The sequence below is a fragment of the Anopheles marshallii genome, chromosome 3 (genome assembly GCF_943734725.1).
Source record: "Anopheles marshallii chromosome 3, idAnoMarsDA_429_01, whole genome shotgun sequence".
Lineage (NCBI taxonomy): Eukaryota > Metazoa > Arthropoda > Insecta > Diptera > Culicidae > Anopheles > Anopheles marshallii.
The window spans coordinates 16,580,362-16,650,958 of record NC_071327.1 but is presented as its reverse complement, the minus strand read 5'-3'; the positions used below and the strand labels follow the sequence as shown (position 1 = coordinate 16,650,958).

Below are 70,597 nucleotides of genomic sequence, written 5' to 3'. Positions count from 1 at the left end.
TGTGATGGTACGTTTTGATCCTAACCGCCTGCATGTAGGCAATCCTTTCGGGGCGTAGAGCACACATTTTAGGACGCTTTCAACTGAAACGATATTCCCACCCGAAAACCATCCCGTGGGTATTGTTAAAACTGACCTTTATCCAACATAAAGCTCTCCCGATCTCCCTCTGGCTGACCACTTTCGGTCGTTTGTCCGGGTTTTATGCGAAGTTAAAGTTTCATCCTGAAGTTCTGGAAACAGCGAGCCATAACTAACAAAGGCCCGAAAAATTTGCCTGAATCGTGGTGGTCCTTTTGCACCCCGTCCCCGAACGGTCTAGTGAAGCGTGTGCCTTGGGGACTGACACAAACTCTGTTGTACACGCAGGGAATGGGAATTTGTTTGCTTTGTACGGCTGCAAACATGGATGTGCTTAAATCTCTTCCCCAGAAACACTTACGCGACACTAACGCGATGCAACGGCCCTTTGCCGGTGGTCCCGGCAACTCATCCATCACCCGCGTGAGCAGTCAAGGATTGCTACCGCTAATTAAGCTACTGAGTAATGTTCTAACCGAACGTCCAACGGGAACTCGGTCGCACGAAACCCATTTCACATGAAATGGATTACCGAGCCGTTGCAGTTTCGCTCGGCCTGCTTGACGCCTGCTTTATGACCTTCCGGCATCTGAAGCTGCAGAGTAGCAGTGGGATTCATGGCGAATCCCTTTTCCGCACTCGAAGATGACGTTGATTATGGTGTGTTATTATCATAATTCCTAAATCATCCACCTCATGCCCGCAGCGAACAGGAACAGTGAACGGCGAGATCTTCGCCACTGTAGTTTCCGCTAATGAGACAGTCTGGGAACGTCCATTTTGTCGTTTTTCACACACACATACACACAGTAAAAATGCCCAGAACTGAGTGTAAAAGTGCCGAAAAGTGGCCCCGGGAGCGGCCGGACGCTGGGAAACTGGACCGCAATGGGTTTGTGCTTCTGTCGTAAATTACCCAATAAATTATGCCACGGCCACGGTTCGGTGTGATAGTTCCTGCAACAGCAGCCACCGGCACGATGGCGGAAGTGCTTTATGCATCCACTGACGCTTAAAGCTGTCTTGCGGGTAGCTAAATCACCACTCCCTTACCACTGTCAACATTCATCATGGTGTGCTTGGTTTCGCGCGGAATGGTTGGGTTACTACAAAGTGATTTTTCACCACCAGTTTCACATCACACCACTTCGCTGCCGCAGGGCAGATTCTCCCTTTTGACAACTGCAACAATGTTGACGTGTTTACAGTGCTGCATTTCGTCTCGATGCGCAGGCCACGCGCCAGTAACACCGCGAGCATCAATATTTGCTATTCATTAATTCAATATCGATGGTTGACGCCATCCACAATCCACCAGTGCTTCCTCTTTCACTATCAGATCGAACTCCACGCTGGTTCCAGTCAGCAAGTACCTTCCGATGGGAGCCGTGTACAAGCACTTCAAACAGTGTACGATTTCCTTCGAAGTCAAGGCAACCGCCGTACCATCGTATCATGAACGTCATCCCCCCGTTTGGTAAACCAGTCAACCGTATCACGCAATCTTTTTGCCATCATTTACCTTCCCGATCCCGATCCCCGCTTTGCGTATGCGTGGGGGGCGCGGAATCAATCCTTTCGAATTGGTTGCTCACTCCTTGCGCCCCCTGTCGACATCTTTCTAGTTGTAGCAAGTAAAACGACGGAGCTTCACGGGCAGGGGGGAAAAAAGCTCGTTTTCCCCGCCTTAGCTGGTGATTGTTTTTCCATTTCGCTTCATGGAAAACCTCCAGCGAAAGACTTCTTCCACTTTCACAGTCGACTGCATGTTCGTTGCCGGTAAACCGGTGCCCACCAAACTTCGTCTGATTTTCCCCCGCTGCAGGGAGTGTGGTATCGTGTTTCGATACCATTTAGTGCAAGCAACAACCGCAGTAGCACGCAAAACACACACCGAAAGAATAGAAAAGAAAAAATCTCACCAACCGCCATCTTGCGGGACGGGTTTGTTGAATGGCTGCCGGTGATATGAGCGCCGTGGTGAGGTTCCGAGATCTTCTTGCTTCGCTGTATTGACTACAGGGGAAAACCGACCAGATAAAGTAGGCTACTTTCGATCCGGCTCGGTATCCGGAAGGTCTATGATGTATGCCTCCGTGGCATACGAAGTGCTCGAAGCAAATGAACCAGCAGTTGGAATGGGTAACCGGGACCGAAAATGTTCTGGCGATGGCAGCTCGGCACAATCGAATCATTCGATATGCCCGCTGGTGTAACATTCGTATACATTTCATCGACAAGGTTCTGTACTTTGTGGTAGCGTTCCACGGGTATCTTCCTTCCAAGATCGACACTCTAAGCAACATTTTGTTGCTGGAAGTAATTTTTGGGCCGGATGATGAGTTTGTGATGATACGAGGCATCAATTCGTTCTTAGAAAAAGGCTGTACCATCATCAAGCCTTTGTTGGCAATAATAAACAACAGAATACAATTGGATTCTGTTGTATTTTTTGGCCGAGGAAGTCAAATCTGTTGGTATAAAAGGAGTAATGTGGAAAATTTGGAAGAAAAATGTCTTCACTAGACACTTGTTTCATGGAGGGTTTCAATCAATATAAGGCTGCCATTCAAACCCTGCGTAACTATTTGAAAATCTTTTGCTTATTTCAGTCGTTTTTAATCAGTTTTTTTGCGGATGAATCAGACGTATCATGTTTCAATGGCACAAGAAATTACGGTCTGTCACTGCCCACAAAAAAAACATTCCCAGGTGTTTGACACTTTCCAAAAATAGTCCAATGTCTCGAGGTCACTCAAATTCTTCCCCTGCGTAACATGACCCGCACCGATACTGATGTTTTGTCCCTTCTCGATCCCTTCATTCCAGATACATCCACTCGAAGGAAAAGCCATTCAAATGCACCGAATGTGGCAAGGGTTTCTGCCAGTCGCGAACACTTGCCGTACACAAGATCCTGCACATGGAGGAATCGCCCCACAAGTGTCCGGTGTGCAATCGGAGCTTCAATCAGCGCTCCAACCTGAAAACACACCTACTCACCCACACGGATCACAAGCCGTACGAGTGCAACTCGTGCGGGAAAGTCTTCCGCCGGAACTGTGACCTACGGCGCCATGCACTGACGCACACCGTCGGGGACGTCCCGTCGGAAGCGCTCGATGTCGGGGTGGACGATGACGGCCATCAGCTGAGCGGCGACGAAGACGAATCGGTACTGGAGGTGGACTCACCCGTACACTCACCGGCGGGACGGCATCGTTCGGTATCGCCACCGCTCGATATGCCCGTGTCAGCCGAGCTGGACGATGACGAGCGGGAGGAAGACGAACGGCAACCGGAACGGAACGCACGTCGAGCCGCGCACGACGACGATGAAGAGGACGATGAGGACGAGGAGGAAGACGATCTGATCAGTGTGGCGGGCCACGAACCCGACCCTACACCGGTTGTACAGTGTCACCATGAACGGCCGATGGGTTCGAAGAGCCCGTACACGATGCGTCCACAGTACGATCACGGTAGTCGCTCGTCGATGTCTTCCCAATCTTCGCACCATTCCAGCTCGATGCATCCCTCGGTACACGGTGAAGATTCGCGTGATAGTGGACTGCTCACATTGCCACACCCGTCCACGCACGCACCAGATGTCTTCGTTCCGATGCTGCACGTGAGACGTGATCTCCACCACAAGATGGGACTGATCGGACGTGCGTCAGCCACCATCACAAGTGGTGCCAGTGGAGGGCTTCTGGACAATGGCGGCAGTTTCCTCAGCCACATTCCACTGCGCAAACGAGCGATGGGTCCCGACGGAGAACCTCATCCTATAATGAGCCGCGGTCTGCATATGGCCCCCAATGGACGTGGACATCACAAGAGCCATCTGGTGGAGGATGTACACTCTGGACCACCGGATTCACCACACCATGAACCGATACCACTGATATCTCCCTCTGTGCCGTCTGCCTCACCGGTACTTCTTTCACCTCATCTTCCGCCGGGTCTGGCACTTCCACCGCCACCACCTCCTCCAGCACTACCCAGCACGATGGCAGTACCGATCAATTTGGCGAACCTGTCCAACCTACCCGTCGTGTTACCGCCAACAGCCACTTCAACCAGCTCAGTAGCTGGCAGCGGGGCTAGTAGCAGTTCAGCAGCCTCACCACACCTCCATCATCCTGTTGTGGTGCCATCTCAAGTGACATCCTCCAGTACATCGAAAGGTTCCGCCGCAACCACTGCTTCTACGTCTGCAACGAGCAGCGCACCTCAGGGGGTACCAGCACCACAGCAACCGCCACGCAAGACGGGATTCAGCATAGAGGACATCATGCGTCGCTAGTGCCCTGCAGTCGTAGAGTTGCCGGTGACAAACAGTACAAAATGGATCCAATATCTGCCTTCCGAAGACGCGTGGTACAAGTATGCATCTCTGTTAGAATAGATACACCGGCTTCGACACCAAGTGTCGGGGCCGGTTTTTGTTTTTCCTTCCCAGGCTTGCAATGTGCTTGCAAGAGCAGTAGAACGTTAAGGCAACTCTTCCCTAACTAAGTGCTGGTAGGTTACGTTACGCTAGGCTAAGCTAGAGAGGTTATCCCAACAGTGCCTTTACATGATGATCTGCAGTATATAGTGCGTAGGTAGGTGCAGCGACGCGGTGGTATGTTCGTGTTTTACTTCCAGTAAGATATAAGCATTTCGAATAAGTAGCATTAGGGTAGCTCTTCCACGATACAGTAATTCGATAGTTTGTGTACAGGAGAGGCTCGCGCTTAAGAACCCAGTTCCGAGGATTAGGTAAGAAAATCTGATTCGGTAGTGATCCGCTCACATCCGGGTGCCGGTAGTTCCGTTCCGGGGCTTTATTGCGTGCCCGATGTCGAGCCAAAATGGCAGTTGTTAGTGATATATTACATTGTAAGTATGCAGCCAGAAGTAGAAATCTGATCCGGTTCCAAGACCGTTCAGTCTCTGCTCTGCTCGGTATCGGCTCCTTATACCCTCCAGCTGAGGGTAGTGTAGATTTCAGTTACTGGCCTGTTTATGGTCGGTATACACCAGTTCGTTTTAGTATGCATTTAACGCTCGCTGTCACACACACACGGAATGTCTGAACGATGGAGCCATATTCAATGACCCTTTTGGGATCTTTGCTGTACAGAGGCCCATCTCGTCATTTCCTAAACGTATGTAGCGGTTATCATATGACAGGAGTTGTTTTGTAGCGATAGGAATAGCGATATACACGCCTAATGTAAGTTATTTTGTGATTCGCTCGAACATTCGAAAAACCTTTCACTCGTGTGCTCATCGAGAGCTTTTAGCTAGACTTAACCTGGTAAGGATGATCGTACGGCCACAAATCGTACAATCATTTTCAATAATTGTATTACGTTTTATCTTTCTCCTCAATGCCTAGAAGCGATCGAAATAAAGTAAAGCATGATTTATCAGAAGGTAATAACCGCTGTTTATTATTAACTCTCGTCGTACGACTAATGCACTTGAAAGAAAATTATCGTCTCCTGTCTTTTGAGTCTTTGGTTCCATCGGCGCTGAAGTGCGGTGCTGTGAGCCACGCTAATGGATTAGAACGGAACCGTTTCATTAGAGCTATTGTTGTGAGAATCTGTGCCATCACATACGATGGCGATCGGGTATGATGATCGCCGTGTAGGTAAAAGACGATCGGTCGTTTCTTCATTTGCGTGATGTCTAATTAGTTCTGGAAAGAATTGCAAAATTCAACCATATCATTAGCGCAGTTAGGCGAGAATGCCGTGAGACCAGACAGCGGCTCGGCCCGCTAGCCGTTGGGGATTTCTTGCACATCCTTTTTTCACACAACACATCGCGTGTAGCAGATATCGGACGGATAACAACCATCGAAAATTGAGCCTCGAGCATGGAGAGCCGGAATGGAATGGTGAAACTGCAAAAAAAAAAGTTTACGAGAGAACGAAACCAAAACAACAACAACAACATGGATAAAACAAAGTTGGAAAGAAACACAAAGTCGCTCTAATGTGAAAAGCCTCGGTGATGGAGAGAAACAAGTAACATAAGAAGATACACAAAAACAGAGTGGATAACAGTTTGATAGGAAGAAGCAAAAAAAAACACCGATAGAGGTGGGAAGAAGTTTTGATAAGTAGCAAAAAATGAAGCAAGACGAACGAAGAATGGAAAAAACAAACAAAAAATAAAGAACTGCTCGTTTTTTGGGGATGGAAGAAAGCGTGGGGTGTCCGTATACAATTCCACGAAACGTTCCAGTCGGAAAGAAAAGCCAAGGAAGTAACCCATAAGTCCTAACAGATAATCCGATTATGGCAATAAAGTTTAAATAGAGAGAAAGAGTGAACAGAACAGAATGGAAAAAAAGGAACCTTCGCTAAGGAAGTCTGACTGAAGGATTAAGAAAAAAAAAGAGTAAGGAAGGCGTACGAAAAGCAAACACGACGGGAAGATTCACAATGAACGCATAAGGTAGGAGCGAAGGGAAAAAAAAACATCAACCTCAGCTCCAAATCCAAACGATCCGCGTATTTCGAGCCAGCCAAACGGACACAAGAATGTACTGGAATGGTGACTGCGGCGACCACGGTACGATGTCCCCAACTTTTGTCGCCTAAACGTGACATCGAGGTCATTTTTCTTGTCATCTCGTGTTTCAGACGTCGTCCATGGGGTTCACTTCTTGCCTTGCTTTGTCTCAATGGGACGGAGAAAAAAATCGGTACGAAGGGAAAAGGAAAAAAAAACGCCCAACGGTTTGCGGTATTGTCGTGTGGTGGTCAAGATTAGGGGGTTCGTTACCGAAAGCAACTCATCGATTGTTTAAGGTGTCGATAGTTTTGGGAAGAACAAACTCATAACAAGTTTCGTTTCGTTTTTTTTTTTAGAACAATTTACCTCTTTCCTGGACTGGATTGAACTGAAAGGATTAAGACACTGCAAGAACAAAGGACTCATAATTTAAAAATCTTGTTCGTTTGGTGACGTTTGTGAATTTTGTGGCTGTTATTTATGAAAAGTTTTTATTATTAGTTAACTAAGGAGATACCCCTTACTTGGTTAAGATTGAAAGTTGTTAAAACGTGTTCATTTTGGAACTACACACTTATGTTCAACTGAATGGAGTTGCGTCTCGAACATGTTTCAAGACAAACATTTTATAATTCTTTAGCGTCCGAAACCGCTCACGGTAGGGCGTCGTCTGAAGATCGTTTATGGCAGGATTTTCTTGAGAATATATTCTGAACATTTATGTGCTGATGACATTAAAAAAAACTTACGCCTTGCTCTATAATTTTGTAAGGATTACCTGTTAAGGAGTATTTTAAAAAAGTTTTAAAAGACCTTTGTGTGACCCACGACCTCATAGATATCATATATCAAACTTCTAAGGGCACTAACTTGCACCGTGGTTCGATTAGAGTTTCATACTAATTTTTGTGTTTTGAGCAATTTCTTACCAGAATTCCGAGCTTTTCTAGCAGTAGCATAAAAAATATGACAAGGTTCATCCTCATCATCACCGTTTACTACAGAACACAATAGGCGCACTGCGATATTCTGTAAAAGCTGACTTTTAGAAGTTGTTACGTATTAAAAGCAACTGCTTTAACCTTTTTAAAATACTGAATATTATTAGCTATGCATTTCTATGATCGCGATGCAGATGATCACCTATTGAAAAAACTTGAAAATTTCGGATTTTCTTTTCTTCGTCAACATAGTATGCAGGAGAACTGGTTGATTTGAGGATTTAAGAGTTTGATACACGCGTACTTAGAAGTGGATTTTCAAGGGTACTCGGCAAACCTCTTTAATGGACACTGGAGAATCAGGATATGAGAGTTTGCATCCAGAAAGCGTATGGAATTCGACAGATGCCAGAGAAAATAAAACTTAACATGGATATTTGATATTAAATATTTTAAGGATAATTTCGTCTTCCTCAAACCTATGGAACGATGTATCATTAGTATTCGTAGCTACTCGGGCTGGAATTATTCTTGTGTCTTGTGAAGTTTGTCTACTAAAGTTTGTGGATGGAGCAAATACCTAAAATAAGTCCCTTAAGCTCATAAGTACCCCTTCGCCATAAGGTCCTAAGCCTAGTAAGCTAACCTTCATAATTTGAATGCTGTGTTATTGTAATACAGAAAAAAAATTATCTAAATTACAGATACAGAGTATAATGCGTACCATTATGCTATTACTTTACCCAAGTCAAACCCGAACTCTTCTCAAGAATACGCTTTGTATGGCACACAACATTATTCGCTCGATATACTTTTACGACATACCTCTTCAATCTTCCCACCAACACAAAATTGAAACATTCATTCACTCATTCGCCTGCTTGCACGCTTGCTCGCAAAGGAAGCCAGCCAAAGTAAGGCAAACAACTCGACACATTAGGTGTGATAAAGCAGGACACTTGCTTTACATGCCCCGAACACCACAAGTTCCCCCCAGAGGACATAATCAAAATTTACTACAATCACTAGCACACTCGCAAGACGCAAGCAGTGGAAAGCCACAGTCCGAACCCGAAAATGCCAGCACCGAGGGTCGTAATCGTTTTTCAACATTTTCATTAAATTTTATGCATCTGCTCGTTGGTTGTACGGTGTCGCAGCGCATTTGCGTTTTTTTTTACCGTGTGCGTATGTGCTAACGATTGTGTCGCCCGAGGACATTTTAATGCGTCCTTTCCCCACCGCCAAGCGTTGACATCTTGATTTTTGCTGCCTACGGGGTTCGCTTCCGTTTCGTGTACACCTCATCAAAGTGTGCTGCGTTCCCCTGTGGCGTCCGGGATGAACGGTGCCATCTCACACGCAGGATAGATGTACGCGGGCGGAGACGAACCCCGGTTTAATGTCACTGCAACGTGGTGCGTGTTGGCGTTTAATGGCTAATTAGTGCCAGCGCTTAATGCAACTGATCGTCGTCGTGCGTTCCCGTTTCCACGTGGCTTCTCGGCACAGTCGGTGTAAGCAAGGGGTTTGGATGGATGGGGCGATGCCCAACTCGGCAGCTTAACTGCCTACTGATTTATGGAAATGAATAGCCGGACGGTATTGCATCTGACGCATCGATGCGTAGCAATTGCTGGCACGTTGCGATGAACTTGTGGCCGGCTGTGCTTTCACAGCATTGCCAGCCCATTCCATCATTCCAACCACGCACCTGAAGGACCGCCCGGGTGTACCGCGCACTTTGAAAAACCAACGCAACCATTCTTAAGCGCAAATATTGCTGCATAATCAACGCAGCGCTACACCCCGAATGGCACTATGCCGGGGATGGCATGCATGCATTCGAGGTCACTTTCATTAGCTCGGGAATAGGTTTACGCTCCATCGAGACACAATTAGCACCTCCACGTATTGCAGCCTGGTGTTCGATCCGCCGTCCAGGACAATGGCTCGAGGTCGATGCTGCCTGTTAAAAGGACTGTAAATGGTGTTTTAGCACTCTCGGGACGCGCAACCAACCGACGTGCACCGCAATAACCATTGCGATCGATGCGCATCGATGGCAGAGTATCAGGGACACGGTTCTGTCCCGCTGTTTGGTGATCACGATAAGAAACTTCATCTCACCACTATTGCGACCACCAGCGCTTTAAAACTGCATCGGACCGGAAGCAAAGAATTTATCATTGGAGAAAATTGCATTTCACACTAACGGAAAGTACAAAAAACACAAAAACAACCCACCCCGACAGCTCTCGAAGGAGTCCGTATTGGTCGCAACAGCAGAAGGAAACAGCATCAGCCACAGTGGTATCGTAACGGAAAACTACACAGCACGGCTTCCCTCTCGCCAAGATGCATGCACTGGCCGTATGCCACCGTTGGCAGTGCTGGATGGAAGCTTTCACCCAAACAGGCCACGGGACACGGGACAACTCACATTTTGTGGATGCAGTTTGTAATTCGATCTATCAACGAGAAGCGAAACTTTTCGCTTCCGAGTGCCGAAGTGCCCTGGGTGGTGCGACATCCAATGCAAAATGTTGTTCAAAATGGAGAGCACAGCTTCGTCCTGCTTTTTGGTCCACGGCGAGGACACCGAAACGGTGCGTTTTGCTGAATTGGAAAGTGCATTTTCTTTGCAGTGATCGAGCGCTGGGAAGGTGGGACATAACGGTGAGCTGCAGGAGTCGGTTGTTGCATGCTAATATGTTGTCGGATACTTTAGCTTTTTGATGGCTAAATTTTCAGCTAGAAGAGAGGGTAGTGTTACAGTGGAAAATGATTGTCCCTATAAGCAGCTCATGTTTTATTTAACACTGTCCTGTGCAGTCATCGTGAAGGTTTTAAAGTACTTGACAAGAACATCGGCAAAAGTCGATTCTTTGTTTGGTGAAAATACAATGCAGTACCAAACAACCAAAAACATGCACAAAGAAACACACGATTTTTTTTACTGCTGATTGTAGTTTTTTTTAGTCGATACGGCCTGTCCGTTGTAACGAAAGAAAAATACATATATATTCACCTAAATTGGTTTTAAAAACCTATACGCATTTTAAATACAAAAGCGATATAAACTAACCCAACAAAATGACAAAAGTTTTAAAAATCATTAGCAGAATTGTTCTGGAAATTTCATTATGAAAACATGATTATTTGTTAATATAAATTATGCTAAATGGATTAAATCATCCAAGAACTCAAAATACAATATTTTAGATAACATCATACAACAATAATGTGCAGAAAAAAATAAAGTTAAAAATCATGATAAACGTTTAAGACATAAATGAACACATTTTCATAATTGGATTAAAGCTTAAAATAGATTAAATAAGCATAAAAACTAAGTAATAAGATAAATAAAAACCGGAGTTTGTATGTGAAAAATGATAAAATCCATTCAAATCCCTACAACTCAATCAAAATAAAACCCTTTTCAAAGTCAAGAGGACAAAAATATTACAGTTAAAGAATCCTTTTCCAAATAATCGATAGAGGAACAAAGTAATAAAAAAAGAGAGTTATCTCAAGGAAATAAATGAACGATTACATCTTCGCCTGGATCAAAGCCAAACTATCTTCTGTGTAGCGAATCTGTGCCAATTTTGAAGTGGATCAACCTTTTAAGAATTGATTTTCTTACCATGCAACTACCTTTTCCAGTACACACACACACTTTCCAATTACACGGGCTGACCCATCCAACCGTGCTACTATCGGTTCCGATCCGGCCACCACCACCAGCACCAACCATCGGCTCCCCAAACATTGTTTCGTTTCCTTTATTCCGGGTCCCAAGTCACCGTGCTGGAAAAAAAATGTCCAGCGATGAGCGAACTGTGACAAAGAAAATCGTTCAGTTTTGGTGTAACCTTTGGCTGAAGGAACTTTTTACAACGTGTATCTTTCGTAGCGGGGCACTTGGACGTCGAAGGAAAATGACGGCTGACGGTTGGAGGAACTCCTATTGCTATTTCCTGTCTAGATATTTTTTTTGTGGGCTTGCGTTTTTCTTTGCACGGATGCAGAGTCGCCATCTTGCACGTACCAGGTAGCTTTCAGCAAGATTGCGATTTAATGAATTTTTAAGATCCATCCTTGATCTCCGGCCCATCCGGTATGTCCAACATGGCATGGGTCGGAGATCCACACTATTTGAGCGCTACCACCATGCAAGCATCAGGTGCAGTACAGTAACGATACCAGCACCTGAGTAGTAAAAAAAAAACTATCTTCGCTTGAAATAGAAGCAAAGATTGCATTCCTACCGGTCTGCATTCCTACCGGTCTGCACAACCAGCTCGATGTCCTATTTAAATCCACATCCAGTTAAATCTCACCCTTCACCCGAGGGGGCCACACCGCCAGGGGAGCTTTAAGAAGCAAACTCATACCTTGCATAAAGGCAGACGATGCGGTCCGGTACATATCTCTCGTAAATCCATGGCTTACGATCGGATTAGCCTCCAGGTTCCGATACCCCCTGCAGGCGCTTCACGCCGACGAACCGACCGGCTCAACCAAATCAACCATCAACGTTGGCAAACGATCGATCGAGGTGGACGGTGCGAAGCTTTATCGTGCGATACGCTCCGGCCAAGCCAGGCAAGACTGTTCTAATCGGTAAATTTATGTCGTCCCACCAGCAGAAACCATTGAATTTAATCGTTATCGAATCAAATCTAATTATCAATAAATTAAGCTTACCTTTAGCCGGACGCCAAATGCTGGCAGTAAGCGTACCGAGGGGTACCACGAGTGATACCGGTGGAGGTGAAGTGAAGGTTAACGAAGTACACGGCTACCGAACACTGGTTAGACGAGGAAAGCAAAAAAACAAATCGAAGGAAAGCCACCATCCAGTACGAACCGCGGTACGATCCCAAAAGCGGCGTAGACGCGAGACGCAACTCTACCGGGATTAAGATTATTAACGATCGCAAGCTCCCGGTGTGACAGGCCGGGGCTCCGGAACCCTATCTGATCTGCAGGCTCCGTTACACGCAACTGCAACACCCCCATTCCAGAAGCCACCGGCACGGCTGGGAAGCGTAATTTAATCGGAAAATATGATAAAAAATATCGTCATAATTAAGATTCGACGATGGCTGTCTGGCCTTTTCGGGGTGTTATTGCCGGATGGCTAGGCGTAGGCATTTTACTACGCCACTACCGCTCGGCTCGACAGACACGGCGTGCTGGATGGTGAGGATTAACGACGACCAGCGTCTAACGGCCACACCGAACTGGATCAGACAACCGGGGTGTCTCCTGGGGACCATTCTTAACACGGAATGGTATAACAGCACAGATTATGGCCATACGGTTTGACGGAGTGCGGACGGCACATTCGGGTAGCGCTGATTTTCCACCCCAAAACATGGGGGAATTTTCCTTCCCGACATCCCGAGTGTTCGACTGATGGTGAAAACGAAAACGGAAACCCATTCGAGAGGGATAAGCTTTGAATGTGATTTAAATAATTATCGACAGCGGTAACCGGCAATTAAGGGTACAACGTACGCGGAATGAATAATCGGACGGAGATGATGGTGAGTTTAGGCACGGCTTCCGGCTTACAGCTGTTGTGGGGAACTCTCTGATGAAAAGCAAGAATAATCATCACTGAAGGAGTAATCTTCTATGTCCTATTGATATTCTACCTTCTTTAAATATGGAACTGAAATGTTTCTTCTACATTTTTAAAGTTTATATTTTGCTTCTTTCTTTTTTAAATAAAAATCTTTTAGCATTTTTTCCCCTGAGTTTCCATACCTTGCTCCAACAGATATTTCTTGTTTCAATAATTAAGATTTATGTTCCCCAATCATCCTCCCCATATTACCACTGCAAGCTGCTGGGCAGCGTACAAACAACCAAAGTTCACCTTTTTTCCATTAAAAATCACTTATTGCTCATCGCACATTCGACCTGCGTGTCTGGAAATGTCATCTGGTACGTTGCTACACACTCACCAAGCCCCGCAAAACTTTCGCGCGATCGAGCGAATGAGCGTCCAGTGCATAATTTACGACCTCTCTCGGCCGATTGTGCCGATCGGGGTGCGTGTCACGGGTTTGGACTACTTCAACGCACGTCTCCTATTGTCACTATTATCGTCTGATTCCACGAGACGAGCAACCGGAATTCCCGCCACTAAATGGAGCCGCGCGCGAATTAATCACACTCTACGCGACAACGTCAATTCGCTCGAGCAGACATACATCATCTTAATCCGCCCAGTTAGCCACTTGACCGGTACCGGTTACAACGCCGAAGCTCAGGGACAACCCTGGACAGCTTCTTTGCAAAGCCTGCAAATAAATGATCATCCAGCCGAAACCAGAAGGCTTATGAGAGCAACTTCACAATCGATCGCCGCACTGTGTTTGTGGATTGGTGGGAACATATTAGGGGGTATAACAGCAAGCAACACAACGAGTAAAAAAAATATATGGCAAGAGGCTTATTAAACCCGCTTAAGCCGTACGGTGGCCTGTGGTTTTCTCGAGAAATCATCCACCTATTTCGGTGAGTGCATGCGGGGTATGGGTGGCGGATGGGTGGCGTGACAGGACAAATTCGGTAGTTGATTAATTTGAATATTCACCAAACCACCGGACAACCGCTGCCGATGGGAATTGATATGAAAGGGGGCGTCCGCTTGCTGCCACTGCCGGTGACATTTGAAGACCGGGCGAAGTGGTGTGTGGCGTGACACCGAACGACAATAATCCCCCGAGCGTTGGATGCGAGAGATCGCGATTCCGCGAATTGGCCAACGGAGGATTTTGTGTTGGGTGGATGTTGACGCAATTTCTTCGCAGCACCTTCGGCCGGTACGGGTATGGCCAATCGTTTCGAGTGTTGTTGTTTGAAGAATAAATACCGTTGGTTGATTAACGCGATGGCAACGTTTAGTTGCTGAGCTCATCGGATGAAGGTTAGTTTGGGGAGAGCAACAGTTGCGACCGATCGTAGCGGCGTTTGTGTGTAGAGGTCGCAAATCAATAAACTGACTATCTAAAATCTATCAGATATTACAGAAATAACTACTAACCTCTACGAATAGATAAACATCGCACAAAGTGTCACAAAGTCCACACACAATTTTTGGTCTTTAAAATACCATCAGATGCTTCAGAACAGATGGTCTTCACTGCAGAGATGCTACGGATGATTATTCATCAAGGAACGACTTGCATTAAATAACTTATTTTAAGTCCCACTACATGGAGAGTTGAAGGCATGTAAACGCATTGTAACCGACTACTGCATTGAAATAACATCGAGCAACTTATCCTAAAGTCTACAATCTTTTTAGGACATCCTAAAGGACAGCGAAGTCATGTTAGCCATTCGCATTCGCCATTCGATGGGGCTGGACTGTAACAAGTTCAGATAACTTGTAAAGTAAGAAAGTAACTAACATACGTAGATCTTCAGACAACCTCACAAGTTCGGAAAAAGAGGTCCTGTCCTAAGATCTCAACACCTATTTACTTCAAATTTACCTCAAACTTAGGAATGTCAGATTGAAAATGGAATACAGACTTCAGTTGTCTTTAACAAAACTGAATGTAGTAAACTATGTCACAAGTTGGGAAGTAAAAACGTAACAATTCTCAGAAGTTTGTAACTTCTTAAATAGTACACCATCGCGATAATTAAGTCAATGACTTCATGAAAGTTAAATAAGCTCATTTGGCTCATCAGCTCACCGAGCTGTATACCTTCTGATGCAGAAACAGAAGCTACTGTTGCCTTTTTCACCTGGCCGGATGCAAAACCTAGTCCACCGTGTGTCATGTTGCAACTAAAAACTTCGCATCCACCGTTGCTGGTGTGTTTTCTCTCGTTCTGTGTGTGCTTTTATGAGGTTAGGAATTTATATTGCACCTACATGCCACGACCCCAACCACCCGTCCCTCTCCCCGGAAATCACCCCTTGGGTATATGTCACGCGAGACCATCACGGTGCTGCAACCAAGCGGTAGATCCATTAAGATAAGCTTTGGAGCCCGGTATTTTTTTACGGTCCAGTGCAAAAACCGTCCCCGAAGCGGGGACTTTGCGTGCAGGCTACTTGTTTCTGACAACCGCAAGAGCACACAACACGTGCTCCAAAATATGCTCCCCGTTTTTATCCGTCACCCGTTCCAGCATGGAGTGGTTTTATGTTCCATTTTATCACATCCATATTCCTTTTCAGACAGGGGCAATACGGGGTCCTCCGCTCCATCCATGGTTACTGTTTAAGCTTAACCATTGCTCACTGCAGAGCTCCCGCAGTCCGCACGATAAGCCGTAATGGGTGCAAGGGAGGATTTCGCAATTCGATCGCAACCGAATCACTAACCTCGCGTAGATCTGCTTCGATGCGACAGTTTGATTGTCCCACCCAACAGGCCGGCGGCTTCTGGTTGGTCGTCGTCGCTTCTGGTAACCGAAAACCAGTTGCAGCTAAGTAGTAACCAATTAATTATCGTTTTATTACGATACATATACCCGGCGTAATGTCGTTCTGTAAAGCGCCGCCCGCTGCCAGCTAGTAGTCGGGCCACATAAAGATAAGACGCCGAGCCTCACCAACGACAGCCACTTGTCGTTTTGTGGAGCAGTTTGCGAGCGAGATTGTCACCGGGATACCGACACACCGAGACATCAGGATGTCGGGCGCAGCTTAATTAACCATTAATGAGTGACTGTCACTGCTTCCACTCACAGTGCGGGAGCCTCATTTTGAGCCAGCTTAAAAATATCTCCCCAAGCAGCTAGGCTTATCTCGCACGATTGAGCGAACCGTCCGCCAACTGTCCGACTGATTTCTGATATCCTAGTTTTGATAGCCTTCTTCTTGGCGGTAGCACAAGGGAATTAATGCAGCTCCCACCCGGGGGCCGGCCCATCCCGGTCATCGGTAGTTGTCCTGTTGTCGTCGTCCCCCCCAACTGCAAAAGGAAACGCTAAAGCAACTTTCACATCCGGTGGCAGAAATAAAAGCACGACGTCGACAAACCCCTCCGTCCAATCGGTCCCACTCACGGCTGACCTGATTTATCGGGTAGTCGTGTCGTAAATCTGTGCGGTCGGTAGTATTATCATGCAGCGACAAGGCAAGTGTGCAAGTCAAATATAATACACTTGCCATAAAAATGCTCAACCTGCGTTGAAAGGACGGGCTTCAAATCGGTACCGTTCCACAATGTGCAGCGTGGAACAAAATTAACACCAAAGAAAAAACAACAACCACTTTCCATCAAATGCACGATCTCGGCAGTGCTTGGTGGCCAGATGTAAGGACGTTGTGGTGTACCATGGAAATGGGGGGGGGGGGGGGGGGGCAACACCACACCGCCATCTGTCAGCGTTTATGTTAGCGCGCGAAAACTTTCCATAATTGTGCCGTAAAGTGGCAAATTTACAGCAGCAGGAAGTTGTGCCAGGCGCGCGCGAAACGCTTGTACACCTACTGGCGGGAGGAGAATGGGAGACACATGCGAAGGCGAATGATGCTAACTTCTTCTCAATTTTCCTGCAGAAATATTCACTGCCATTCCACTCGTACCGGTGATGCGATGCGACGAATCGACATCGACAACGGTTAATTAAATTTAATTTGATCGACTTACGCTCACCTAATTGGGCAATAAAAACGGATGACAAATGAACCGCGATCATGCGGGGAACGTTTTGTTTTTGTTTCACTGGTTTATATTCGCACCCCAAACAGAAGGCTGCATGTAAAACAAACCTGACGGGAGGTGAAAGTATAAGGATACCTCCTCCAGAAGCCATCAGCATCAGCTCACTAGGCAGCATCACCCATTCTTTCCCCCACCCGAATGAGAGACAACTGTCATCGTAATGATGGTTCTGTTCGATCGTTATTGAGGTTGATCGACACCTATCTCCTGCCCTTAAGAATCTCCAGCATGCCTTCACGCAACAAAGTGTTCTTGCTCGTTAGCCTGCCTTTACTGCTCGACTTTTATTATGGAATTTTCAATCGATTCTGCATAATTTTACTGTTGACCGTGGTTACACTGTTCCACTGCTTCGGTCCGCTGGTACAATCTTTACCTCTGATCAAAGCTTCCCTTCCAACTCCACCATATCTACCCATCCACTTAATACAACTCCCAGGGATAGAGGATTTGTTTCGGTCGACCGGAGAAAGAGCAAAACTGCTGACGAACGCCATCTAAAAGCGTTTTAGGTTTGTCCGGATCGTAGACATTAGCGAGCGATTGGAACAGGTTCTCCGAGGTGCCTTCCACCGGCTCAGACTTGCGCACGCTCCAAACCATCCCACCAGCCACCGGGAACTGCTGCCCGGACAGTGACAGGACCTGGGGCTGGAGCGAAAACCTTCCCCCGGGAGACGAAGATGAAGTATCGAACGATTATTTATGGACTCTTAAGTTTGATTTATAGCATAACTGAGGTATGAAATGTATAACAAAGTGAAAGGAAAGCCCAACATGGACCCGAAACCGTTTTGTCTCTTTCGTTTTGGGGGGGGTTTCACTATTCTTTCCAAGTGGCATGGCCGCACGTTCGCTGCACGCATATCGCGAGATGCGGCGAGCTAGTTGTTGTTTTTTTTTTATTAGATTCATTTTCATCATCAACCCATGGTTCGGGATCGTAGCGAGAGATTGGGTGAGATTTGGCTTCCACACGAAAGAAAAAAACGGTCCATCTCCCTCTGTCTCTGTTACGGGGTAACGGGTTCAAAGCTCCTCCACCATTGCTCTCGCAAAGGGAATCCGAACCTTCCCTTACAGGGTAGCGCTTCTTTGTTATTTGTATTTCAGTTTCACCCAAGCGCTGTGTTTTATTTTATCAACCTTTAATGGGTTTGTTTACGTCTAGCAATTTATCGCAGGACACTGCAGCCCGAGAGCACGACAAAACGCTTTCCCTAATCGGGGGGAGGGGGGGTGGCCTCCCGGTCGGTTGACTCGACATAAAAATTAATCAAGCTCAGTGCAGGATAGAATGGGTTCTGGATCGTTTCGGGACCGATTAGGACGGAGAAAAAGGGCACACAGGGCCTTTCGTGGAGGTTTTTATTGTTGTTATCCGTACTTCGATTATGAGTCACTTGGCAAGGAGAGTTTGCAGATAACACTTGGGAGACTGTTTGTACATGCTGGAAAGATTAGTACGATTAAGCTGCTGATAAAGTAGTTAAACAGCGGCAAAAGTAAGCAGCAGTTCGGGATGTTGTTTGACTTGTTTCAGTAGTGCTCAGTAGCAAACATCAAATCAGCTTCCTTATTTGAGCAATTGCTCACGCATAGCGTCAAGTGAATAGTTAGTCTTGTGTCAAATATTGATGTATTATCAAGTTGTCCAAGACCTTAAACTTGAGAACTAAAGTATAAGCGCTGGTAAAGACCCTTTATTTTAAGAAATTGATCAATAAACCTGGGATTATTCGGCAATTGTTCGGAATTGTTTTGCTTTAAACTGCATTAAACCTACATTACATCAAATTATGAGCTATTTATAGAAGTGGAATAAACGATTTCATAAGAAAACCATCCTGACACCAACATCTTCATCGACCCACATCCAACACTGACAACAATCTCTTCCTGGTAGCACAAAGCAAAGCTTCGTAATTTTGCCCCCTCCGAGTGAGTAAGCTTGCAACCTAGTCACCTTGCTCATCGCAACCGGCATCCCGACATCCACGGAGCCTCTAATTAGACCAGTCCGTAATCTCTGCACCCCCGAAAAGGTAAATGTTTGCTCGGATTGGGTCGGTTTGCGGGAACCGAAACCGTTTAAACGCGCATATTTATAGGCAACACTAAACACTGCCCAAAAGCACATCCTTAACATTCCACAGCGGCACGCACGTACCGATATCGATTAACGAGCCATCGTCTTAATTAGCGCTTCCGACGCTGGCCGTAATAGTGTATGGGGCCGCGTTTCCACGTACCTTTCGCGACGTCAAGTGGTCGTGCGTTTTAACGATGTCATGTCCCACGTCCAACGGCCAACCAGGCGAACATTCTCGGAAGACGCGCATAAAAGATACGCGCCCAATTTCCCTCGGTAAAGGTGGTACCATCACGCAGCAGAGACAATTTGGACGACGATTGCAGCGGCGTGTAAGCTAACTTTACAAGTGCTTTCGATTGCGGTAAAATGCTTGTCCCGAGCAGGCGGAGAACGCTCGAAACGCGCGAAACGAAACAACAAACCCATTCGCCATTACTTATCATTAGTGTAGGATTAAATTATACAGCGAATATGTTATCTCATTATTTATTTACTTTTCACTCGCAGTTCTGCGTGGCCCGGCACCGGCCGACGCTCATCTTTGGCCATTCTTTGGCCAGGCGAGTCAATTAATCGGTCTCGTTTCGTTTCGATCGATCGGACAATCCCACGATTGGCCGAATGTGGCCGAGCGGTTCGGGCCATTTTTCGTGAGAAACTGTTGCCACACACTCCAGACGGACGCACAGAAGTGACATTACGTCAGGTCGTGTATTCTGATCTCGGGAGGAGCTACTTGCCAAAGATTACCTCCAAACAGACGTGTAGGATGTGAGTGACGTACAGCTTGATTGCAGTGTGTGCAAATTGCATCTGCCACTGGGTGAGTGCAGAGAAGCGTTTCCGAAGGCAGTGCACATTCAATGCGAGTCAGAAAGATTCGAGTTACTTCGCCTAATTGACAAGCTCAGAGACTAGAATTTGTTGTCAGTAACAATAGAAATTTTAGATCCTGAATTTATTCATCCACTTAAAACCGAAGCTCTCTGCAACATCCGCCTTTCCATACTCCATCAACTAACCTGACCAAAGTTCGGGAATCAGTGCACTCACAACGTCAAACGGAATCTTCTACATCATTTTTCGTGACTTGTTTCTGCACCCGCTGTGAAACGTACCGGGGTGTGTATGTCCGGTACGCTTAGCGAGATCTCCGGCTGGTAGGAAAGCTTTCAATCAAAGTCATTCCGATCGTATGACATCATCTATCAGCTGCAATCGTTTCGATTTCGGTGTTTTTTTTTCGTTTATTGTAATAGTTTGTATGCTTCTCTTTTTCACGTCATTCCAAAAACTTTCATCTGTTTTGCTTGATAAAAAATGAACGCTTCGTTTGCGATAGTTTGGGAGCGTACAAGGCGTTCTTTGCTTGGTCTCCCAAAAAAAAAAAAGACTCTCGATCTGTGGTGGTGATGTGACAGGTAGAATTGATGATCGAACACTGCGCGTACGTTTGGAGCTCAGGATGACTTGACTGTTGAAGTACAATTTTTTTTTATTAAGGTAAGCAGAAAGCAAAAGAGATAGAGCTACGAAATTATAACAAGAATAAGGACGATTCTTAACGGATTATCGAGGCAAGGTACAGGAGAATGTGTCCAACCAAGCTCAGAAATGCTGTGAACGAACGACGTCAAACGACCCTATTTTGTCTTCCGATTTAAGAGATCCTTACAGCGTTGCGACATTTATCACTGTCCCATCATCAAAGCAAAGCTTCTTTTAATGTCTGTCGATATCACACCCCTAAGAACTGGTGACACGTTGTGTCACCCTCCGTTCACGCGAAGGATGCACTTCATTCTCCCAATACTCATCGGCTCTAATGTCTTCATGAATGGGTATCACTAAAGACTAAACCTGCGACGGATCCAGTAGTGCCCCATTAACTTACAACACAACGCGTCAGGGTATCGTGTACGCAAACAAAATCTAGAGACCACATTAAAAAAGGTGAAGGTTCGTGGGACCACACCATCGAAACACGGTCAACCCAACTCAAAATAAGCCAACCAGTTTACCGGGGCGAATGCGAACGACTCTGTCACCCAATAACGTCACCGAATCCTAGACTCGGGCACCTTCCGGGACACATAATTACATCGTCCTAGCTAAAACCCCCATAACCGACACACCGAAACATTCACGGTATCTCGTTAAGTGTTGGGACAACTAACCGGCCCATACTTACCGACCGTGCGGAAACATGGAAAATGTGGAGAAGCGTAATGAAAATGAGAAGGTCCGTCCGACGTTACATGCACATGGTGCGGTGTTCTGGTAGCCACTGGTCCGGACATTCCCGGTCCTACTGGTGCTGATAACATGCGACAGACAAAACCCCGAATTGGATCCAATTTCTGTGATTACCTCGTCGACGGGATGAGCGTATCCCAACACGAAACACTCATTTTGTGCGAAGGACCCAACATTGTCCAGCACGAACTGTACCCACGCCTAGCATCTTTTCATTCGATTGTTGAACAGGAGAAGCACACCAAAAAAAATAAAATCTCACCAAAATTAAAAAAAACATCTCAAAAACCGATTGTTGCACTATATAAAATGGCGTAACAACAATTGCTTCGTTTCAGTACTGACCGTTGGGGAGCAGGAAAATTCTACCCAGTGCTACCCCAATTTCCCATTCCCGCTGTCGGTACTCGATTTGCATTTTTGCAATTGCAACTGAGCAGTTCCTAAAATGACCGTGAGGCCGGTAACTTGCTTCTGGTTCGTCGCACTCAGAAGACGAAAATAAGAAACCCAGAACGAACAACCACTGCGGTAGATTTATGTAGCTCATTTTGCCCTCGTCCAGGCATTCCTTTTTTTTTTGTTTTCCTGCATCCAAATACGTGTACGCCTGTGTCACCGTGTGGTATTTCGTGTCCAAAAAAAAAAAAGCGGTCCAGTACGGTGTGGTGTGTTCTTGCCCGTGGTACATCTCCAAGGAGAAGAACAAACTAAAGTGCTTTTGTTTTGTGCCTCTTTTTGCTGCGTTTTTTTTGCTCGTTCACCGTTTTGTTGTACGGCAGGCCACACGGAGGCCACTGCAAACTTGTATGGCCGTACATGGCACACCGAATAGGCTCTTGAACATTTTAAATTACTCCATTGTACCACCGAAAGTACGTGTAATTTAAAACTTCCTCTTTCGCCACGCGCTTCACACGCCTCCCGGCCGTGGTCTGCCATTTCGATAGCGTGCTCCAGGTTGACCACAGGTATCGAGCACAAGAACCTTCCGAGTGGGGGCACCGCTTTCGAGTGGAAGTTCTTGTGATCGGCCCTGGCAAGCAATTGCGCACGAATGGGGCAGAGGTATTTAGATTTGTTACACGCTACGAAGAGAAAAGTAAAATGAGCAAACATGGTGAAAACACATCCACTTGTGCAGCCAGTGCGGCAAGAAGATTCGGTCAGGAACATAAAGTGAGCATAGCGTAAAAGAGCCCTTCTGGATGAAATTGGACAACTTCAGGGGTAATGAAAGTCTGGACGTTAGTTGTCTCATGCGCCGCACTTTTGCATGTTCGCTCCACATTCCTAACCAGTTGGCCACCGTCCGCCCGTCATGTCACACGCTCGGCGAGCACTCGATGAAGTTGGACGATAAAATTGATGAGTCCTGATCGTGTGCACGAGTTATGGTAGGTAAGGTAGCAGTGACCTTCCCCGTGCCGCTCATTCTGGTGCGGGTCCTGGACACAAGATGAGAAGCGATAAATGTTAACATTACGCTGCCCAAACCGATTTCATTTGCATACATTACCCACAGTACCCACAGTGTCCCCCGGTTGCGGATCCTCCAATCCGCCCCTCCAGCCAAACCACAGTTCACAGCTCGGTTTTGGCGAATTTCGCCACTGGCCACCAGCGTCACTGGTTTGACGTTTTACGCATAATGGTTCGCTCTGTTTTTCTTTTTTTTTTTTGCTACCCCTTTTTCGATTCCCTCAAGCCGACGCACCACAACTCCTTTACAACATACCGTTCAGCACACACAGGGACAAGGGACAAAACATGGCGAACACATTATGTCACAACGCGAGCGCGAGAAAAACGCATATGAACATTTTCGTAGCTCGTAAATCGAATTATTTAAGCGCAAAAACCTTTGGCCACGGCGAATGGGGATGGGGCGGATGTTTGGGTGTGAAGACGTGTCAGCTAAAACGGTCGGCAGCAGCAATGTTTGCAACATGCACCGACGGCTCTACACCGATCGGACACATTGTTGGAGAAAATCGCTGACACGGTACTGTAAATGTTGTGTGTGTGTGGTTACACTGGCCGGCAGGGAAAGCGTTGTAAATGCTGCTATGTTTCTGTGTGTGTGTGTGTGTGTGTGTTTTTTTCCTTTTTTATTGAAATGAATATTTTTTTTTGCACATAATCCTGCGGATACAATTACATCCAACCGAGCACGGAACGATTCGCAGAAACTTTAACAGAGAATTTTAAATGCAAACACATCAAACAGGGAAGTGGAATGCAGCAAGCCATTTGCCATGCACTTTACAATTTTGCTTTTATTACATTGAGTGTGTGGGGGGTACTTTATAATAATGATATATCTGGTTAAGGTAATAAAATATCTGCTGGTTAAATTGCCCCCAATGATAAGCAACAACTCATCGATTGATGAGCTGATCAAATGCTGATCAAATGAAGCATATTTTACATAAGTCTGATTTTTACTCTGTTACTTTACGATATTTCTTAGTCGAACAGTTGTCCAATAGAATTCGAAACATTAAATACATAAATTACAAATACTCACGCAAATTACGTCACGAACGTCCGGATATTGTGGTATTTCATATAAAAGCGCATTCAATCTCTAACTTTCAGTAATTTGATTTATAACGAAATATAGTTAAACAACTAATTATAAGGAGCAGTCCGGTGGCATGATGGTCTTCACACGAACGGATCGGAACAAAATCCGATCCGGACATCCCTGTAAGCAGGACTGAATATCCAGCTACGGGTAAATAAAATCACAGAAAGCCAAAAATGTCAGGCCTAAACCTCTTGAGGTTATTGTGCCGATAAAGAAGAAGAAGAAAAACGACTAAACAAAAAATAAGATATACATATCGTAATCTAACTTAAACTTAACCTAACCGATACAGATAGAAAGTAATCAAAGAGAAGAAAACAAAGAACCGAAAACATTAAAGGGATGGGGATAAGCGGGAACGACAAGGGAAAAAAGGAATGGTGGAAGTCAAAAAGCTCAGTAGTGGAGTTAATGTCAGGGACAGTGCGCAGTAAAGGGTCTCTACGGCCCATTGCCGTGTGTCGCGAAGGTATCCTTATACAACTCTTCCTGCGGTTTGCTTTTACAGGTTAGAATACTAACTATCTATTGAATCCATTTGCTTCTTGTTCTCTCGATTTAATGTATTCAATTTTCCAAATGTCACGCCTCAAAATGTACCTCATCCCGCTTGCCCACACCTTATCATAAACAATATCACCTGAAAGCGTCAAAAACCCACCAAAATACCACAATCAAACCTCCAAAACCGGCGTACAATTAAATTCATTAACGTTCCATCGAGCCCTAATTCGACCCGAAACGTTAAGGCTTTACAGCACCGAGGACCCCAAGAAGACCACAACTAAAAAGAGAGGGTTACTGACCCGTTCCTAACGTCAGGTTTGACTAAGTTGGCCTCCTCCGATCCATCATTTGCATGACTTGCTTTCCGTCGAAGCTTAGAATTGGAGAAGCCAAACAAGCGAACTTCACGCGAACGAGAAACCATCCGAACGTGGCCGACAAGAGGAAATCGAGAAAAAGTGCCAAATCAAATTTAAGCTACTATCACCCGCTGCGTTTTATGATCTGCCACAAATGTGAATTAGTTTTCTCACATCCACTGTGAGTGGTTCCGTTTGCTTCCCTGATGGATGTTGGGGATGGGGGATGTTTTTTTGGTAACCTCAAGACATTCCATCCATCAGAGTCACCAACGCTTTGGTGGAAATAGTTTGTGCATCAGTATTCACGCTGGACGCACAAATCATTCCATCACATTCACTAGCTGGCCGGTACACGGAATGCTTCGGCTTGGAGCCGGTAACACTAGCACCACACCCGGATACAAACCACGGACACTATTTCCCAGATGGTCCGAAATCCACGGAGAACCATCACGTATCGAATCAGTGATGAGCTGGCCGCTTTTTGTTTCCAACATCTCGTACGTTTGCTTCTCACAGCATCTCGAACGCGGCCGCCCCAAGCACAACGGGAGTTCGAGTAATGAATGTGTGCTCTATAAACCCGCACGGTTTCTCCCATTCTCCTTCGCCCGCGTTCGAGGTTGCTATCTGGCCGACTAGATCATATTTTTCTAACCGTGCGCGATACGCGATCTGTACGTTGCAGGCCTTTTTATGACCGGAATGCTGATGTTTATGGGCATAATTTAATTAGAGACTCGGGACGTTCCGAGCAGCACGTCTTACTGGGCGCAAGTTCTTATTGTGTGCTCCGGGAATGGAATCAATTCGAGCCTGAGCAATCCCGACGAATGTTTTCAAACTCCACTATTTACGAGTCCTTCAGCTCGGAGGTCACAACACGAGATTGAGTGAGGCTACGGTAAGACGTTCGAAGGTTGTGCTTGTTCTGGTTTTACGACACCCCCATCGGAATAGCTGGCCAAACACTTACAGTTTAATAAGGACATACCGTACGCTGTTGACTTTAATTTGCCCACGGATTATTGCGAAGATTGCTAAGTTTATGCAAGTTGGCGACCGTTCAGAACGATTGCTCAGATTGCTTTACACGCGAACATGAACCCAGTATTATATTATATCTACCTTTTTTATAACCGCTTAGCGTCAGAGAGTTGTCCAGTTTCCTATGGAGAGAAATTTATAACCGCTTGGTGTCGTGTGCAGCTGGAAGTGACGTACGGGTGGGATGCCGAGTTTGCAACAGACCCTAAATCAATCGCTGTTCCGAGCCGGAAATTAACTTCGACAACGGTCAATCTATGAAGCATACGAAGCAAAAAAAATGGTTCCCTTTATATCACCATACCCACGACGCCAGACGTCATTCTAGCGTATTACAAAACGAAAATTTATACCACACGGTCGGGTGGAGGCAAAAACACTGAATTCTTGAACGATTTGATACATGTGCTGTGAGTCTTGCGAGTTGTCGCACGAGAATAATGTGGGATTTCAATCATTAAAGTGTGCAAAGAATGTAGTATAATTTTGATATCTCTTAGACATCTCTTCACTATACATTTTTACACTTTTAGCAAGGGGCTTTACACTTAAGTAGATAGCATTCCAATCAAATCCTGATTGATTTTCTACTGAACAGATACAAACCAATTCACACAGAAAAGAATCGTAATCGAAAGCGTCCAATTCGAAACCTCTTTGATGTCGTGTAGCTGGAAGATACAAGGCCATCGTCACACAAACCTTCACAGAGGACAATAGAAAACTAGTGTCCAATTTAATCTCTCCCTCCACCCTTCGTGTGATCAATGTTAGAGATCAATGAAGGTGACTCAAAAGTTGTAAAAAAAAAAAATTGTCCAACCCTTGGTTTACCGTTTCCTTCTACATCTAACTATCTTTTGTGTCCAACCGAAACGTCGGAAGCCCTTAGCTCCAGCGAAACTAGAGCGGAGATTATCGTGGAGTCCTTTTTTGCGTTCAATTATTCCGACTCGATGCATTTGTTGTAGAAAGGGTGTGGGAGATCCCTGACAAAAAAACCCTCCCTCACACACAGGTGTGCTCCCCTTGGTATAAGAGGTCCTTATTCCTTGATCCGGTTTGAAGCTGACTTTGTCCTGCAGTCAACCTACCTGCCATGTACGAGGTTTTTAAGGGTTTCCCGACCTGGGAGTTAGAAAGTCACTAGCTTTTGTGAGCTGTTTCCTTGTCAAAACTCTATCGTTTCCTGGGATCTTTTGGGCAGTGCGGGAATTTCTGAGCCTGAGCTCTCGCCAGAACGGCATAGTGGTCCAAGCTGGATCGATGCACAACACCCAAACTAACACACGGCAGGCGAGTTGGTTTAATTGTTTTGTTGCAGACTTTGGAACCGCCGTCTGGAGTGTGCTGCATAGCTTCCCCGTGAGCCGTTTGGAGAAAGACTACGACGTAATACGACCATTATGCCCTACAGGGGGTGCTCTCCATTGTAAATCCGTTTGGATCTTCTCGGGGTTGATTTAAAGCTAAACGTTTCTTCTCGTTCGAGGGCAAAACCTAGGAGGAGGTAAAGCGAAACGATAGGAACTAAAAATACGTTATTATGGTAGAAATTCGTACAGACGTTTCATGGGAGCAGAGCCTGGAGAAGAGATAAGAGTAAAGCGGAGCAACAACACACACGCAGAAAAACACGGTAAACGTGAACTTAGCGTGTCCCAAAGACTCCTCACGCTGTTGTGGCCAAAGTGTTGAGGCAAAACGGAACAAGTTCCAGACTGCTCCAGCGTACAGTGGGCTAGGATGACTGGTCAAAACTGGTAGAAAAATATCGAATACACTCCATTGCTTAATTTCTAGTAGTAATCTTCGTTCTACAAAGGTAATGTTTTCCAGTAGTGCGATGGTGAGTATAAGAATATTTTACAATACTCAAAGCTTTCTTCAAATTCTTTTAAAACATTGCATGGAAACTTTGTGTCATACAGAAACGAGCAAAAGCAAAAGGAGTAATAGCGATGGGAAGAAAACGAACTGGGTAGCAGGCTCCGAACGTAAACCCTTCCAACCCCAACCTGAGCCCTGTGTGCGGTCGAGGGTCTCGATGTGGAGTAATCGAACCCAGCACGGGACAATGTCGACGCTTGGAGCACACCTTTGCATGTGTCTTTTTCACTTCTTTTTGTCCGTTTCCTATCCGCTGGAGAAGACGTGACTCCCAGGTACGATAGCGAAGGACGGGATCGAGCCGAAGCGTTTCGAATTAAACGATTCGAGATGTTGGTCCGGCTGCGGTTGCTGTTGCTGATGCTGTGTGTGCCTTCTTCTGCGGCTTCTGACTAGCTGCCTGATGTTTGTCCGCCCGTCCGTTTGTACCCCAAACCACGGCAAACGAAGCAAACGGACGAACGATCGGACGAAGAGAAAAGACACGATAAAAACAGGTTTCCGTACCGGTGGTAACGTTCGGGTTTGGGAAAAGCGGGAGTTTTGTTTTTCAAACCACTGCAAACTGCACGGGGGTTTCGGGCGGTTCCTTGACCGGTGAGAAAGGTGTTAATGTCACGTATGGTTTCCCGTACGGCCAGATTGCCGGGGTTGTGCGTAAGCTTCTGTTTGAGCGTTACCAATTAAGCTAATGAAGCGAGACTTTCAGCCAGTGGACGGACTAGCCCCAGCGGACGTACGGTGGATTACATCCAAGCGAGAGAACGCTCCAACTGGATGTGTTTTATTACAGTGCGTGCGTGCTCGTTAGAACGCTTTGATCTCCTCGGGGTTGCAATTAGAATCCAATGCAGATGGTGCTGTAACATTTAACTACCATCCTGCACGGTTCAGCCCACTTCAGCACTCGATCCACCCTTCCTGTTCGAGGATCTTGGCCCCGTTTGCAGCGCTTCTTCTGCTCCGTGACCCCGGGAAATTCGATAACATCTCTCACCGGTGTACAATTACTCCCCATTTCTCGCTTCTAGAAGCACAGAATCACGAACTTCCATTCCCATTGTACACCAGCGTTCGTGTCGATGGTTCGGTCAGATTGTACTTATCTTACCGTCGAACCGATCTACAGTCGTACGGACAGATGACATCAGGATCTATCGTCATCGGACGGAATCCGGCAGCTTAGCTACTGCTGCAATCACTACTAGTCCTGTTAACCGTTGACCATTGTGGTCACGAATGGGATGATTCGCGGTTGGGTTTTCCAAAAATTAATAAAAAAACCACACATGCATGCAATGGATCATATAAACTGGGTTCGGGTGGATGGGAACGTGATTTGCAAACATTATGGTTGGGATTCGTGTTTTATTAAGCGTATGCGTAAACGCTTTTGGAATACGAAAATAAAGAGGTTAAAACGTGTATCTATGTGTCCATTTGTTATGAGTCATCTTGAAAGGAATAGAAGTTTAATGTGATTTTTTTGTTAAATCGTTCCAATTTGTATTTAACTTTAATAAATTAAAGGCCAAAACTTACTTAACGAATTCAAATCCTTGGTGCTTATACAACAATGTCGATTACTAAATCCGAAAATATGTACCTTCATTAAGTTAAAATTAATACACTTTGAACGTCTCATAGTACAGTCTCTAACACATATTTTTGCATAAATTTTTTAATAATGTGCTCACATTTTTGCCTGTAAATCATCGAATTTGGTCTGATGAAATCTAATATTCTTTTTATGTTTATTTTTTCTTATGTTTTGGGTTGAAACCATGTAAAATTGGAATAAACTTCCCAGGTTGAGGCAAAATTCAAGAATAAGTGACAAAAAATAACTCTCGCTGTCAAAATTTAGTGCAATACAGACAAAAATTAACGAACGCTGTTAAAAATTGATGAATTTATAGGAAAATTTAGCAGCATCGACTGTAATAAAGAAAGAATATAAAAGGTTTTTTTATCTATGAAGAACGGCCAGGTCGTATTGCTAATATCCCGTTGCTGATGTTAAAATTTCGTTACAGACGATTAATAATTTTGTTATTCAAAAGAAAACATCGAATCCCACGTGCGAAATGTTCGAACATGCAGTTCAGCGGATTGCATACTTTGTTGTACGCAACCGTCATGACACCACATTGCATACAATCTAGGCGCGTATGAAAGCTACAGCCCTAAAGCTCCATCACATTGCGCTTAAATTGTAGGGATGATTTACAACTATGCGAACAAAAATATAATAGCTCTGCTAATTAAATTGTTTTTAAAAATAAAATATTACATAAATCTTTCTTATCAACACGATTAAAAAAAAAAACAATATATGATAATATAATTTGGTGACTATACTTTGCATATGACACACAAGAATATCTCAGTCTAATATGCTCTGTACAGCTTAATATGAACAAATTAAAAGGTATTAGCAACTAAAAGAAATCTCTAAATAGCAAAAAGACCTGTTGATTCTTAAACGTACTCTCATACATATGCTTTCGACCACATCAACATCATTGGACGCGTGTCATGCGCATTGTTCACGCCTCATACATTCCACCACGTGCAGCAAATCAAACACACGCTAGCAGCATATCTTTCCTCTCAAAACAACCGACACCCGAAGGAACACCAAATAACAACACCTGCAACTGGTGGCATTTCCATTCCCAACCCCTCTGTACAATACTCGCAACAACGTAGTTAACCGTCTCGCTGCTTAGCAACGGTACCGTATTCAGGTCGAGAACAGACAGCGGTTCGTTTGATCAATAAAATTTTGCACATTTCATCGAAAACCTGCGTTTTGAGCCCATCTCACGGCATTCGGTGTACAAATTCCGGCACATCCCGACGTAAGTGATCGCCGCTCAGGGCTGCACTAATTCAATTCCCGTGTGTGGTGATTTATTTGCAGTGAGACAAGATTAGAAAGGCGCAAAGCGGAATCACCTGTACGGCACCGGTCATGAACGTCACAGCGCACCGTCGTAATGTCGGCCGTGGTGGTGGTGGGAAGGCAATCCGCGTTGGCAAAGCGAAAGCCCGCAATGGCGCGACGAATGGTACGAACGGCGGCAATGGGATGAGTGTGGGTGGTCCGACCGCACCCCAGAACGGGGGTGCGGCTGCGGCAAAGGAGAAACCACCGGACAAGGCCCAGGAGAGCTATGAGTCGGACTCGTCGGATCAGGTGTCCTCGTCGGACGAGGAGGAACGGTGGAAGGATTCGAAGCTGTCGAACGACGTCCCGTCCGAGTACTGGCACATCCAGAAGCTGGTGAAGTACATGAAGGCCGGCAACCAGACGGCCACGATTGTGGCGCTCTGCTGTCTGAAGGACCACGACCTGACGACGCAGATGAACCAGCGTGCCATCCAGGACTGCGGCGGGCTGGAGGTGCTCGTCAATCTGCTCGAAAGCAATGACATGAAGTGCAGACTGGGAGCGTTGTCCGTCCTGTCCGAGATCTCGTCCAACCTGGATATTCGTCGTGCCATTGTTGACCTTGGAGGTATTCCGCTGCTGGTGCAGATACTGTCGGAACCCGGGCGCGATCTCAAGATTATGGCGGCAGAGACGATAGGGAACGTTGCGAAGGTGCGCCTAGCCCGGAAGCTGGTCCGCAAGTGTAATGGAATTCCGCGGCTAGTAGACCTGCTCGACGTCAATATGAAGTAGGTGCACAAGGTGTGGAAATCTCTCCAATTTCGTACTAAATGTTCGCATCAAATTTGCTTACAGCTGTCTACGCTCGCAACGGGACCAACTGTCGGAGGACGAGCGAGAAATGCTCGATATGGCTCGGGCCGGAGCACGTGCGCTCTGGTCGCTGTCTGAGTCGCGCCACAACAAGGAACTGATGTGCAAAAGTGGCATCGTGCCACTGATGGGACGGCTTCTTAAAAGCGTTCACATCGACGTTGTCGTTCCGACTATGGGTACCATACAGCAGTGCGCCTCACAGGCCAACTACCAGCTGGCGATCACGACCGAAGGGATGATCTTCGACATCGTCTCCCACCTGACGTCCGACAACCTCGACCTGAAGCGTCAGTGCAGCTCAGCCATCTTCAAGTGTGCCAGCGACAAGGTAAGCACTGGGTTCTGGTGGGTAAGGCTAATCCAAACAAAGCGGGCCGTTCTCTCAATGCACCGTTTCCGGTTTGCCGTTTCTCCGGAGCAAAGACGGCGAGCGATATGGTGCGCGAGTCGGGAGGACTCGAACCATTGGTAGGGATCGCTCGGGACAAGACGGTACGCGACAACAAGCAGCTGCTGGCCGCTGCTACCGGTGCCATCTGGAAGTGTGCCGCCAGTGAGGCGAACGTGAAGAAGCTCGACCAGCTGAAGGCGGTCCAGGTGCTGGTGCAGCTGCTGAACGATGAGAATGAGGATGTACTGACGAACGTGGTGGGCGCCATCTCGGAGTGTGTCAAGTACCAGAACAACCGGGAGATCTTGCGCCAGTGTGGAGGTATTCCGCTGCTGGTGAATCTGCTCAACATGACGCATGCCCCGCTGCTGGAGAACATTGCCCGCACGCTCAAGGAGTGTGCCTCGGATCCGGAGAGTATGACGCTGATGGAGGATCTGGATGCAATTCGTTTGATTTGGTCACTGTTGAAGAACTCCAACCCGAAGGTACAGGCCTATGCCGCGTGGGCACTTTGTCCTTGCATCGAGAACGCGAAGGTGAGCTAGTGGCAATCAATCAACCGCGCGCTGGTTGCTCGGTTCCTCAGAATACTCTTCCCGCTCGTTGTTTTTCCGTTGCAGGACTCGGGCGAGCTGGTGAGAAGCTTCGTTGGTGCACTGGAGCTTGTAGTTGGTTTGCTGAAATCTCGCGACAACTTCGTGCTATCGGCTGTGTGTGCGGCAATAGCGACGATTGCGCGTGATCGTGAAAATCTTTCGGTGCTGTCCGACCACAAAGTGATAAGAATGCTGGCTGATCTCGTGTACACTACGGACGATCTGCTGAGGGAACATCTGGCTGCGGCCATTGCTAGTTGTGCACCGTACTCCACCAACACGCAGGAACTTGGACGTTTGAAGACCGTCACTCCGATTGTTGGATATATGGTAAGCAACAATCCACGCGTTCACCGTACAACTGCCATGGCTCTGCAGAAGTTGTCCGAGGATCCTCAGAACTGTATCACAATGCACCAGGTGAGTGGGATGTCCCTTAATGGCAACCTCCAGAATAGCATTTGGAACAAGCTATTACTGTAATTCCAATCATTTCAGAGTGGCGTCGTCCCATTCCTGTTGGAGACGGTCGGTTCGAAGGATCGTGAACTACAGGAGGCATCTGCCGGGTGTCTCCAGAACATTCGCAAACTGGCACTGCGTGCAGAAGAACTCGAGTTGTGCGGAGAATAGGGAAACTACCGGGCAGAAACTATTCCAAATTTCTCAAAATGTCAAAGTGTAAGGCGCACATTAGAACATGAAATCGTTCGATTGGTTCTTTCGGACATGTCAGCCTACACAGCCTTAATGTATGTCATTGTTCCCGTTTTGTGGAAACGATACCTTTTTTTTATTAACATTCGATACATTCGATACAGTTCGTTGAGTTTGTCTCTTATAACGTTCGAGTTAAGTGATTTTTAGGCGTTTGTAAAGTAAGTCCACTAGCTACGATTATTACTATTACACCCTTTTATTTCTCTTCAGCTTCACGCAAAGCGTCCACCGTACCTTAAATATATGTCTTTGGTGACGCTGCGCGAAGGCATTTCAGTTCAGTGTGGTGTAAACGGTTTCAATAACGGTTGTACAAAAATAAACGGAATCACAATATTGTTCACCACCAGAGTCTGTATCCTTGCGTGCGTGTGTCCACTTGTCGTCCACCGCAGTTCGGTAAAGCATATCTGGGTTGGCATGTGTTTGTGGCTAGATGGCCGGGGCGTTTTTCCATGCTAGTTCCATATGTTTCTAGTAGCTGGCGTTACTGCCCCGCATCGAGATGCTCATGCGACGTTCGACCCGTCCGACGTGTGGCATCAGCGATCCGGGCGGTGCGAATCGCCATCGGCGCGGCCTGGACAGCAGCGTCCCGTCCGTAGATGCTCGCCCTCGGAATGGTTCATCGATGTCAGACTTCTGTGACGAACAGCAGCTCGATTCCGACTCGTCCGTTTCGTCCGGTTCCTCTTCCGTCCACGGATGGCGACCTGTACGAAATGCAAACACACACGTTATTAGATTGGTTTGCCATTTTTATGAGTCAAAATGTCAAAAGTCACTATTCACGGTGAGAGTTACTGCGTCACAGCGTCAAAAAAAAAAAACAAGTCGAACGAAATTCGAGTCACTTGCGAGGCTTTCAGCAGCAAACAAATGGGACCAAAATTGATTTCTTTTTGTGACATAAATCGGCTTATGCTTGAATCTGCTGCCTAGCAAGATGCTCACACGTGTAGGTTTTAAACGTATTTGAATTCGCCTGTTTTGTGCCTTACGGGAACTTCACGAGAGGAAAGAAAAAACGATAAACGGTAAAAATGTGCCCCCATTCAAATATTTCCTGGTTCTGAGAACAGCATCACTAATTTGAAGGGACAAAACAATCTACGTGTACGTTTTGTCAGCATGAATAATTTCTTGCGCGCGTTTCCACATAGGCTTACTGTCGGTTGTCTAAATTTAAGGTAGCTTCCCAGCGACCTTCTTCCGTCAAACACATCGTCTAACCCTCCGGGCATCCTTTTGTGGCCCCAATAGCAAGCTAGTTAAATTGTGCCATCACAGTCTGGCGGTTAAAACAAAAAACCAACCTTGCGGCATTTGTGGCAACCTACCACAAATTAATATCAACAATCTTGCAACAACTCTGCCCACCCTCCAGGTCCTCCTGCAGGCTGCGGATGAGGTGAGTATAATTCCTGATCCACCCTCGCGACGAAAAGTGGGTCACATCACGGCACACGAAGACTTCACGAGTGCGCCATCTTCCGCGGGCAATCCACTCAACGCCACTGCCAACCGCAACGAAAGCTCCTTAATGCACGTGTACGGCTTACACCGTTTATGTTTCGACCAATTCGTTAGCTTCCTACTATTTCGCCGAAAAATGGCTCCCCGGGGTGAAATAACCTTCGTAACCTTGCCTTACCCAGCGGCACACCTACCGAGTATGACGATGGATTGGCGCTTCTCGTGGCTAAGATCACAGTTACAGAACGGATGCACACTGTCGGGGCTGAGGATGAGTTCGACCTCCGAGTGCAGATCGTGCACGTCGCTGGTGGAGCGTTTCAGCTTGGGGTAGCGCGATAGCACGCGCCAGAAGCGGCACGCGTCCCGGAACACGCCATTCACCTGCTCGATGCTTTCGCGTACCGACACCTCGTGGAAGCAGGCGCACGAGATTTCCTTCGCCCGCCGTTGACCGTCCTCGGTGCTTACCATACGGTCACCCGTCTGGTCGATCTTGTTGCCCACCAGTATGACGGGAACGTCCAGCAGCGGGTCCTGCGAAATAAAAGCAAATGGAAATTGTAAATTGGCTGATTTAAATCCGCGAGAGGCGCGGAGTTGATGAGTCACTTGATCGAGGCGTCAGATTCACTAGTCTTATGTTCATGTTCATTTCAGCAGTCTATAGATCTAGAAGGAATAACTCTTATCTTAATACCCACCATTCTGAGATGTAGAAATGATATCAAACTACTTACAGCACTCAATATTTCTTAGGGCTCTAAATGTATCTCGCAGAGTTCTAAGTTCAGTGGATATGGATATAGTGCCTCCTATATTGTTCAATTCCTCAGAACTATTCTCAAGAAATAAAAACAACAACTCTGAACAAATCACACCTCAAGCACAACAGCAAAGGGTAGTTGGTAATCTACAATGCAATATGCCAGATACGTGTTCCAGGAACAATATTTAATTTTCCAAACAATTGGAAAGTACAACACCCGTACCCGAAGACCAAAGACAGAATGGTGTTGGTTTGAAGTCTGTTAATCAAATAACTCTGCAGTTCTCCTGAATTCCTACAATAACAAATTGCAATCAGACGTCGGGTTTAGGTCGCTCCAACCGTAATGTACTCTGACGTACAAAGCAACGGTGTCAGTGTCCTGGACGTCAGGAGCATTCCGTTTGCAAAGCAAAACAACACATCACCATACGGTTTAATTGACTGCCGGAATGCTATCGACCGTTCCACAGAAGCATAAAAGCAACGATTGAAACAAATCGGAAACCTGGCTGGAGCGTGTGCTCAAGAAATGTTCAGTTTAGCTGTGGTTGCTAATGCCACTGGACACTGGACAAGAGAATGTCAATGGTTTTGCTTCTCCTTTTTTTTCTTATTGGGGTGCACATCATTTATTTGAACAGCTCAAACAGCTATTTTCACTTTTAACCTTTGATTTTGAGCTTACGGTGGTTCTGTTTTTAACCTATCGTGCCCTTCCCCGGGTAGGTATTTCCACTTTCGAAACGGAGAAGTAAAATTGCCAATCAAAATCAAATAAACCAAACATTTCGCAAGCGCGTGCGGGTCCTGCGATAAATCGACCCGACGCAACGGTGGATGAAGGAACCGCTTCGGGGTGGAATTTCCAAGAAAAACAAACGCAAAGTCAATCGTCCACCCTCAGAGGGTTTTTTTTTTTTGTGAATGGTAAAAGAATGCAAAAAAAGACTCCCAGTATACAAAATTAAAGGGATTCAAAGGTCACAAAAAAAAGGGAAATAGAATGAAGGAAACGCTCATAGATGAAAGTACAGCTTTTAATTGAACCTGAAAATTGCCTCCAAGTGTACCGGGGAAAACATCAAACAGCGCAGACCGGGAACTCGGGTCCCGGTCGGACCTTACCTTGTTGTACGAACCGAGCCGACGTCGCCGTTTGTTGTAGTTGATAAGAAATTTCAGTCGATTGCACTCGTCGAAGCTGCACTTGTCCGCGACCGAGTACATCAGGATGAATGCCTCCGCCCATCGTATGTTCGCCTCCAGCGTCAGGCAATCGGCTTCCTATTTTTGGATCGGTAGGACAGTTGGAATAAAAACAGGTAACATGTAACGCCACGCAATATTTTCACTGAAAAGTCCGGACAACAACATTACAACAAAAAAAAGAGAAAGAAAGTCTGCTTACGTTTGGCTGGCCGGCTGCGTCTAGTATTTCGAACAGGACGAACTCGTTGTCGATCAGCGTGTTGAAGGTGTACACCTTTTCCAGGTTTGGGTCGTACTCGCCGATGAAGCGTTTCGTTATGAACCGCACCACCATCGCTGCAATGAAGCGGTGGAAAAGGAAAAGTGGAAGTTTGGGTGAAAACTCGTCCCTGATAAAGCGTTTTTTTTACACGCGGTTAAAGCATTTATGGAGCATGAAAAATGCGAAAGGAATTTCGATTGTTTTTACCTAGGCAAGAGTAAAAGTCATTCTGTACATTCCTGTTTGCCTGAAGAGAAGGCTTCGGTATGACCTAAAAAAATTAGCTACAGTCGAAGGACTATTTATTCGATAAAATTCCTCAGAAATCATCCATTGGTACTCCTCAGTTAACCTATATTACGGAATTGAAATCGTTTTCTTGGTAGAATTATAGCACAAATTAGCATGCTGCTAATTTTCGTTCGCAATTTTCATCTTCCGGATAAACTTGTACACAAAGTTTTGCGCTTGAAGTAGCATGCTCAAAGCTAATCTGTTCAAGGAAAAATTACACAAAGCGCATTCCAGCCTAATCTCTAGTGTCCTTGAATTCCCTACCTCGAAATGCTCAATTCTAGGAAAGTGAATAATCACCCGCCAGCAAAAAGCTTATGAGCGAATTTTCCGCATTGAAACACAAACTTTGCACTTTAAATGGGCTTCAATTGGATCAGGTCTGCGTTTCCTGAAGGTATAACAAACGGGTAATCACGTGAGATTGTTATTTACAAGCTGTTTAATTTTTCTTCAAGATATCTTGAATAAAAATCACACTTTAAATTCATTCCGTTATGCTAACGAAGGTACATCCAAGAATGCGCAGACATAAAAACAACACGTCGGAACACTAGGACAACATCGCAGTGCGGACAGTACGATAACAATACGTGAAAGCACCCCGGTACGTTCTGGCAGGAAGCGTCATCAAACAGGCGAATCAAACAGGTGCGAAGGCAGCAAAATCAATCTGCGCTGGTAGCTTCCGGGAGGCCCACCTGGAGTTCAATTTATTTTTGTAATCGATTTCTACGCCGTTGCACATGTTGCCATTTTGCTTCTGCTTTCAATTGTTTCGATTTGATTTTGCTTGGGTTTTTTTAAATGTTTACAATTAATGTAAAGCGATGGGAACATAGGGTAAAAATGCTCAGATAAATCATTGTGCTACATGTGTTTATCGTGCGTGGTGAATATGGGGGGTTTAATCTGCTATTCACATCCTGCTTTCAATGGTAACCATGGTGACAGTAGCTGTAGGTGATTGATTCGTGAAAAATATCGATAGAAAATTAATGCTGGCTTTACTCATTGCCTGTAACTTTGTGACAATAACAACATGTTTTTCTTACAACAAACCCCGTTATTGACAACCAGGAATACGCTTGCCCACACAAATGAACATTCATTCATCGCTGAAACCTAGCAATGATCGCTCTACACCCATCCCCATCGTCCTGGTCGAGTACGTGAAAGTAATTGAGAAAAGTTGTTTAATAACCCAATGGCAGAAGAATCGGATAAGAAACGAACGAAAAACCCAACAAAGAAAAAGCATGACACAGTGCTCATTTTCCCAACAATTTCCACCCTCAAGTTGTCGAGCGAAACCAATTAAAGAGCAGATGACGATTGGGAATGGCGTCACCAACCGGCGAGAACTATTGGCTAGAAAGTTTGGAACCGTGGCACGTCGCCTGCCTACCGCACAGCTTGCCTTCGTTAGGAACAGGCACAGAATTGTCGCACAAATTAAAGAGCAACATGTCTTTCGGAGGACCGTTTTTCAACCCCGGGAGTGCGAGAACGGAAAGATGGTTGACGTACGTAATGGTTTCTGTGAGCCGGAATCTTCCGGAAGACGATGTCCGATGGTAATCAAAAACAGTGCTGTAGGAATGATTTGTAATTAGCTGCTTGAATGGTTTTAATTAGCTTTAGGTAGGGAGGCGGTAGAAATGATCAATTGACCAGCAGTGTAGAAAGTGTTCTTGTTTTAAAATATTTATTCTAACTGCTCGCAAACAGGTTAATGTAATTAATTAATCTCCTTGGTGTAAGATATTAGTATGCAACTAACGATCATAAACGCATTTAGTATCGTTTTGGCAACTTGAAAGGTAGTAATAAACTTAGGCGAAGATAATAAAATAGTTGAGTACATTTTTTTATGACTAATAACAACTTTTTTGAACTTTTGTGAAAAACCGATGTAGTAATAACAAAAACAGGAAATTAATGCAGGTTCATTTTGGAGAAGCCTTTACTGAAAAAAAATCTTTATTTGAAACTTCTTCAACTTACAAAAAACTAAGAAATAAATAATATAAGTTTTTGAATTAAAATTTTAAATTTTTCCTTGTCTTGCTGACTGTGCACTTATTCCGTTTTGTTTTAGAATTTAAACATTTATCTGACTACGTTTAGCTCTTTACAATCAGATTTCAATTTCATAATTCACCATTGATTGATAAATTGTCTCGCATCGTCTGGAAGCAGAAGGTGTTGTTATCTCGTCATCTTCCGATTTGGGAAATAGCTGAGCGCTTCCCACGTTGACAGGAGTGATTCATTTATCATAATCATCCTTTCCCGGTGGCGAAAGAACCTGCTCGGTGAAATTGGATCCAGAACCCACGCCATTGACAGTGGCAAAACGGGAAGCTATAACGTGTGCCGCTACTGTTCTAGCTTTTAATACTTCCCATCACACCCACTATACATTGCAAACAGGGAAACCGCACTGTGCATGTTTTAAGACTGCTCTTATACCGTAGATAAACGAATACGCAAAGGCAGCTGATGCGTAGTGATGCTATTTTTTTCATATCAATATAATAAGTTATATTAGGTTGAGAGACATTATGAAAACAGATTACCAAGCGCTTTAACAAAAAATAAACAAACAAATGATCAACCCCGTCTAAAACCAAGGTTAGATGACGCTTGGCAAGTTGTCGACGAGTGCAAATGTGATTGAAAATAGGGAACAACATCGATAAACGAGCGACAGAAACCAATAATGCACACACGCACAGAAAAAAAACACCTTGCCAACCCGTAAGCCTACCAGCTTGACATTGATGGATGAAATTTCAAACCAAACCAACGACGACCAGCGCGTACTACCGAACGAGGTGTGTATCGACGCGAGTGGAGCGATGCGTTTCAACTGATGACCCCCATCACACATGGGGTTCCGGGGAGGTTGGCTGAGGTTGGGGAAAGGAGACGAGAACCTCCAGCATGATTAGTGGCTGACTCTAATTTCTCAATCAGTGTCATCGAGATTTCGCGATATAGCGCGCGGTTGCGAGCGTCAGATGCATCGCGAAACGCTGACAGCTTCCCGCAGTCCCATCCGGTGGAAGAAGCCGCTCTGGCGTTGATGTGTCAGCCGCGTTAACTTTGCGCTGTTTCGGATTTCCTGCCACAGGCCAGAAATTGATCCTCACATGGTGGCGGCTGCCATCGTCAACACCTATCTCATTCGCCCCGGGGGTTGTTACGTTGAAGAGTGACAGGTACGCTGAGGATCGCTGTCAGTTGACACGACGTACATAGTTGCACCGAAAAGCATGCAAAAACTGGGTCACCATTGATGCGTGCCGGACCAGCCCAAAATCACCCGTCTTGCTCCAGAGGGTCCATTGAGTGCGCCCGCGTAATTTGTACCACGTGCAGCTTGTGAAGGGCACGCTTGTAGTGGCAATTTGCATCTGCTTTGCATCAGCTTATGATCGTTGCTACTACACGAGAATGGAAAATTGAACGCTGCTTGCTCACGGGGAATTGATTTTGTGTTTATTTATAAAGAAAGAAGCCCTGTTAGTGTTACTACCTTACTATGACTGGCCTTACTTACACTGCTTACTACGCGTGGCCTACATAATGAGATGTGCAGATGAAATTCCTTAAACACCAAACTACTACGTACGGAAATGTTTCAACGTCTTAAAATTGAAATTCTTCACAAAAGGAGTCATTCCCGCTCCTTATGTTTGATCTTCTCGAATTCGCTTCTTAGTTCTTAGAATTCAACACAGTTCCCACTTGTTTTACGACTCGTGGAATTGCTGTTCACCGCAAACAATTGATAGAAAATTCCAATTTCAATCGGTTTGGTATGCTACATGTCGTTTTCCGTTTTCCGGGAAATTGAAGCGCTATGCAACATCAGCACTGTGCACCGTACAGTAAGCTACTGTTGACAAACCATATTTGATTTTCACACCCAATCTCTTTTCCACACCGTCCACACCCGGTGCAAAAACGAAAGCAAACGCTCCTTTTGCGGTCCTTTGACATCGCGGGAACTGCGCACTTTCCGGCCAACGAAACCTCGTCCAAACACAAACACCTCCCACCGGCACCGCGGCAGGTCGGAGGGTAAATACGGCCGTCGCGACGCCTTCCTTCCAACGGGCCTGAAGCAACCCATGGATTCCTGACAGGACGAACCCTAACTGCCCGTGCCGTACACCTAAAGCGCCCCTAATTGAGTTCCTTTCATCGTGCACATTGTTGGGCGATTTCAAGGGAAAGATTGTCCCTTTATCGCTAGTTCGCAACTCCTGCGTGCCTTCAACACATTCTGTGACGTAGTGTCTGCAAAAAGGCCCCGGGAATGGAAATCGGCCAGCTTTAAGCGTTCCCTTTGAAGGTCGCTTTTCAGTTTTCGGCTGAAGGCGAATGAACTTTGGGAAGTTTGACCGGGTGTTCCTAGAAAGCTTTTGGGCCTCGCTGGATGCCATTGAAGATACGGATGTACTTTCAAGCCTCACGGAACATGATTCACACACACACGCACACACACCGAACCGGTAATTGGACAAAGGACTTTTGTGGAGCGGTTTTAAAAATCCTTCCGTTTACTCGACTTGATTGCGACAGATAAGAATGACCGTCACGAGATGACCGTCTTAAGATGACCTAATTTCCGGCCCTGCCCTGCGGGGCTCTAGTTGAACCGCTTAAGGATTATATTTTACACTACCATCATCAATCTTTTGCCCATTTTCAAACCCGACGTTGCCCGCCCTTTTTTGTAGTAATCCGATGCGTCTACGCAGCGACGTCGTACCATCTGGATGCGTAGTATCGTTTTTTTTGTCAACGAGCTCTTCAAAACCCCTCTAAGCTTTAGTTAAGCCTTTCCCCGAGCGCGGATGGTGTGCCGCAGTGTGTTGGTTCAGGGCAGGGGAGAGTTTTCTTTGCAAAAGCAAATTCACCACTGCCTTTACATGTCATCCATCAGTTTCGGTTTCACTTTCGATTCAACCGCGCGATGGTTTCACTTTTATACGACCACCATGTCTCCGGTCCCTGGGGAGCGTGGAGCTGTGGAAAACTCACATTAACCGTCACACAGACGAAAAAATAAAAACGTGTGTCGTCCGTTTGGACCAACGCTTCCGAGGGAGTACATGCCGGGGACATGCACTTTAATTTATATGGCACGTCACAGGAAATATTAATGGGGCTTTTTAATGGGCCGTAATGGAGACATATGGAAACAAAGGGATCATGCGTCACAAATGTACACATTCAATGGAAGTAGTTTCATGAACTATTTTATCATATTGATGAGTATTATTTCTGATTCGAACCACTGAACACGTACGATCACTTACAAAATATAGAGCAGGAGCCGATAGGTTTTGACCACTGATGGTTATGAAGTCATGTTGGTCGGCTTCAACGGAAAAATATTAATAAAGATTATTTACCCCATATAATTACATACTCTGGTGGCTCGGTGTATTGGTAGTGGCGATTTTCTTCACTCGATAGGTCTAACAGCTCGTGGCAAGGAGTGACTATCCCGGCTACGAGGTGAAAATAAGTCCACCAAACCAGAAGTGGAAGGACTAGTGGGTCGTTACACAAAAAAGAAGATTATTAATTTAATATACGTTAAATACTGTAAGAAGGGCGGCTCAGTGGTCCGACGGCGCCAAATTCCAGACGACAGGACCGGTCTAAAATCCCATCCTGATCAAACCCCCGTATGCAGGACTGATTATTCCGACTGACTACGGGCAAATAATGTTAAAGAAAGTCAGAAACTACAGGTCTAGACCTTTTAAGTTTGTTGTGCCGATCAAGAAGAAGAAATGCTGTAAGATGGCCTTTGAAACTGGATGTTGTTCCAGGATGTCTGATGACAAGGATCCCGCAAAAACTCAAAAACAAAACAAACAAAAGTCTTAAAAACGTAAATCAATTGAAGAATTTGGAGTCAGTATTTCCAGTCTGAACACTACAGTAGTACTTCGACTTATTTTAATTAGTTTATCCGCATTTAAGACTTAAACTTGGACTTGAATATCTGAAATAATTAATATGCTACGAATATAACCTCTTATACCCCAAAAAACACTAAGTTCCATTCCTCCCCGAAACTAGTTTTTCGTCTAAGGAATTAGCATTGACTCAACAAATGTGTTGCATTTGAAAGCAACCGAACTCGACCATTTCATACCGCAGACGCATTATTTTTAGAGCAATACTAATCCACCCTTCACTCTTAAAGCGCACCGCTAATGATGAAAAGAAAGCGATCCAGCGAAGTGCTCTGTTTACATGGGTATTCACTATCCATAAATTATATTTAATCGTACAAAACGGGACGATCAATTGGTTTCGATACCGGATCATGTCTAATCGATCCCACCGCCGATCGTAAATCAAGCGAATTCCCTCCCCAGTGGGAAGAGAAAAAAAAACATAAATTCATAAATTAACTGCCTAACACAACCGTCCCTGAACGGCGCTTACCTGTCTTGCCGACGCCACTCTGGCCGAGTACCATCACACGGAATGGTTTCGCTTTCGGATGCAGACCCAGCTTGGCCAGTGACGATTTCGGAGAGGTAGTATTCATGCTGTTCCGTATCCGCTTGCACAGGAGGTGTACGCACAACCACGATGTCCGATTCTTTCGGTGCTTAATTGCCGCACGATAGCAATCGAGCTAATGATGTCACCCGGCATTGACTACGGCCCGCATAATTGCGCATAATGTGGGGCACCGCTTGTGCGTGAGCAGTATATTGAGGAGACTTAACAACACAAACACAACACGCGCCTCACAAGCAGGCACTCACTGTTGTGCCGAAAGCACATTAATTAAGTGCCCGTACGGATTGTCCACAACCGAACCACTGAACCTGAGTGATGCGTACACTAGTGTTTTACTTCATTTTCACTCGCATGGTAAAGCAAAAAATTCTCTTCTCCGCGCTGGTAATTAACGATTTTTGTGAGATTAAGGTTTCGTACCGTTTCGGACTGGACTTGACTGGGAGACTTTGTGTGTAAATACAGCAACCGTTTGCGTCTTTATCTATGGGCAGCCCTGTCTACTAACACTGCGAGCTGATCATCAATGCGGAAGGACTTCGGTGGGTGTTACACGGGAGCTATTTTTATTGCATTCGTGGAGGTAAATTTCAATTATCACTAAACAATTTTCATCGAGTGTGTTCAATCAAGCGTGTAAACTTTTACTGTTTGCTGTGTGTGCGAGTAGGAGTTTTATGTTGTCCCCCATCTGCTAGCACTAGCCGTAGCGGAATGCTTCTCATTTCCTCCCCTTTTTTTGTTCCACCCGAGGACATCTGTTCCCGTACGGTGCGCGATGTGTTCAGATTCTATTTATTTTCATCTCCACACACCCGGGTTGCTGGATGTGCAAACACTGTTTTTTCCGCACACGATTGTATTTACTTTCGCCGTCCGATTATTGTTGCCTGTTCCGGTTCACCGTGCGTGTACGGACGGAGGTAGGTAATGGTGTGTTTTTTTAGGGTTGGATGCGGCAAGCATCACGGTGACCATTGTGCAGAATCTTCACTGTTTCGCCCGGGTGCGTAGGTGCTGACAACCGTTTGCCGCACTTCCATCAACAACCACAAACTCACTCAACCTACTAGCGATCGACGACGGCACAACGAGATGCACTGCCGCCGATATCCACAGCCCATGATGAGACAAGAGTCAACAGCGATATGCCTTCCGCGACAACCTTGGCCCGGAAGACACCCGATGATGATGTACGTCGATGTATAAGCTATAAGACACACAGAACACACATGCAGACACACACACGGTACACGTACAGGTAGAACACGACACGAGGCACAACACTTGACACTTGTTAAAGGTTAATTAACGTCACTCCGTTTTGGCAGATAGTAGCACACCGCCACCCAGCGCAACCGTTCGGTAATGTCCTGTCATGCGTAATGTCCGCACTTGCAACACTTACGGATACGTGGTACTGTAGTAACACAAAGTCAAGTATAGCTAACTTTGCAAAACAACCCAAAACATCAACAACGGAGTGAAAACGAAAAATTAGTATGAAAATCTCACTCACACAAAGCTACCACCAGGAAATGGTTCATCATTTCCCGGTGCACGTTCGCTTGTTGGGGTTTTTAATGTTCCAGCGTGACCAAAACAACTACGGATGCGGTTACTGAATTGCGCCAAAAACTAAGGAAAGACAGACGAAGATGTGTGCTGAGAGCTGATGCTGATGCGGTTTGAATCGCGTTTGCGATCTGATGATGTTGCTATCCGCTTGCAGTAGTATTTATAATGCTACGGGATAGTACACCACCAGACACAGAGAGAGAGAGAGAGAGAGGGAATTTGTGCCCCTCCGTAGTGGAGAGAGCGATGCATGGCTCTCGTGGAAAGGTACGCACGCACTATGGGGTGATTGAATTTCTTGTTTTTAAATATCAATTACTGGAGTTTGAACCTTTTCCAGGTGCGAAATATCTGTTCAATTATGTATAATCCTTATCTCAGATAATTAGATAAGCAGATAAGATGAAAATATTTCTACTCCATTCTGTTTGTTTGATTTCAAGATAAAATAAATATTCTCATTTAATTTAATATTCATAAAAGACAGCTTGGGAATACCTAACTTTCCTGCTAGTGTCATGCTTAACTAGTCTTTGGAGAAGAGTCATGCAAATGGTTCTTTAGTGAAAAGTCATTCAATGCAGGACGCGATTCTCAAAGATGCATCCATCCTCATAGATTCTTGAATTCCTCTAGAACCATGAACAGCAACAAAAGTTTCATGAAGTATTAAATTTTCCTGAATCTCTCCAGAAATATCTATGGGATATCCAACTCACTTGGTGGATTTAAATCCGAGTCAATCAGACTCTTTTACTCACTCTAAAGATTTAAAGCGTTTTAGGAATCAATTAAGGGGAGTCGGGCATTGTCTGTAATGTGTATTGGTCACAGCGATGAATTAATTTCCAAAGGTGATTAATTGTGTGTTAAATAACTCATGGATGAACTAAATCATAATTTTAACCATTTTTTTTATGGTCACCTTAAAGTGTTAAAACCTCAGTTGACTCACTCTGAGATTAAAAAAATGATTTGATTCATGAAATGAAGGTCGCAGTGAAGAATTAAAATCAAGCAATTTCTGTATAATTTAATTTGTGAATGAGTTAAATCCCAATATTAACAACTTGTAATTATTCTTCTTGGAGAGTTGAACTGACTCACTCTCTGAGTGATGATGAATCATTCTATCATTCTGAATCATTACGCACATCTCTAGTGCCCACCATACTGTTGCTACGCGACCGAAAAACACCAGGCGACTCCATAGTGCTGCCGATCGTCTCCCGGCTCGAACGTTCAAGCGCACTCTCGCTCACAATTTCCACAACACCACGCGGAACCGTCGACCCACACGCGTCGTGCCGCGCTGCATGGAAGTTTTCCTGTGCTCTGTTTTGATCCGGATTTTCCCCGGTCGCATCGAAAGTTCACCTCGCGAAAGGTGCGCATCGATTCTTCACCGGGACCGCCGCACTTTACGATAGCGTGCGTTCTAAGCCATCCCTTCATTATACGCTTCACCGGATTGATCGACTTCGACGTTATTGTGGTGCGCTGGGGTACCCATGGCGCACCGTCGCGGCGTCCCGGCGTACACTTTTCCACCTCGCAGGACGATTAGTGCCGTTGTCGCAGCGGGGCAAAACTGTCTCGTGTAAACATGCACGCCAACAGACGGACGGGATGAATTGTAGCTACAGTGTGCCAATTATTCTGAGCACACAATAACACACCCGCCCCGTCCGCTGACCTACCTGTTGATGATTTGCTGACGAATGGTTTACCTGGGTCGGTTCGTATTTTTACGGCGCAATAGCAAACTCTCCGGTGGCGGTAATCGTGTTTGCGGAAATTACTCACATCACACTCCGAACGACTTGGTGAACTTCTTGCTGGGAAATTGTTTTTGCAACGAAGCAGTTGTGTTTGTTTTCCACCGAAGAAAATGCTTTACTCCTAGACGGCGCACCAAGAGTAGGTTTGGTGACGGGATATTCACCAACGCTACTTCGCCAATCAGTTTTTAAAGACATTTTGGGTCCACGTTTTGTTTATTATTTCCCGATTAGATACTACGCGCCGGGGTTTTACGCTTCCGTCTCTGGACAGTCGGCAAAAGTGTGCCACAACTCGGTTATCATAATTACGCGCCACGATCCACGCTGTGCGCCAATGGGTGTGATAAATTGGCAACCGTCAGAAGAAAACGGCCAACACGACGCCTCCCCCCAAAAAAAAAGACAGTTGCGGCGACACTCCGCACAAAGAAATATTTATAAACCATAACCTAATCGGACGTGCAAACAACCATCGGAAAGTCATCAACTTTCTAATTAATCGGTTGCGTGCCTGCGGTCGCATCCATGGTTGCGGATGCAAGGCAGGCCGCCATTTATTGTGCGAGTCGGCGATGGAGCGTAGCAGATAGAAATATTTGCACACAGCACACCGTGACGATGGCGGATCTGTCAGATTAGTTATCGCGGTGGCCCGAACGCCGGGTACCCCATCTGGGTACCATTCCGGCAGGATTCGCTCGTCCTTGATCTTTTTTAGCTGCTGGGCGGTGGGAGGCTGGCTTTTTGTTCGATTCACGCCCGATTTGGCAGCTGTCCGGGTGAGTTAGTGTTAGGGTGGTGGTGAGTTCCACAGGGTCACAGCCTTTATTGGCCGTCATAACGTCAACCGTCGGCAAGGACCTGCATGTGATTGCGCATCCCACACGCACACACACATGTGATCCGGGTGGACAATTTATGCAAATTAATCTTCCTCTTCTGGCGGTAAGGTACAACAGGTGCCAGTCCGTTTTTCTTTTTGTTTGCATCTGCACCATTGAACCGTAGAATAATCGACGGAACAACGTGATCTTAGATGCGATCTCCACCCGACAGGTGACAGCACATACTGAATTATCTATTGAGGTTATCTTTGTGGGCTTCATCCCACCGAACCTGAAGTTCACCTCCACGACCGGGTAACTTATCACCATGCTTGCAGTGTTCGTAGCGGTGAGCTTGATTAATCCGCGTATCTAACCGTGTGCACAATGTTAGCAACACGCATCGCATCTCGAAGGTTAAAAATAACCCTCTCCTTCGGTACTTCAGACGCGCTCAACATCAGCCAGCTGGTGAAGCATGATTTATGATTGCAATGAACCGCAACCGGGTGAGGGAAAACTACATCAGCACTGACTCCGGTGCTACTTCACATCGCCATTTTCATTACTATTATCAGCTCAACCACACTGGAATGAAGCGGTAACAACAACAAAGCAGTGGCCGATGAAGGTATGAATAGGCATAGGAAAGTTCTCGAGTTGCTAGGTCGTAACCGGACCCCACACCCAGAAGGTCACGGAAATCACAGTCCCAATATTTCGCTTATCACACAATGCTCTCTTTGCCGGTGATCGATTGTGCCTTGTTTTGGGGTTGATTTTTTTCTCCTCAAACGCAGGTGTTTGGTGGGAAATGGCTCGACGGCTGGTAGGTGTAGGACATGTTTACGATGAAAATCTGGTCATAAATAGCTGCCAGCAGAGAAACCTTACCGTAAACCGGTTTATTGTCCTCCCCCACACATGATGATGTTTGTGTGCAGCTTTTCGATAAGCGAATGATAGTTAGGGCTGTTTATTTTTGCCCTGCAGTTGCGGTAATGGCCGTGGGAAAACTCATTGATACTGATAGAGGAAGAAGGATATTAAATCGCTCGTAATGCTGTTCCGGTGATATTTAGTCCTGGGAAATGAATAATGCTGAAGTATTCGTTCGCCTTTCTTTTTTTCTGACGAATTCTAAAAATATCTCTACAATTTGTGTAGCATCGAAAGAGGAATTGTTAGATTATTATTATCGAGAAGTCACTTGCAATTGCCACAAAGCGAATAAACATGTTTGCTATCTCCGGGCGAAAATGTGTACACCATGACACAGGCTTTAACGAATTACTCGAGTTGATTAAAATTATTTCCAATATACGACCGAATTATATAGACTGTTGATGTACAGTTCTGTCTATATAACGTTCTGTTTGCGTTTAAATCTCAACTACATCGCTTCATTAATGTTCCTATTCTTACTTACTTAATTATCAGGCGTTCCAATAGCTTCGCGGTCGTGGCCAGAAGTCATTTAAACCGCTAACGGTGGAGCGCCGTCGCCAGTCAATCCATTATCTCGGCCTTTCTGGGGGACGCCACACCTCCTCTGTCCATGTGGACGACCTAAAAGGACTTTACAGGCTGGGTCGTCCGGTGTCATTCTCATGACATTACCAGCCTTGACATGAACATGAAGCCTGGCGAGTCTAATTCGCTGCATTACAGTGCGTCCGTCATACAACTCCCAAAGCTCGTCATTGTAGCGGCTCCTCCATTGTTCTTCAACTCATACGGAGAAAAAATCCTTCTGAGCATCTGGAATTACACTCTAGTTCTACATAGTCTCAGCTGCGTTCGTCACGACAGATGTTTGGAGTGGCGAAGTGTCTTCAGACTGTAGAAAGACCGGTTGACAGCCAGCACCCTAGCGCGTATCTCAACATCAATGTTGTTGTCAGGGAAGATAGAAGAAATTATGGACGTTGTCGAAGGTGCGCCCACCTATATGTACGTCAGTCCTGCGTAAGTTAGGATTACTTAGAGGCTGGCTAAAGGCGCCACTATCAATTTGGCTTTTTTTCGTTAATCTATGTAATGTCTATGTTATACTTATCGCTCATTGCTTATAAGTGAAGGTAGCTTAATCTAAGATACAATTCACATTCGTTTGAAGACATTTCCTTCTGCAAGCAGTGAAAGGTCACCTTATCCCCGATGTACTCGGCCGTGGTCCCCGGTACTAGTAAAGAGCAATTGAGTTTTGTTTGGAGAAAAATAATGGCGATCTTTTTTAGTTCAAGAAGAATGATATAAAGTAATCACTACCGAGCAATATTTGTGAGAATTTTTCAACACTAACCAATGTTTAGAAGATGAATCACACTCTTACTAAACTAGAATTACTAACCTAGTATTCCGGAACACTGAGACAATTTTAAAAATATCCCATACTGCATCATCGACATTTGTCTAACTAAAATAAGGATGAGCAATAGGCTTCCCAGCTGCTATTCTATTTCCATCCCACACAAACAATCGACAATCGATCTTCTCCAAATGGGTGGTTGGCTGCATGCGGCGAGTTCGATCATAAACGCTGCACGCAATGTTTTCAAGGCCAGCACAGTACTACCATATGACTCCTACGGAAACATTTTTATACTTCCCCACACTTCGTTCCAGCAGTTGATAGCTATTTTTGTATTCTGTTTACTCGAGCGCACAGAGACCAACATGTACCAGGCGGATAACCTACATTAGCGATCATGAAAAGTTGGTTTGAGCTAGGGTCGCTGAAGCATTGCTAGTGATAAGCAGAAAACGAACAAGAACCCACCTTGCCATGTAGCAGAATCCAGGGGTCTGCTCAGATGGTCTTACTTGCTGATCACTGTGGGTTCTTTTGCGTTATCTGCATGACGGTGGCAGTACAATTGACGTCTAATCGCTCAACACGCTACGCAGAAGCTGGATAGGATGTGGCAATCGGAGAGAATCGAACAGGGAAGCACAGATCATCAATCCGCTCAAGGCAGTAGTCGCGTGCAGTCTGAAGGTGGTGAACAACCGTATATATTCACACACACGCACACACGTTTTCTTGTTGAAATCGGGTTTGAAGGGCGGTTGGCGCATAATCTCGATCGCGTTGTTGATAGTCATCGTTTGTAGACAACACATTGCAACGGCAATACGGAACCCGGCTCGGAGGTGAATGCCAACACCCACCGAGAGCGCCACACACTACCAACCAGCGCAGCGCACTGTCGTAGAAATAGAATGGCCCGCAATACGCCGTTGGCAGTGCTTTCTTGTCTCATATTCCTTAACTGCTTGAAACCATTGATAAGCTGGCCGGCAAACGACAACGACGCTTCTGACATGTCGCAGCCCGACTTCGATCAGTATCTCGGCGAGTAGGTTGTTTTACAGGCGGTGTTAAACAGTGACAGATTTCCTACGTGGTGCTCTCGTTTGCTTGCAGTTATCTCAAGCCCGGGGATACTGTGGCGCTTCTGCTGGACTACGATGGTACACTGGCTGAGCTAACGTCCCATCCGAACCTCACGCAGATGAGTGATGAGATGCGTGAGAGTCTGCGCAACATTGCAAACAGTGGCAAAGCGTTTGTATCGGTCATATCTGGGCGCGACGTGGACGGGGTGAAGGAAAAGATCGGGATAAACAACATCATCTACTCGGGCAATCATGGTTTGGAGGTGCTGTATCCGAATGGAACCCGCCACAACCAAGGCATACCGAAAGATGTGGCGGATAATTTCGACAAAATGATTGATCATCTGAATCGGGAGGTAAGCGAAGGGCCTGTTATGCCGTCCATGCAGGGTTTTATTGGTATCGTTTCGTTTGGTTAAAGGTGGTTCATCATGGATCGTGGGTTGAGAATAAGCGTGTATCGATAACGTTCCACTTCCGCGAAGCTGAACAGAAGTACATACCGGAAATGGCCACACGCGCCAAAGAGATCATTGAATCGTACGGTTATCGAGCGAATCCGGCTCATGCATCGGTCGAAGGCAAACCTCCGATCCAGTGGAATAAAGGTCTGGCGGCGGAATATATCCTGGGCAGCAGCTTCGATCCTAGTTGGCGCACACGCAAGGTACTGTTTGCCGGGGATGATACCACCGACGAGGACGTGATGAAGATGATCAAGGGCACGGGAAGGTCATTCCGGGTAACGAAAGATAAGGACTTGGTGACGAATGCGGACTATAAAATACCTTCCGTCGATTCGGTTTATCACCTGCTAAAGTGGATCGAATCAAGAGTTGTTTAGACGCGGACTGTGGTGCGAGAACTCGTTTGGGACAACGGATTTATGTGAACGTTTCGGTCCAATAAAAACGTAAGTGTTGTGATCGTGATGGGCATCTTGCTCCAGTGACAACCATATGGTGTTTGTAAACAAAATGCTTCTTATCAATGGATGCTACTTCTTATCGTTTACGTTTCTCAAACAAAACCATAAAAACGATTACGATTCGCAACGATTGTGACGAAAGATCGCATCAATTCAACTTCCGCAAGATTCCTAATTAGAGATTAGAGGCACGTGTAGGGTAGTTAAATAATGGCCAAATTGTCAGCGTGGATGATCATTAATTTACACAACGATTTGCTAGTTTTTGGAGGTTGGCAGTATAAATTGCATTTGATTTATATATTTGAGGCATTATTCATAACTGCAGAAATAAAATAACGAAATTTCAAACCGCATATTTGATCCAGCGCTTGTCCCACTGTGCTCACATCGAGCTGCTGTCAATTGGTTCGAGTAGACGTCATCGCGTTTGTCAGCGTTTGCCAGAAATGTCACAATAGACAAATGTCAAACGCGGGTTCAACAAATAAAACAAGACACGAAAAGTTTGCGGTAAAGTTTAGTTTTTCGTGTAATTTATTTATTCTGCTGTAGTTCCTATCCAATACCAACATGTCCTCACCAGAAACAAGGCTGGAGGTGAGTAATATCAAAATGGTGCCACTTTAGTTACCTGTGATGCATTTACTTGATTTTCTGCCACGTTCGTCCATTCAGTTGTACGACGAGGATGCGGAATCGCCTTCCGAGTTGATGACCGGAGAAATGACCGTATCCAGCGCTCCACAAAATTCGTCCGATCCCACTGCACCCAACTTCAACACACTCGATGAACCTATAAAAGACACAGTCGTAAGGATGGCAAAGAACTGATGTGTATGACCAGGGGACATAACAATGAATGATGTCTTTTCATCGCTCTATTCCAGATGCGTGACGTAAAGGCTGTCGGTATCAAATTCTACCACGTCCTCATTCCGAGGGAAAAGAACACACTCTTGAAGGAATGGGACTTGTGGGGACCGCTGGTGTTGTGCACGTTCATGGCCACGATCCTGCAGGGCTCGTCCGACGACAAATTCGATGGAGGGCCCGAATTCGCGCAAGTATTTGTAATTGTTTGGATCGGTGCCCTGATAGTAACGCTCAATTCCAAGCTGCTCGGAGGAAATATGTACGTTGCATTTGTTTTTCCACCACGCCAGATGAAGGCTTAAGTATTGTTTTGTGCTTTTTCAGATCCTTTTTCCAGTCGGTGTGTGTACTTGGCTATTGCCTTACACCGTGCGCACTAGCCCTCATACTGTGCCGGATAATTCTTCTAGCAGAACAAACAACGTTTCTCTTCTTCCTACGATTCCTCGTAGCGTCGGCCGGTTTTGGTTGGGCTACGTACGGTAAGTGCAGTGGTAAGGATTCCACTTGAAACGTTTCTAACTGGTCTAATAATTCTTTCGTAGCGTCGATAATCTTCCTCGGTGATAGTCAACCACCGAACCGGAAAGCTCTTGCCGTGTATCCAATTTTCTTATTCTATTTCATCATATCGTGGCTCGTCATTTCGCACACCAATGTGTGAATGTATGCGATGTGTTGAGCTTCAATTAAATTCCAATTGTGATCAGTGCAAAAAGCTAAAGCGGGACAAAACAAGTCGGAATCCCGTTAGTGACTGAACCGACGGGACAGGTGTGCAGTAGAGTAGTACATTTTAAAGCGTTTTCACTATACCCTCCGCCAGTTGGGCGCGTTGCACCAAAGTCAAAAGAGGGTTCACATGACGACATCACGACCAGCACACAGCAAACACAGGTTAACATTGACAGGTAGAAAGGGAAGCTGAAGGAAAACCAACACGACACACTTAGTGTAATCACAACTGTACTAAACCGCTAGCTAAATCTTTTGTATTATACAACTTTCCATATGTTAGAGTAATAAAGAAATGGAGCCGCACCGATGCGGAAGATTAAACGGCTTGTCTGTCCAGTAAGTTTGGAGCTGTATAACTAATTGCGCGCCCTCGAAACATTTCAGTGCCTACCTTCTGAAATCTTAATCTAGACTCAGCTTAATGTACCAAGATATTATTTCCCACGAAGGGTTGTTTTATGGCATAAGGAGCGATTCAGATTAATCTTATTTATGCTTCAATTCAATTGAAACGCGACAGTATGCGCCTCAGACATTCGAACTAAGAGATAAACCAACCGTGCGGAGGAATCATTGTTCAAAGTTCATTGAAGAAATACCCTAATTGGGTTGATTGCGCTGTTAATAACAACGACTAGCAGCAGTCTTATCGTAAGCAACGCGTGTAATCAATTTCTGTCTTTCTTAATACATTCGTTTGCTAATGTCAACCCAGGATTGCCATCACAGAGGTGATTAGGGAGCCTAGCTTTATCATTGATAGCTTGTAGTTGTCAAAAGGATCATAAATTTGATTCGATTTCGGATCTCGCTAGACGGTTTTACTGCTGTAAAAAGTTACACATCTATCGTCAATGACCTACATGTGTCGGCAGAATATGCGATAAACCGCAAAAAGTTCGTAAGCTCTAACGTTTGCTCGGTTTGCTTAGTACAACCACTAAGAATTTATTTCTCTCTAACCTTACCCTACAGACATTGTTTTCGAATATCATCATAGTTCCCGAAACAAATGTTCATTGGTTTCTTCAGCCTGGGTTGTTCCTGCTCCGCGAACGCCAAATCTCTCGTAAAACTTAAACGCTACCCTTTTCAACATGAAACTATATGGTATGGTTCAACAATATAGCAACAGTCGTAAAACAATAACAGCACATATAGTTTCACTGCTGCACGGAAAAAAGGAAGCAAACCTTAATAAAAGCAATTTTAAGGATACATTCGCTTCGATAACTAGAGTAGGAAAATAAAATAACGCAAAGGAAGGAGAAAAATGGGACAAATAATGCAACTTGAAGTAAAGCTAACCTACATAGACACGCATGCACAATATGGAACGGTGTGCTTTCTACAAACCACTCTCCTTAATCACGCTCGTCGGAGCTGCTGGCGGCACTGTTGGCAGCACTCGTGTTCGGTACCAGATCGAAAGCCATCTGCATCTTGACGCTATCCTTCTTCTTACCCCGGTACGTGAGACTGTTTGCACGTGGCTTGCGGCGCATAAAGTGTCGTTCGACCCACTTCAGCATGGTCAGCACGGAGTCCGTCGAGGGCAGACGTCTTTCGGCGGAGGTTTTGATGATCTGCGAATTCGTCACACGGAATGTTGCTGCCATACCTTTGAGAGCCTGTTGGAGCATTTAGGAATTGGGTTAGTTTTTGCTACCTCACAGTGTATGCCGGGGCTTCACCCTACCATCATGGCGTCCTCATCCGTCATATCGTCACCGGCGTAGATGATCTTGATCCGCTCACTCCAATCGACACCGAATGCCGTTCGCAGGATGTAAATCGAGGCGCGGCCCTTGTTCCACTGTACCGGTGGCTTTGCCTCGATCGCACAGTGTGCTTCCGCCGCACGGAATCCAAACTGGATGATTAGTTGCCGTGCCTTTTCCACCATGGCGGGACGTAGCTCGGCTGGCGTTTCACGATAGTGATACGTCAGGAGCGGTCCCTTGTTCTCAACCCATGCACCATCACCACAAACCTGTGACAATCAATTTGTGAAGTCAATCTTACTGCTCGTACTAACAACAGCCCGTAACTTACCGAGTCTTGCAGCGATTTCAAAAGTCCACTGACTTTATCCTCGTACTCGATGGGCATGGGATGAACGAATTTACTACCGTCTGGGTGTAGAATTTCCAGCCCATGGTTACCGGCGTACGTGATGCCTTCGATTCCGACCATCTGTTTCACGTTCTCTACGTTTCGTCCCGAGATGATGGCGATATACACATCCGAATGGTTAGACAACCGTTGTAGGACGTTTTTGGTCTCTGGTGGCAGGGTGGCCAGATCAGGATGAGGAGCAATCGGGGCAAGTGTACCGTCGTAGTCGAGCAGCAGCGCGAGCTTATGGTTGTATCCGATGTAGCTGCAAAACAAAAAATATGAATCGTCTAACCTCACGTCTAACCTCCAAAACACAGGGACTTACTTTAGCAGATAGTCATCAAAATCATCCACAGTGACCGGTTGCATCGTGGTGGTACCGATATCATCCTCTTCCAGCGAGCCCATTGCCTTCAGGAACTGTCTCATCCAGCTGTTCACGTCGTGTTGCATTTCACGGCGCCGCATTCGTGACATCCGCAGGGTCCGTTCATCTTCCGGCATAGTAAGGGCACGATGTATCACCTCGGCTGCCGCATCCAGCTCGTACGGATTGCACAACAGCGCCTCGTGCATAGTTTCGCCGGCACCAGCAAACGGAGACACGATCAGTACACCGGGAGGTTCATTGATCTGACAGGCGACGAATTCCTTCGCTACCAGATTCATACCATCGCGCAGTGGTGTGACTAAACATACGGATGCTTCACGATAGAAGGCGGCCAGTTCCTCCTGTCCGACACACCCGTAGATGTAGCGAATCGGCGACCAGTTTGCCGTCGTGAAGCGCCCATTTATCCGTCCCACCAGCTGGTCCATCTCCTCCTTTAGCTCCTGGTACTCTCTAACGTCCGTACGGGACGGGACGGATATCTGTAGCAGACTAACGTTTTCCCGATGTTCCGGATGCTTCTCCAGCAGCACCTCGAACGCCTTCAGCCGATTGACCAAACCCTTCGTGTAGTCCAGCCGATCCACACCGAGAATGATCTTTTGATTGGTGTTGATCACCTTACGCGCAGAGTGTGCCAACTCCACAAACCGATCGAAGGGTATTCCGATCGGCAGGGGACGTACACGGACCGAACGGCCACCGTGCTCCACCAGCAAGTTCTTCCGATCAACGCGGCAACCGAGGTTACGCTGACAGCAGTCGACGAAGTTGAGACAGTAGTCGCGGATGTGGAAGCCAATCATGTCACAGGCCAACATACCCTGCAGAATCTCATCCGACCATGGATACAGCCGGAAGATGTCCCACGGCGGGAAGGGAATGTGCAGGAAGAATGCCATCTGGTACGGGAGGTTCCGTTCGTCGGCAGCTTCGCGGATCCAGTTGGCCGCCAGCATAAGATGGTAGTCATGGATCCAGATCAGTGGCACCCCAGGGTGTGTGTTGTTGTTGACCGCCTTCTCAAGTGCTTCGATCGTGCGGGCAGCGAACTCTTTGTTCACCTCGTAGTACGATCGCCAGTGATCGGCACAGAACGTTGCCCGGCCCGGCATCGAGTGGAACAGCGGCCAAAACGTCCCATTGCAGCATCCGTTGTAGTAGCTATCGAACAGCTTCGGCTCCACGTTCACCGATACGACCTGCTCGGAGAGTAGCCCGGCCGTTGGTGTGTGATCGGTCGGGTCCGACTCCGGGATGGGTTCATTCTCATCGGTTAGCGTAATGCCGGACCACCCGACCCACAGTCCCTTGCCCTTGATCACGACCGGCGCAACCGCTGTGACTAATCCGCCGGCACTGTTGGAAAGGCACAAGGTAAAGGAAGAACCGTGATTGTAAAGATAGATTCGCTGTGTGCAGTAAATAGGGCCCGAAACATGATGATAATAATGTACAACACGCGCGTGCCCGTGCCTATCGCTATCACACGCTGGTAGGATGACAGCACCGCCTGTAGCGCACACTAACCGGGAAGCGATCTAGCCTAGCCTCGGCTAATCCTGGTAGTGGTCCAATAAGTGTGTACAGTAAACAAGGGAACCCTTGACCGATACGAAACGCACGTCGTCAAAGTCATTCGTAATTGTTGATTCCTGCTGCACAAGGAAGGGGGTAAAAGTGCGCAACGGAGCGGCCGGTTACCTCACCACGGAAAGGTACACAATTTCTCCCCCACCGTGCTTCACGAAGGTCTTTCCCAGCGGATTACGGTCCGCCCGTAGCCGATGTCGCACTACCGTCCGCGCTGATAAGCAGCGCGCACAGGAAGCGACACCATGTTTATTGAGAAGCATTTACCAGTGGATTCTCGAATCTCTCCTGCACATCGATCACGTGAAGTACCCATGATGCCTGGGGATGAAGTTCTTCTTTCGACTGATCCACCATCCGGAATTCCACCAGGTACTAGCTCCTCATTCTACCTTTGCACAAGGTTTTTAGTATTGCGAGGGCCGTTACTATGGCAATCGACCAGAGTGGATCGCTTGCACCCGAGACATCTCTGTAACTCCTGTATATATTTTTTTCTTCTAACCTACGGTAAGCACCCTCTGGGGGGTACCTTCGTAAGCAACGCAAGTACATCATGTCGTACACGCGGAACTAAACGTGAGCGCGGGTCGCTCTGATAAGCGCTATCAATGTCGAGACAATCGTACTCCCCGAAGGTAATACAAAGCTATCGATGACAGCTGTTAATCGTTCGGTGTAATTGAAGTGAGTTTAATTTAATCTTGCATAGCTGTCTTATTTCTGTCAATAAAATGATAACGCGGATAACGTTTGCTTGCCGTACTACGCTGTGGTTATCTTATCGTAGGAATTAAAAATAAATTTCCCACATAATCGCGTGTCTCCTTTTTGACCGATGGGAGCTATATGGGGGTTGTTCAGTACAATTTGCAATAAATAATTTTAGAATTTGAGCTGTTTCTTCCAGTAAAATGTGAGTAAAAGCCCGTACAGACATCTTGCCGCAAGAAAACTACTAAGAGATATGTGACATTTTGACAATGACAAATAGTAGTAATCCTTAACCTAACGTTAGGGGAAAAGTAGGAGTTTTCGTTTAGACCAACTAATATTCCAATCACGTTATCACAACGAATTTACTAAGCGCGTCTGCTAAATTGGAAGTGTGAACTACTAAGTCAGAATTCCTCAAATGACCCAATTATACTAAGTTCGTTGGCTTACTCTTCGGTGTTTACGCATAGCTTCTTCAGCATTTTGCCTTATTCTTTCATTTTTCTCTCACAATCTCCTCGCACCGCGATGACGTTGCGTCTTGTCTGTCAAAGGTCAGCCAACAGTGACACACTTTTGATTACCAGGAAAAAAAAGGAACGAAACCAAACAGAATCGGTGTACAAAAACAAAACAAAAATCGGTAAAAAAAAAGCATGGTAAACAACTTCATCGTAGGGTCATTTGCGCAAGCGATCCACCGAATAGTCTGTAATCCGGTACCCGGACCTGTTAGTAACACTTCCCAACCCGACAGCGCACTTAAGTAAACGGCTTATCTCAAGAAACGTCCACTGAGGTCTGCTCAAACGGCACCACGGATGACGCGCAAGTGCGTGGCGTAATGGGTCACTGAAAGGGTCTGCAAAAAAAAGGGGTCTGAAATGCTTTCCTACCTAGCATGACGACTGAGTTTGCCCGTCTTGGCGTCTCGCTTGAGCACGAACGGCAATCGATTGGATACCACAATCAGGCTGCTCTTGGTTTGGGCCTCCTGTGGTCCAGTGATGGTAATTTCGCAGTTTGCAGACATCCTGCTCGCTTGTCACTTTGAAATACTATACTTTGCCTCCCAGGGGGGAGAAAAAAAGGAAGAAAAAGAACACCTGTCACCGTGCACTACCTCCGGTTGGAACTCGAGATCTTCACGGATCTGTTCACTTTTCGTGTGGGCTGTGGCTTTGATTTTATCTAGCTCATAACACTACGGATAACACACCACACCCGAACGACGGCAGAATGGCTTGGGAAACACTGGACGGTCTTTCGTCACGCTGTAATAGTAGCTGTAAGCCTGATGTGTAGCACTAAGTACACAACGCTACTACACAACACGCTGCGCTGCCGTAAAATTGCGGAGAGAACAAACACCACGAGCTTAACACAGCACGGTCCACCGACTGGAATGGCTCGCTGTACCGCGAGCGAACTGGCCTATTCACCGTGCAGTTGAGATTCAACTGATCCCGGACCACAGTCTGCTGTCAGCTGATAAAGGACACTCTAGGCGGCACTTGCCAGCTCGTGCCTCAGCGGAGGTGTACGGGAGCGGTGCGAATCGCGCTGTGGTTCCAGAACGCGCGGGTACAATAATAATAACATCTTCGCAAATGGCACCAACACATGGCCACTGTCTGCCTGCCTGCGCTAGATCATCCGTCAACGCGTGTCCCCGCGACGAGATTCCGATGGCGCGTGTTTGTGGTGTTCGTTCCATGCCATCCCAGCTCGGTTTGGGGTGTGTGCGTGCCGGGTTTTGTTTAATCACAACAAATCGTCGTCTGTTGAATTTGGTGCACTATTGGCCCCAAAAATTACCTACACCAAAGAGGCGGAAATGTATCACTCATGTCCGTGGCTTGGGCGCGTTCCGATAGAGGACGTATCGCTCGGTTTCCGCGCCTGCCAGCTTCCTCCAACGCGCCGTCAGCGAGTGCATACGAGCAGTGCTTATCAGCGTGGATTTTGATAGGGAAGCACTCATCCCGGATTGGATGTTATTGTTTATTTCAGGGTCGTGTACCGTGAAATGCGGCGTATCTTCGATGTACCTGTGTAATAGTGCTTCGGATTTGCTAGGCATCGAACCAGGGGCTACTATCGTCTCTAATGAGGTAAGCTACCGAAAAGCGTCCCGTCCCGATCCGGTTCCATTAATGGTCCTAATAATCGTTTACAAAAATCTTCCCTTCCCGGTACCGCGCACGCACACACACACACATCGGCAAACCTTCACTGGGCGGCTCGCCGATAAGCCACCACGCTCCATAGCAGATGGGCACGATTTTTGCGCACTTTGTCCCGGTCAATTGCCGCATTCTCGGCCAGCCAGAACCCACCGGTACTGGTATGTGACGTGACGTGACTGCACACACTGCCCGGTCCAATCTGGTACAAAGCGGGGTGTGGTTCGGTCCCACATACGCAGTGTCTTTGGACGTGGCAAAGAACTTTACACAGCCTGCGGCACCCTTGCCGCTTCGCGATGCCTTGACAGGGTGTGGCGAGGTTATCGGAACTAGCCAAGAACTAGGACGCTATGCGCAGCAGGAAAAGAGGGCCAATCCGCTTAGTTCTGAATGCTGGATGACTGCAGTTATCAGAGCCGATGACGATTGGGAGGTTTTTGCTTTTTTTTTTTATTTCAAAAACAACATATTTTAGTCTTACGAAACGTTTCTGTGGGTGGCCTTCACCCTTCAAGAACGTTGAACTACTTTTTTCCGGACCTTGGATTTTGAGCAAACAAATGCGCGTGATGATCATGTCTTGGGTAGGATCTACGATCTTGGAGCATAGGATCTTGGGTAGGATCTAGACATGTGGTTTTATCGGGTAGCAGACCTACCTTGTCTTCAATATGTGACTTAAATTACCCAAAGTTTCCGATACAATCTTCCAGCTGCTTGGATTTGGACATCACACATGTCCAGTTTTGTCGGATTAGAGTCCTACCTTGTCTATAACATGAGACTCGAATTACCCAAAGTTGATAACACTTCCAGCTGCTGAGCTAAATTCGATCACGTTTGGAACTCAAGAAATAAGGAAACTAGAAGCAGGAAACTGCTCGTGTTTTAAGGAATTCTGTTGTTAGTTCGGATTAGTTAGACACGTATTGTTGGACCGTAATCGGTGTATTTAGTCTGGAACGTTGGAATGCCTCCCGCAATACTTCTATTAACGCGCGTGGCCCAACAGAAGGAAGACTTTCTACCACAACGAGATTGCGCCAAAGCACCCAGATAATGATCCCGGAATAGACAGTCGAAGCATGCGACGCGTGAAATGTTTCTACTTACTGCCTCCACAACATTGGCGCTCGATGTCGTTGATAGATGGCGCGTTTGATAGGACATCCTACTAAACGAACGGTTCCGCGTCAGACCGGAGTGTTGTGAGTTTCTGGGTTTTTGTTTTGCTCCGGACATATACTCGCTAACGACATCCTGCCCAAGGTTTGACGTAACGCCGTGATCACGTTATACTCAGACGATCGCTAATCAGCATGGAATATTTAATGCAATCAAGAAAGACACTAGGTGGGTGGATGTTTTGTTTTAGAACCATTTTCTTCTCGTGTTTTTTTTTTTCCTTTATTAGATCATCCATTTCGATGCCTTGTTGTTGTACGTGTGTGTGTGTGTTTCATATATATGTGTTTGTGTGTGTGGTGTTTGCTTTTTGTGTAATCTGTAACCTCAGAACTGTCCAATATTCCATAATGATTTAAAACCATTCCTAATAGCACTTGCTTTAATCGCACCTCACTCTCAACGTCTGTCATCTGTAAATAGTGTTCTAATACTGCCACCTGCATCTACGATGCCGGCATACAGGCAAAAAGACAAAACCCTAATATGGCAATCCATCATGATTATCGCTCCTCTATATCTTGCCTCCCTTCGTCATACCGATCATGGGCAATCATCCACACTAAAACTGTCAATAATTCGTTCAAACCATCTCTACGATCTGCAACACGCTAAATCTCTTCATGCCACTCTATCTGAACTGTAAACTCCATAGGCTCTGCCTTGGCAACATTGTTTTGTTTTGTTTTTGGTTTCCAACCTTTCAGTGTTCTTCTTCGTTCGACCGCCGGCGGCTAGAATATGGCTTTGGTTTTTTTCTTATATGTTTTCTGTAGTTTCTCGAATAATTTAGCACTACTGGTTGTTATCAAAAAATGTGTTGATACCCTCCCCCAACTGAGCTACTGGTCTATTATAATTATTATTATTGGTTCTACTGCTACAACAGCTGACCGTTCTGTTCATCCAGCAATGGCTCTCTATCAACACTGCTGGTCTCGTTGAGATTCGGAGGTTTTACATTGTAGTTTGTTGTTGTTCAGAGCTGCGTGTGGTTTGGAATAAGTTTTCTCAAACTGCCCAGCTGACATACGGTGGAGTTCCTGTACTATCTCCTGTACATAAGAAAGGACTAAAAACTCTCTCCCATCGGATTGCTGTACGGTGTTGTGCTACCGGCAGACTATCAGAGCTAGCTCTAGGGTTAAGAATTTCCCATAAAAAGTCGTTCCTATCGCTACTGGGTAAGTTTTGGTATGTTTTGTATTTCCCTGGATTGCGGTGTTGTATCTTCTCATCGTTTGATTGGTTTTGAACGATCGGTTAAAACTCGTCTTAAAGCAAAATTCTGATATATCTTGTTGTACAGAGAAAGTTCTAAAAACCTGCATTGGAGGTGTTCCTCCACATGTGTTAGACGTATCCTCCAGGTATTTAGAGCCTCCACACGTATAATCTCCTGATGCTTCCTCATCCTGGTGAAACTAAACTGTTTGCAATAGTGTTGTAGAATGGCAATAACCACTAAATCAAACAAACAAAACAAATAAACAATTATACAGAGCAGCTTGTGTGCGTCGCTATTTAACTCTCCTCCGCTCAAATCATAATGTATCGATGTAGCTGGGCGAACTCATTCTCGTTACCCAGAAATTCGGAATGGATCTTGGAGTTTCCCACTATAAGTATTCACCCCCTCGATAAAAATCACAATATTGCCCACCGACTAGCTGCCATCCGTTGCCGAGCACCTTGGAAACCTACGCTAGAGCGCTCCTTTTACGGTACAAAAAAGGGGCCAACAAGCTTTCGCACAAACCTGTTCTGTTGATGGTCGCTGGACGCTGAGTACATGAGAGTTAAAATAGCGTTGTGTCGGATGAGTTAGAGATTAGTTCACACCGAACGTGATGCTGCCGGTGAGTGCTGTTTGGTTAGAGCTGTCTCCCACTATTTCTTGCGCCTGCCTCCATCGTCCGACCGTGTGTTGGATTAATATAATCGGCATTATTTCTTTCTGAAGCGCTGTCCACACTCGAGTCAATAGTACAACCGGTCGCGCTTCAGCTCGTTGTCAAGATCGGCCAGCTGCTGTAGGAAGCCCTCGTTCGGACGAATGTCCCGATGCATCCGCACGGTGCGGATCGCTTCGGCGGCGGTCATTTTGCGAGCGATCATTAGGTACGCCAGGACGCAGGTTGCCGACCGGGACATACCCATCATGCAGTGGACCAATACTTTGCCTGTTTTGGGGGGGAAAAAAATCAGTCAGGAGTTAAAGTACTGTACGACCTTTTCCAACACTTCATGCTTACCTCCACTGTTGATACCATTCTCGATGAACTTGGAGGCGATGTAGAAGTACCGGCTGATGTCTGTCGTCGGCTGGTCAATCATCGGAAAGCCCATATACCTAAAGGTACACCTTGGATAGTGAGTGATGGTAGAAATACTGTACACCCTAGCACACTACTAGCCAACGGTTATTGCAGGTGTCTATTCTGTTGTAGGCTCCTTAGTCCTTCGGAAATGCGATCGTACGACCGATCATTCTTCCAGACTCGCGGAACATTTACCGAGGTGAGTGCGAGAGTTTTCAGTTGGTGCAAATTTTGCCTATCAGTTTCGGGGTGGGGGTTTATTCCTCGTGCCGTCTAGCGCAAGAATCCAAGCTTACCTGATGCCGGACATATCGCGATAGTAACTGTGTCCCGTGTCAACCTGGCCGAAACGAGTTCCTTCCGCCGTGTTCAGAACGTGCGTTACACCGATCAACCGTAAATACTGTTTGTTCTTAGCTGAGTTGCTGTAACGAAACATTCACAAGCCTTATTGTAGTGTTCGCGTGTTCCATGCAAGCCCCACTTACGCATCGCCGATGTACAGCCTGGGGTAAACTTCATCACAGTCAACGTCATATAATGCACATTCGGATCGTCGAAGGCCCAGCATGGGCCGGCACGGTGTGACCGAGTAGTGAAGGATCCGTTGCAGCTGTCGGCCGGTCGTTTGTTCCGCCATTTTGTCGTTATTACGATAGTGTGTCAGATACTAGAAAACAAAAAAAAGAAGAATAGTGCCCACGGCGTCAAATTAATACCTCGCGTCGAAACAATGCATGCGATTATCTTGCCCAGGAAGGGCTAATTAAACATCATAAAAAAACCCATCCCAGCGCCCATCATCGGTGTTGGTTTGCGTGCCGAGTTCCACAAATCAGTTCCGCAAAGTCACATGCCTCCCCCCGGGATTCGTGACACCTACCCATTGTGCCACACGCCCGTGGCTCCAATACACCCCCTCAGACACGAGTGAATCATCAAAATGGCCAAATGGACGGTGGACACAGATGTTACTGGTGCGATAAGCTCAAACCGTCAAGGCACGCGTTCGAGTAGTATCACGCTGCTGAAGGAAGGTACAATTATCGATTAGTGTAGCCCTTCCCTCCATGCGTCTTGCCAGTGGTAGTGACTTGGAACGCGCCAGTGTTCTTACCGTGGCCCGAGTGTCCATATTGGCACTTCATAAATCGCTGATAAAGCCATTGAATTATGTATGTTATAGTTTTATACTTTATTTACAGCGCACTGTGTACATCCTGTCCCGGATGGGAACGGGCGACGCTACGCAGGCACGTGGCCGGTTCGGTGCGCACTCCAAGTGGAAGCATCCAACCGTGCTAATCCCACCCCTGAACAGTGAGTTCGGTTCTTTTCCATCGATAAACATGACAAAACTAATCCATTACCATGATGGATGCAGCTCCAAGAGACTGTTCGGGGGTTTGGGTTGAGCCCGCGTGTGCTTGAATAACAATGAACGGTTCACAAAGGATCGGGCGGATGGGTTGGACCCGAACCGGGCGCCACCGAAGGATGCATTGTCTCCGGGTGTAACGTCGTTTGATGTTGTGCGTGTTTTTTTTTTTTATAGATAAAATATTCAAATCGCGAGGACAACGATTTGCGATGGAAGGAATAATGACGTGAAATGGACGGTTTACCGAATGTTTGATAAAACAAACGTCTGATGCAACAATGTCATGTCATGTTCGTAAGCTTTTCGATGTTGAGGACAATTTTTTGAGAAAATATCTCAAAAACTAAGGTTTCAAGATGTAAGAGAGTGCAGGAACATGAAATTCTTCCAACAAAGTTATTCCAACAAAGGAGCTTATGGATTGCTTAGTTAAATTAGAATATTTAAATTCAAAACTTCAAAAATTATTAAAATTCAAGATCTTATAAAATAACCATAACATAAAGGTACAACGTAGACTTCATTAGGTATCTTTGGACGGATATATATTCCCAATCTTTGAACGTTTAAATATTGCACTTTAATCATGTTAAAAATTCTCGTAAAATTTTCCATTTTCCCATGATACTATTTTAGCTACTAATTATTGAACTTTTTTACAAATAGTGTCCCATTTCCTCGTTCGATAAGTTCATTCACCTTTTTGAGTGTTTTAGCCATTGTATATCCTGAACTAAAGAAGAAAACCCGGCTGATAGTCGATACAAGCTTTGCCGATCGTAAAACGAAACTTTGCACACCGTAGTTTGCTTTTTGAAGTTTCCTTTTTGTTCACTTATTGCACTTCGCTTCTTTGGCCGGGCTTAACGCACAGAAACAACCGCACCAAACGTGGCACACTCGGGTCTGGTGGTTGTGGAAATCACTGAACCAAAATGCGAATCCTGCACCAAGCGCGTCCAAACACGACAACTCGCACCGAAGTCACGGAACGGAATGGCTGCACGGATGTCCAAAGGTAAGGCCCTAAACTCCCTCGGCAGGTAGCGACCGTATTCAAAATCCACGATTCGTATTCAAATGGTATTCGGGTTTCGTTGTTGGCGCCTTTGCTCCGGTTTTGTACTTCCGCTCATGTCCCACCACCGTATCGGTGGGGTTTTTTTCCACCATTTGCCTGAAGGCAATTTTCATCGCTATATGTGTGGGGTTAGCGTTGGTGGTTTGGGATGAGACCAACCCAGTGGGTTTCGAAGCGTCCTTAGCTAATGAATAATACAGACGAATCGACTCATGGACGGTTTGGAACTTGAATCTTTCCCCAACTCGATTGTGCGAGCTTTTCCCAAGGTGTATAAAGGAAGAGGTGTAGCATTGTCCCCTATAGCTACTGATGATATCGGTTCGTCATCACGCTACATTTCCTTTCCTTTGTTGTTGCGACGGGGACATTCCCTGCCCCGGGGCAAAATAGATATTAGGGGTCGATGTACCGTGCTACCGTGCAAGTTGGAGCAAACGGTCATAATGACATTTCCCAACCATATCACACATTGAGGAAGAATGCTAATGTGTCAAAAGTGTACCTCGCCTCAGGACACTCTACCTGAGATAAGCTTTCGAACGAACATACACACTCACACTTTTCAATTTTTCCCATTATATTAAGATGTCCACTCGCTTCACCCAGTGCACGGGATTTGCGAGATAGTCATGCGGGGGAAGTGGCCTCTTATCGTCAAGTGTGCAAAACGGAAATGATGGGAAACTCAGATGCCGGTCAGGTTGTTCCAGTGAAGTGATTGAATTAGGTCGTCTCTTCCCTTTCGTTACAATAATGTCCATTCCGGCATCTGGGAGTGGATAGCTCCTTCTGGCCACCGGTGCCACTTTTTTGGCTCACTGCCAAATGGTTTCTTTCGCATCGCCGGGAAAGTGTTGAGGACGCTATAGTTAGCCACCGAGATTTGCTGATATGAATTATTTTTTGTCTGACGGGGCTGGATTCGGTAAAGCATTGATAAGCTTAAATTTAAACGGTTTTTTTGTAGTAGTAGCATTATCCTCAAGGTTCTAAAGGCGCTAGAATTCAAACGATGTCGTTTTGGTATTATTATTGACACTATTCATATAATTTATGTGGTGTTTTTTTATTGCTTTATGAAGGCAATCAGATACGAAAAACTAAGTTACACTTTGCGAATTCAAGTACAGCACAAAATGGCGCCAACTTGACCAAAAGTCGTCGTCCCGTACGTGATGTTTCTTCTCCAAGTTGGGCAGGGCACACTCATTTTCGGCCAAGCCAAGCTCACGGACGTGCCTCGACCTCACACAACCCCCAAACACGCCTTTGCTATTGACATTCCACCAGTAGCGATGGTAGATTGTAATTTATTCAGATTGTAACTGTATTCTGAGAAAATCTTTCGCCCATCACGGTGTTGTCCCACCACCATCGAGGGGCGTCCGTTTTGTAGTAAATATTGTAGTACGGGTGAGATGACCTTCGGCGGAATTGAAGTGTCAACCTTCACCAGCGAAACAGTTGTACCGTAGTGGCGGGTCATCGATCGAAACGTTTTTTTCGAAACGGCAGTCCAGTGGCAAATGGTGGCAAAAGTTGCTGATCTACCTTCACATTCCACGAGAAGCGTACCACGGATAAGCTCCTAGTTCAAGGTCAGCATTAATGTCGCTGAGCGAGAGGGTTCCTCCCGGATAGTGACAGGAAAGTTAGTGAAGATAATCGGGTAAAGCGTATTACAGCATAGGAGAATTACAATGTGACATATAATTCACACCCAAAAAACGGAAAACATCAATTGTATATAGTGCACACGAGCATTACTTTACTTTGTACCACTGCTGTCAGAGTTGTTGACGTTACTAAGGGAATGATCGGTCCATTAAACAAAGTGGTCGATTTTGTGTGGCATGCAGCGTAATTACTACACTGCAATGAATCGATTCGGTACAAAATCTATTCTTATGCGCCGGTTTTCTGGAATGCTATAAATGGTCGGTATATGGTTTGAACGTTTTATCGCTTCTTGATCGGCCATCAACTTCTTCCCGGTAAAAAAAAAACTGTACAACTTTATTGTAGAGTTGTAAAATCCTGCCCACAAAAAAACTTTATCAATGGTAATTAAACAGTTTGAAAAGCAATTCCGAGCCAACGGCTTCGATGAGAAACACATCATAGTTTGCTAATCATTTCCAATCAAATGGAGCCCCTCTTCAAATCTTCCTGTTGGCAAAACTTTCAATCAACGCTGTCTACGTATTTCCAACAAAAGAACTTCACTCTATCAACATGAAATCGTTTGTTTGTTTGGCCCCTTTTACATACCCTTCCCCGAACGGGGTAAAAACGCAAGAGTCGGTCAACTCGGGCCGGTTCTTTATCGTAGTAATTTCCTTCCATCCACTATCGTCTACAGCAGTAAACCAGCAATTTCGAAGGTATTACCACCGCCGCATGGAAAGCGTGTTGTGGGAAACGGAATTTGCATGTGTTGGCTCCATCGCTAACCAAACAACCGAAGTATCGTTTCACCCTGTATCGTACCCTTGCCAGACAGCGACCATACGAAGGTCTCGCAACTCTTCATCCTTCGTATTCAATGCCTTTTTTTTCGTACTGCTTTTGAAACTGTGCCGTTGTCCTTCACCTGAACCCTCGATAAGTGATGCATTCCCTGTACAATGGGGTGCTGAAGGGGTTTTTTTTTCGTGGAATAAAAAAAAAACAACGGGAAGGAAAATTATTAGGACAAGGCCACCCGGAAGTCCACGTACCCGATGACGTTCTGGGAGAATGGCAAATGAATTTGTTTGTTTCATTTTCCCGATGTTTGAACCGTCCGTCAGGTGGAATGTGCGCGTGTAACGTAGCAACGGTGGATGGGTGCCGGCACGGGTGGAAAGTAAACAACGTAACGTCGCGTAACGCTCGGTAAAGGTGGCGATAGACGATAGGTATTTACTATGAGCGGGAACAGTAGAACAATATGTTACTTTACTAAATATGTTTATTTGTTTTTTTTTATGATAACTAATAATTGGGGCAAAAAGTTATATAGTAAAGTATTAAAAAGTATTAAAAGATACAAATTAAAAAAAATCCACTTTTTAGTTATTAATTCTCAAACCCATTATAAAAATAAGTTTATGAATATTCAAGTAAAATTACTTGATTTTGAATACCTTTTTTCATTAATTATATAAAATGCACAAAAGTCAACTAAATTATTAAAAATATTAAATGAAGTTCACTTTTCAAAGTTTAACGCCATCTGTGAGAAACGAAACGAACTTCCGCAACCATATGGTGAAATGTAGTATTCCCTACTGTTGAAATTATGAAATAACTAAACCGCAAAGTATGAAACATTCAAAACTAAAGTTTTGCACCCAAAACATTTATATCAGAATTCCTCCCTGTAAATAAAATTGTTTTCCGCTAGCTGATTCCCCCTTTTAAAAATAGTT

The 70,597-nt window shown here is 45.7% G+C and overlaps 7 protein-coding genes across 7 annotated transcripts in view; 4 read left to right on the top strand and 3 right to left on the bottom strand.

The window, feature by feature from the left end:
- The window catches only part of LOC128716336 (protein bowel), a 22,958-nt gene extending 18,568 nt beyond the window's left edge, over positions 1 to 4,390 (top strand). Inside the window, exon 2 of the mRNA XM_053811256.1 lies at positions 2,911 to 4,390. Within this exon, the coding sequence (XP_053667231.1) occupies positions 2,911 to 4,390 (1,480 nt within the window). The remainder of the gene's footprint in view (positions 1 to 2,910) is intronic.
- Positions 4,391 to 30,984: 26,594 nt separating this feature from the next.
- Positions 30,985 to 33,405, top strand: LOC128710938 (armadillo repeat-containing protein gudu). Its single transcript, XM_053805802.1, has 5 exons — positions 30,985 to 31,694; positions 31,762 to 32,110; positions 32,206 to 32,712; positions 32,797 to 33,192; positions 33,271 to 33,405. The coding sequence occupies exons 1-5, from the start codon at positions 30,985 to 30,987 to the stop codon at positions 33,403 to 33,405; spliced, it is 2,097 nt and encodes a 698-aa protein (XP_053661777.1).
- Positions 33,406 to 33,966: 561 nt separating this feature from the next.
- Positions 33,967 to 44,094, bottom strand: LOC128713962 (ras-related protein Rap-1b). Its single transcript, XM_053808837.1, has 5 exons — positions 43,989 to 44,094; positions 37,149 to 37,285; positions 36,866 to 37,024; positions 35,163 to 35,505; positions 33,967 to 34,205 (listed from the first exon to the last, which is right to left on the bottom strand). Exons 1-5 carry the CDS (start codon positions 44,092 to 44,094, stop codon positions 33,967 to 33,969), a joined length of 984 nt encoding a protein of 327 aa, XP_053664812.1.
- A 7,389-nt stretch (positions 44,095 to 51,483) lies between these two features.
- On the top strand, positions 51,484 to 52,504 carry LOC128711875 (uncharacterized). The gene is made up of 3 exons (XM_053806762.1): positions 51,484 to 51,620; positions 51,689 to 52,016; positions 52,082 to 52,504. Exons 1-3 carry the CDS (start codon positions 51,484 to 51,486, stop codon positions 52,502 to 52,504), a joined length of 888 nt encoding a protein of 295 aa, XP_053662737.1.
- A 657-nt stretch (positions 52,505 to 53,161) lies between these two features.
- Positions 53,162 to 54,128, top strand: LOC128711886 (protein YIPF6). The gene is made up of 5 exons (XM_053806773.1): positions 53,162 to 53,188; positions 53,267 to 53,401; positions 53,479 to 53,723; positions 53,789 to 53,946; positions 54,010 to 54,128. Exons 1-5 carry the CDS (start codon positions 53,162 to 53,164, stop codon positions 54,126 to 54,128), a joined length of 684 nt encoding a protein of 227 aa, XP_053662748.1.
- A 1,438-nt stretch (positions 54,129 to 55,566) lies between these two features.
- Positions 55,567 to 60,057, bottom strand: LOC128711448 (uncharacterized). Its single transcript, XM_053806325.1, has 5 exons — positions 59,921 to 60,057; positions 56,649 to 58,073; positions 56,258 to 56,585; positions 55,902 to 56,195; positions 55,567 to 55,833 (listed from the first exon to the last, which is right to left on the bottom strand). The coding sequence occupies exons 1-5, from the start codon at positions 60,055 to 60,057 to the stop codon at positions 55,567 to 55,569; spliced, it is 2,451 nt and encodes an 816-aa protein (XP_053662300.1).
- A 4,274-nt stretch (positions 60,058 to 64,331) lies between these two features.
- Positions 64,332 to 66,820, bottom strand: LOC128711741 (dual specificity protein phosphatase 3). Its single transcript, XM_053806626.1, has 5 exons — positions 66,800 to 66,820; positions 65,208 to 65,389; positions 65,016 to 65,144; positions 64,654 to 64,763; positions 64,332 to 64,581 (listed from the first exon to the last, which is right to left on the bottom strand). The coding sequence occupies exons 1-5, from the start codon at positions 66,818 to 66,820 to the stop codon at positions 64,379 to 64,381; spliced, it is 645 nt and encodes a 214-aa protein (XP_053662601.1). The 3' UTR covers positions 64,332 to 64,378.
- Between the last annotated feature and the right edge of the window lie 3,777 nt (positions 66,821 to 70,597).

Bases quoted from the DNA above. Each gene is read 5' to 3' on its own strand.
- LOC128713962 (XM_053808837.1), bottom strand. From the start codon at position 44,094: ATGAATACTACCTCTCCGAAATCGTCACTGGCCAAGCTGGGTCTGCAT. The intron at 37,286-43,988 runs GTAAGCGCCGTT...GCTTCATTGCAG, and splicing joins GAGTGGCGTCGGCAAGACAG to CGATGGTGGTGCGGTTCATA. The intron at 37,025-37,148 runs GTAAGCAGACTT...ATCCAAAAATAG, and splicing joins ACGCAGCCGGCCAGCCAAAC to GAAGCCGATTGCCTGACGCT.
- LOC128710938 (XM_053805802.1), top strand. From the start codon at position 30,985: ATGAACGTCACAGCGCACCGTCGTAATGTCGGCCGTGGTGGTGGTGGG. The intron at 32,111-32,205 runs GTAAGCACTGGG...TCCGGAGCAAAG, and splicing joins TCAAGTGTGCCAGCGACAAG to ACGGCGAGCGATATGGTGCG. The intron at 33,193-33,270 runs GTGAGTGGGATG...CAATCATTTCAG, and splicing joins ACTGTATCACAATGCACCAG to AGTGGCGTCGTCCCATTCCT.
- LOC128711448 (XM_053806325.1), bottom strand. From the start codon at position 60,057: ATGTCTGCAAACTGCGAAATTACCATCACTGGACCACAGGAGGCCCAA. The intron at 58,074-59,920 runs GTAGGAAAGCAT...CCTTTCCAACAG, and splicing joins AAACTCAGTCGTCATGCTAG to TGCCGGCGGATTAGTCACAG. The intron at 56,586-56,648 runs GTAAGTCCCTGT...TTTGTTTTGCAG, and splicing joins TTTGATGACTATCTGCTAAA to CTACATCGGATACAACCATA.
- LOC128711875 (XM_053806762.1), top strand. From the start codon at position 51,484: ATGGCCCGCAATACGCCGTTGGCAGTGCTTTCTTGTCTCATATTCCTT. The intron at 51,621-51,688 runs GTAGGTTGTTTT...GTTTGCTTGCAG, and splicing joins TTCGATCAGTATCTCGGCGA to TTATCTCAAGCCCGGGGATA. The intron at 52,017-52,081 runs GTAAGCGAAGGG...GTTTGGTTAAAG, and splicing joins TTGATCATCTGAATCGGGAG to GTGGTTCATCATGGATCGTG.
- LOC128711886 (XM_053806773.1), top strand. From the start codon at position 53,162: ATGTCCTCACCAGAAACAAGGCTGGAG. The intron at 53,724-53,788 runs GTACGTTGCATT...GTGCTTTTTCAG, and splicing joins AAGCTGCTCGGAGGAAATAT to ATCCTTTTTCCAGTCGGTGT. The intron at 53,947-54,009 runs GTAAGTGCAGTG...ATTCTTTCGTAG, and splicing joins TTTTGGTTGGGCTACGTACG to CGTCGATAATCTTCCTCGGT.
- LOC128711741 (XM_053806626.1), bottom strand. From the start codon at position 66,820: ATGGCTAAAACACTCAAAAAG. The intron at 65,145-65,207 runs GTAAGTGGGGCT...GTTTCGTTACAG, and splicing joins AGGCTGTACATCGGCGATGC to CAACTCAGCTAAGAACAAAC. The intron at 64,582-64,653 runs GTAAGCATGAAG...CCCCCAAAACAG, and splicing joins GAATGGTATCAACAGTGGAG to GCAAAGTATTGGTCCACTGC.